General features: G+C 37.1%; 2 protein-coding genes, 1 non-coding gene and 2 pseudogenes across 3 annotated transcripts; 3 read left to right on the top strand and 2 right to left on the bottom strand.

Moving 5' to 3' along the window:
* Window positions 1–3815: 3815 nt before the first annotated feature.
* LOC130956778 (folate transporter 1, chloroplastic-like) lies at window positions 3816–13824 on the bottom strand (annotated as a pseudogene).
* A 1199-nt stretch (window positions 13825–15023) lies between these two features.
* On the top strand, window positions 15024–16183 carry LOC130955591 (ATP synthase subunit beta, chloroplastic-like; annotated as a pseudogene).
* Window positions 16184–26288: 10105 nt separating this feature from the next.
* LOC130956779 (pectinesterase-like) lies at window positions 26289–29208 on the top strand. Its single transcript, XM_057883765.1, has 2 exons — window positions 26289–27198; window positions 28517–29208. Exons 1-2 carry the CDS (start codon window positions 26289–26291, stop codon window positions 29206–29208), a joined length of 1602 nt encoding a protein of 533 aa, XP_057739748.1.
* An 8261-nt stretch (window positions 29209–37469) lies between these two features.
* On the bottom strand, window positions 37470–38447 carry LOC130956780 (uncharacterized). The gene has a single exon (XM_057883766.1). The coding sequence runs from the start codon at window positions 38445–38447 to the stop codon at window positions 37470–37472; it is 978 nt and encodes a 325-aa protein (XP_057739749.1).
* Window positions 38448–62506: 24059 nt separating this feature from the next.
* Window positions 62507–62614, top strand: LOC130959550 (small nucleolar RNA R71). Its single transcript, XR_009078623.1, has one exon. It is a non-coding gene; the product is annotated as a small nucleolar RNA R71 (small nucleolar RNA).
* The last annotated feature ends 9475 nt before the right edge of the window (window positions 62615–72089 follow it).

Genomic DNA, 72089 nt, shown 5'->3' on the forward strand with positions numbered 1-72089 from the left:
GCCAGAAAATACTCGTCCTGTCCATTTTTAAGAACATCAAAAGGTTAAAAAAATATAAAAGTAATCCAAATAAGTTGAGGTTTTTAAAATTGATTCTTATAAAAATTTAATTTTGATGTACACCGTGATTGTAAAATTATTTGAGAAAATATAAGAAAACAACGCATATACTAAACAATGTCAACAACGAAATAAAAAAGGAATGTGAAATTAATTTTAAAATTCATACTTTTAATTAATTAAAAATTATCATATTTTAAAATTTGAAAATTTAGGATTAATACCCTTAAACACATCCACACTACGTACAGTTTCTACCATTCTACCGTAACAGCATTTTCGACCTCCGCCACGCAGCCTCCACAATGCTCCGCCAGTCCACATTCGCATTTCACCGACGCCACCGGAGGCAGCTTTGACGCGAGGTGCTAGTCTGTCCGAAAGTGTCGCTATCCTGCAATACATGTGCAGCTGCAGCCACTGCTGTTTCGCGATCCCATGCTCCCACCACCGTTGCTGTTCACGACTCTTATCAACTAAGTCGGATGTTCATCTTACTATGTATGCGGATGGTTCTTTTCATTCTAAAGTGAATGTTTCTTTGGGTACACCATTGGTATTTTACTTGATTTGCTTGATTCTGCATGCACATGCTGCGTATGATGTTCATTTTACTATGTATGCGGATGATTTTTTTCACTAAGATGTGGATGTTTATTTGGGTCATACCATTTGGGTGAACGAAGCAAAGCGGCACGCGATGGAAGTGGCGAAGACACGACGTAGCGGCATGAAAGCAAGGGCAGAGGTGCAGGGGACGCAACGCAGGAAAGAAGAAGGTGTAGTGGTGGCATCGGTTGTAGGGAGCACAGGGCAGCGCGACGCATGGGAGAAGAAGGTGCAGCGGCGGTGAGGTGCATTGGTGATGGCGCGACAGGGAAGGGGGAGTGAAGCAGCTGCAGTAAAAGGAGAGAAAGGTAGAAGGTGAGAAGCTAGGGTTGTGGTAGATAAATGGGATGGAATATTTTTTGTTTTAGTGGTCCTGGAGTGCAGTCCATTAGTGCGGAATTTATAAACCACAAACTAACCGGCAAGTGCACCGGGTCGTACCAAGTAATACCTCAGGTGAGTGAATGTCGATCTCACGATGATTGATGGACTAAGCAACAATGATTGCGTGATTTACTTAGTTAGACAAACAAAAAAGAGTGTTGAGAGAGTTCAAAAGCGCTAACAGCAAATTCAGAATATCAGAAAGCAAGCAGTAAACAAGTTGTGAATAATATATGGAGAAACAGTTAAGGCTTCAGAGATATCTATCTTCCAGATTGACTTTTCTTACTAACTATTTTAATCATGCAAGATTTAATTTATGGCAAACAATATGTGACTAAACCCTAATTTCTTAGACCTTTTTAGTCTCCTCTAACCTTCATCAACCACCAATTCCTTGGTCACTTGATTCCAATTAGAGGGTTAAGTTCAATTCTAGTTTATATGCCACAGAAACCTTAATTACCCAAATATAAGAGGATTATATGTCACATATCCCGTTAAGTCCAGATAATTAGAAATTTAAGAGAATTTGTTTTCAAGATGTTGTTCAAGTAAAGAGCTTTTCTAAGTTATACAAAAACTTAATTAGAACAAGGGTCATACTTCTGTTCTACCCAAATTCATAAAATAAAGAACGAAAATAATTCTTGAAATAGAAATCAGTACATGAATTAAAATAGAAAAATAATAGTATCAATCCATACAATAAACAGATCTCCTAACCTTAACAGTGGAGGTTTAGTTGCTCATGATTCAGAGAGAAAACAAAGATTCTGAAAAACTGTAAAATTGCGTAATGAGGTAGAAGAGAAGAGAAGAGCCCGAATGGCTGATTCTTTTTCCTTTTTATATCTAATCCTAATTAATGTAAATTATAATTTCTAAAATTAAATAATATCTTTTCCTATTTTCAATTAAAATACGGTTTAAATCATAATTAATAGAAGATTGCGTTGCTGCCTTCTAGGAGAGCTGGGGACCACTTGCTTCCTTAATAATCCACGCCTAACTTTAGAATGGGATGTGCCTAACTTGAATGGTGTAGTGAGGAATGGCGTGCTTAACTTGAATGGTGCAGTAAGGAATGGCGTGCTGGGCTTGAGCGCTGCGCCTTACTTGGATATATATTGCGCCTTACTTGAAGAGTCAAGGCTTAATGTTGCGAGTTGTTGATGTCTTGCGCCTAACCTGAGAAATCTCAAGTTAGGCGCAGCCTTGGCAGAACTTGGACGCCTCTCTTTCTCATCTTGGTGCCTAACTTCTCAAGTTAGGTGCAGCCTTGGCAGTCTTGGATGAATGAATATGAGTGATCTTGGCGCCTAACTTGAGAAACCTCAAGTTAGGCGCCACCCTTGCTGACTTGGTGGAGAAGAAGTATAGACTATTATACATTGTTGGAAAGCTCTAGAAGTTAGCTTTCCAACGCCACTAAAATCACGTCTATTGGATCTCTGTAGCTCTAGTTATTTAGGTTTGAGTGCAGAGAGGTCAGGGTTGACAGCATCATTCGCCTTCTTCTCTTTCTCTGCGGAAACTCCATCAAATCCAGCCGAATGCTACCTAAAATAAACATAATTGCACATGACTCAAAGTAGCATCCATAGTGGCTAAAAGATAATTAATTCTTGATTAAACTCAATAAATTGAATGCAAATTCACTAGAAAAAGATAGAAAAGATATTCACGCATCATCCATTGTTTACGTTGTTCGCACCCCCGTTATCTACCTAGTAGAACTCAAATTGTTTTACATGTGTATCCAATCACATAATATCATATTAGCAAAAATAACTACTTTTACACTGACCGCATGAATGATCATCCAATAAAACGATTATGATTGCACAACACTGTCAGTACATCAAAATTAAATCATTTTAATATTTTTCTATTAAATAATTTTATCCTCCTCCAATTTGATCCCAAGAATAAAGTAATAACCAATCTCCAAAGAGTTATAAAAAGAGACTATATTGTTTAACAAAAAGCAAACATTTGAAAATGTTTTGTATATTTCATCATTTTGAAATTTGAGAGAAAATGTCCAATATTAAAAATTTCAATGGCTAATGTAGATAGTTAATCAAAAAATAAAGTACATAAAAATTTTTAAGTACTTCAAAGATATTAGTGTTCCAATAATTTTAGTTTCTTATCTTAATTATATATATCTTATAAAGTTTAATTTAATTGCACTGACAACTTAAAATGTCCAGCTTAAAATGTACAATACATTCGTTTAATTACAACAATTTTATTAAATAACTATTTTTTTTGTCAAAATAAAAAAATATTTTTGCTAACATATATAATTAAAAATATATGTAAATTATTTTATAATTATGGTGCATGAAAATTAAATTCATGTTTTATAATAAAAATCAATGACTAAAATGACTGATCACTAATATTCATGAAACACTTAAAACACTCCTAAAGTATAATGTGACTGCTAATCATGGAGATAACCTACGAGATTTAGGCCATAGGTGGTATCCTAGTATGTACTCTTGTACACATATCACTTGGGAAACCTTTTTTATGAGCAGCTCTACCGATGTACGACAAAGACTATGAAGCGCTGGAAGAAGACTCCAGGCAAGTCAACTGTAGACATAGACATAGTTGACGGGGGTGGAGGCGTGGAGGTGCATGTTAGTAGGCCAAAAAAAAAAGATAATATATATATATATATATATATATATATATATATATATATATATAATTAAAATTAAAATGTAAAATAGATTATCCATAGATCAACATCAACTTGTACATCCAAGCTAGGTCAAAGAAACATGGACAGAAGGGAACCATGCTTAATGTCTTCTTAATCTCCGGGTACTGTGTACACATTATTAAACCTCGTAGAATTTCATCATTAAAATGTGATGGAATGACCAATTTTCCAATGCTACAAATATCAGAGAGAGAGAGAGAGAGAGAGAGAGAGAGAGAGAGAGAGAGAGAGAGAGAGAGAGAGAGAGAGAGATTGAATTAAGATGGAAAAGGAAAAATTTAGTCATTCCTCCTTGCTAGTTTAAGCAATTTAAGAACATTTTCATAAACAATAAATGTTACTGAAGAAGCAGGAACATTTTTCAAAAGGCTTGGGGTTATTCCCCTGTAAAATCCTCGAACACCTTCATATCTGCAAGAACAGAACAAGATCTAAAAATGTAAAAATGAGAGAGAGAGAGAGAGAGAGAGAGAGAGAGAGAGAGAGAGAGAGAGAGAGAGAGAGAGAGAGAGAGAGAGAGAGGCCCTTAAGAGAATTTTGTTTCAACATTTTAATCCCTGAAAAAAGACTAAACGCATACATTTTGGTTTTCAATGAAACATGCAAAACCAAAGAAATGGGTTATAACTTATAATGTGGTATGTACCTTGCAGTTTCCTTCACAACATGCCAACTATCCACATATCTTGGAACCCCATCCGCACTAGGCCGTTGCTGCAGAGAAAGAAATTTCGATTTGCCTATGAGAAATTTGTACTATTAAACCAAAAGTGCTATATATTATCCCAATTTTTTAATCAACTCTTGTACCTGCAATCGAGATCTCATAACCTGGGAAAAAAAGGAGCAAGCAAGCATGCTGTCAAAGATTGATCGATCATGTTCGACGAGACAAGGACACTAAAATATGGAACCCTCTTTCAAAGAGGAGGATACAAGAAACTGTACCTGAAATGGATAGGTTAGAAGTATTGCAGCAATTTTTGATGTTGCTCCAAGAACAGCATAATCAGCAGAATTCTGTGAAAAGTTATAAGAACACTAAAGTCTCGAGTATCGAAGAAAGCTTGCAAAGTTGAACATCAAACAGCTTCAATCAATCATTTATAAGCATCATATAGCCAGAAGCTAAACAACGTATTAAATACCAGGCTTAAATAAAAATGACAACCCGATGCACAAACATTCTGCATTAACAAAGGGTCGAGAGAAGGGCCGAATCCAAAGGGGGTAATGTAGGCAGAGCAATAGAAAAAAGGAAATATGTTAATTAGAAAAGAATGAAAAAGTACAAAAGGGCAGGAAACCATAATAACAACTGGCACCAGAGAGACAAGAATGTAACAGTGAGAGAAAAAGGGGGAAATAAAGTAAGCTCAGGGTTTTGATAGAATTCATAGAGAAAGATGACATCGCCAGAGAATTTCAAGAGTCTTGCCGTCTCTCCTTAAAGCTTGATTCTATTTGAAAAGGCCATCCATGATTTCCCTCATTCCCACTCACTCCCTTATATCCCTTCTGTCCTCTCACACCCATAAAAGAATTAGCATTGGATCTCAAACCCTCCCCACTACGCTTGCCAGGTGACAATTCTGTTACAACAGTAGGGACTTCCTAATTCTTTTCCTTCTGAAGGTTCTCCCCGTGTCATGCTTCCCAGGTAAATAGCAGAAATATCCTCACAAAAAGAAAAAGGAAAAAACTATACAAGAGGCTAAATCCCAGAAGATAAAGCACACAAAATATGCCAATCTTCTATGCTAAATACATATATCTCACACATACACCATAAGCAGAATACCAAAGAAAAGAAAAATTAATAAACTTAACCCAAGCTGTGCCCGTAGTTGATATTGAACATTAAAATGTCTAACACCCATTTCAAAGCACTGGAACACAATAAATTGAGGACTGTAACAAGTTCTTTTGCATTAAACATTTTAAAAATATTTATTTAATACACCAGACTGCAACAATATGATGTATAACAGTCATTGTAGATAAGTTGAAACAACATACTGAATACAACAGACAATGAATAATATCTTAACATCTAGCGTAGAGTTTACTTATCCTATCATATCTAATACCACATATTAAACACTCAGGTCGATATTATCTGTGCACATGATACAACCTAAGAGTCATCACTCATCACTCTTGGAATGTCACTTGATCTCGAGTTGAGCAATGACATAGGAACAAGAACTCAGACCTATATAAGTGACAATCAATTCAATTTCAATGATCAAACAATGGGTTAATAAATGTAAATGGTCCAATGCTCTGTAATTCTAATCCAACCATTATTTACTTACCAACAGATCATCCGGGTTTTGACGATGCCTTTTACTTCCCCTGTGCTTTATGTCTACAATAACTTTACGAAGCTCCTCATATGCTGTGAACTGAACAGCCCCATGAGAGACCTGCTGAAGAACAAGAAACAATTGAGCCTTCTATAATCTTACAAAGACAAAAAGTTGCATGTATTAATAATTAGCATAGCCATGAGTTCTAGGTTGCTCCTTCCACACACAAGAGAAAACAGAACCCTCATAATAACAATAGTATATTGAAAAGCAACTCGGCTTAAACATTTCAGAAAATTTATCATAACTGGTGTTATGGACTACCGGCCCAATAGTAAATCATATCTGAAAGACTTGGCCCACTATTTGATCCTATCTTATACAGGTAGTTATGCACAAGCTCTGATTAGCATAACTCCTAGATAGTGGAGCACTAACCATTCCCCACTCATCTCACTCATGGATCCAATATAACTAAAATAACTAAATACTCAGGTTAGGAAGAGATAACACATAACACTTATCAGCTACACTTTCTAACCTAGTACCTCCTGAGACACATGCCTAATACGAGCACTGAAGTCCTTGCAGGTTCAATGCCACCATTGTTAGGAACATGGAACAAGGATGACAATAGTGTAATGTATCTGAGCCTCAATGGAAGAGCAAGTAAGCTCTGATGAAAGGTCCTCTTGAAGTTCAACTTCTTTGTTTTCTTATAAGAATGAGCAGGACAAGGATCAAATTCTTAAGCTCTTGTTCAATGGTTCTCATGCTACGTCACAATTCAACTCTCCTAAATGTTTAAATTTCTAGGTGGAAGTTTATGAATGGGTTTCTATCTCTAACAAGAAGTTTGAGAATTACAAATATCGTGGTTCATGATGATATGACTTTAGTATTTTACACGATATAAAGAAAAAATAATAAATATATAGGGAAAAATGTTAGAAAATTTTTTCCCTAACCTGGAATAAACGTGAACCTCAGTCATATGACCAAATCTTATGTCACCTGCCATTGCTCGGATGACAATAAGATGTCAAACGCATTACGTTAGCAATATAGCAGTAAACAGAAAAGGGAGGACAGGATCTATTTGTAAAGTTTTGGATAGTCTATGGCTTTAATTGGCAAATTCTGAAGTTCATAGTGGCTACCTGCTACAGAGCCAATGCTCGTCACAGACTGGATCAATCGAAAAGAGAGATCTTTATCATATGTTACATTGGGTGAATAACAACGTTATCTTTTTTCAGACACAATTCACAAGTATCAACAACAATAATAACAAAGCCTTATCCCACTAGATGGGGAAAATCAATCAACAATCAATAATTAAATTTACAAGAGCCAAGACAGAGTTGGAAAATAACAAACATCAACATACCAGAAATAGACCAGGAACAATTCCTCTGTAGAGTGCTCTAAAAACCTTCTTCCCTCATTATGGTCCTAAATGCATCTGATATTTTCAGACAAGAAACAAAAATTGTATGACAGGTTAGCAAAGTTAATACAACCACAATAAGTAAAATACCCAAACCCTGACTATTACATTCTAATTGATCATTCCCATGCTGAAACAAAGTGATTCCCTTAAAATATATACAAGTAAAGTTGAAAACAAGTTTCCTTTTCTTCCTAATTTTAAAAACTAAAAATAAACATCATAGAACAAAACGCTGTGAAAAAAATACAATGAATAGTTATGCCATACATTACTTAGCAAATTAAGGACCAAACATTGATGATTAATAGTACTGACTTACGAATTGCTACAACATTTTTGGATGAATAAGATAAATACTGAATCAAATATTATCGTCTAAACAGGTGGTGAAAGAGAGCCATTATGCAACTTTTGATAGTACTCCATCTATCTGCTTTTAAGTTTGATTTTGCAAAATTATTTTTTTCAAAAATTATTTATAATTTATAAATACATACAAAGCATTAATTATCTTTTACAATGTTTAATTTCATAAGTATAAAGCATTACATCAACTTAATAAAGTAATAATAAATTAATGAGAAGAGACAGGATAATTTAACCAAAGCAAACCATTTTTACTCTATACTCAAGAGAATTTAACAATTTCTCGATTCTTGTCTAAAAGACCAAAGCTGTAAAAACCACTTAAAAGTTGACACAGGTAGTAACTGTAAACTGAAGTGGGCAGAAGATTACTACAATTAAGAAAGTCCTGTGTGTTAAAATAATAATTCAGCTAAATTTATAACTTCAAGAAATGTATTCTAATGACATGAATATTTTGAGAAGGAAAAAAAATCTTTAAAGTGAACAGTTGAGAATGAAGCTAAATTAAGATGGAGATGAGACCAAAAATCCCATAGTATGGTCGTGTTTGATGAAGAGGAGTCTGAAGCTGCAATCTTGTTTTTACCAGCCAAACAGGATTTGTGCACAAGCACACCTGACAGAAGACAATGGAAATCAAATGATAGTAAATTTAGCAGGCTTTGGAATCCTAATCAGTAATCATTCAACTATGAATCCTAATCAGTAATCATTCAACTATAAAAGCTTAGCAATATATTAAAAATTTTCACAAAGATAACAAAGCTGTAAACTTAAATATAGTTCCATTAATCCATTCTCACACTCTTATCATAATAAAGTTCATTGGCAAATCTCTAATACACTTTACTTACCGCCTTTCGCCACTCCTTGGGACCGATATAAGAAAAAAAATTTGAATTGAACATGGAAATTATGCAAAGCCCTAACCAAGAATATACAAAAACATGTGCATACACATGAGAGCGCACGCACGTGGCAATCCATTCATGATAATGGAATTGTGAACACTCACCAAACCTCCTGCTTCAGCAGCTAACGCAAGATGAAGACCTGGGCTCAGTGTATCCTCCCTATTCCTAGCATATCTTTGTTTGGCTTTATCATAACTGTAATTAAGAAATTTTAACTTAGTCACATGTAAATATTAATAGCTGATCAAGAAGTTAGGGGATGGAAAATTCACAAAAGAATCCATTCCTCTATAGGTATGTGCATGTGTGTATGTGTGCGCACGCGTACTCGCGCATGTGTGCGTGAGGGAGACTTTTGAGAGTTCAGACTGAATAAATCAAGATCACATTTTACATATTTGGAATCTATGGATGCCTACTACAAGAATAAAATTAAGGATACAAACTCCACAGTGTATCATACCATATAATATCATTCTAGTTAACTTAATACAATTAATTATTTAACGTTCAGAATTGAAACTCACAAAAATAAATATAGGCCCCATGCAATAGTCAACCCAATAACCCCAGGAAGAAAACCTGCATATAATCCTCTTAATCCCTGCAAGATAAAGCAGGGAATATAAATACAACAAACTGCTATTTACATATTCAATGACAACTCCTGAACTATAAGTAAAAACCAAGGGTATTGAACCATACATCAGTTATCTTAGCTGCATACATCTTAATAAAAATAAAAGTAAGACTATGAACAAGGTGAAAAAATGAGGAGTGTTTGGATCAGCAACCATTAATCAACAAACAACAGGGACAAATAACCCAATCAGGGGAAAAAATCAAAAATAGAAAGCAAAACAAAACAATACAATACAATACAATAAAATAAAATCTGGTGCGACTAGCACATGACATGACAAACCACCAAGTTTCCATTAATAATCTCACGAGTGTGACTGACACACCAAAGAAAACACAGTTTCTAGGACTAATCTTATTCAGATTCACCAAGCCTATAATGATTTTATCTATTTTCTTCAAATTTGCAAGACTTATCCTAACCACCAGCTATATGTCTTAACCATATATAGGTAAAGTTGTCAATAATTTACACAAGCCCAGTTGCACAATCTACAGTGAATTCCTTTCTTAAAAACATGAAACTCCTAACAAGCAGAATTCTTCAAATGCCAATGTCTTAAATGCTATATTGAAACAATCTATAGCCGTGGTCCTAGAAAAACTAATTATTAGGGACACTCTAAATATTGCATTGCAGAAAATAATGAAATATTATGAAGTAAAGTAAATGTCGAAAATTGTATCCTTGATTGATAAAAATGGCTAGCATTGGGTGGAATGAGTAACAAACAAACGTCAGATCGAGCAATGGTGAAAATTGCATGAACGGTATTCTTATAATTGGGACATGAGAGACTCTGCCATCATTAACTGCAAATCAAATAATAATCCATAAAAAGCTGAACACAAGACGCTGACATGTTTGGTAAGTTATGTCTCACTCTGGGTTGAATGTCATTGAACTAAAAGGAGACGTGATGGGTTTATCTGAGGGGCTTCCTCAGTGACAGTGTATTAAGGCACAGCTTATGTTTTCTCTTTCGTCGAATGGTTTGGCCTTCAAAGGAGAAGAGAATCTATTTGAAATTTTGAATCATTATCTTTTGAAAACAACTCTTCCAATCAAATCAAATCCACACATTCAACTTCATCTCCAAAGTAATATCTGTAAGTTGACTATGTTCCGATTTTGAAGACAAAGGAAAAAAAGAAAGTTTAAAGAATAAAATCTATTCTTCAGACCCATCAAACCACAATTCATGAAACACGCCCTGTTTCAATGATAAAATCCAGATCTAAACAGTTTACAAAATGGCAGTCAACAAATATGGATAAATTATTAATAATTATACATGTGAAGAAAACAGACCTGAAGTTGGATATTCTTAGAACTACACTATTAAAGTAACTGATGTATTTTGCAATTATTTAATATCCGTTATTGAATAAAGGGGAGAGTTAGCAACAAAAGCAAACTATATGATCTGAAGCTTCCATGACACAGGTTTTTATTCAACGAACAACACAAACATAGCAGATAAAATAAGTGTGATCGAAGATAATATAGTAGCCTATAAAGCCAAAACTGTTAGCAAAATGCCACAGCGAAAAAAAAGTTAGAGCTTTATATAAATGATCACATCTATTAAGAAACAGAGCAAGTACTAACAATTCTACAATTGGCAACAATTGTTCAATATACAAAATTCTTCTCTGCCATTATGTCAATATACCAGGACTACAGTGAAAGAGAAGTTCATTAAGGCCATCACAGAAAAGTATAGTGTTTAATTTATCGCGAAAATTATATTGTGCTCAGTTCATGACTACATATGCTAAGAGCTCAAAGCATTCAACTTCATCGCATACAAAAATCTACAAGAATGGCAAGTATCCGCAGTCAACAAAACTCAAATCCTCAATCAAACTCATACCTAGATCAGATAACGGAACTAAGACATGAGAGAGAGAGAGAGAGAGAGAGAGAAGCAACGAGGCAGGGCGTACCTGGATGGTGGCTGTGAAGCTGAGGGCTCTTGCGACGACCTTGCACGGCCGCTGAGGGATATGTCGGCGATACAGACAGCTCGGCTAAGAGGTGGCGAAGCAGCAAGGATACCAGGCAAGGAGGCGGCGAATCCCTGGCAACGCAGTGTGTTCCGGCAGCTGCGGCACACCAGTAATGGGGAAGGATGCGTTCTTGTGTTCATTCCACCAGTAAGTAGTAAGTAGTAATATTCACGGGATTGTTTAATTTTATTTTAGACTTGGAGTAAATACTAAATATCACGTGTTAGTCCAAAGAATTTTAGACAAAATACTTTTTTTTAATATTATTAGTTAATTTGATAAATTTAATTAAATTATTATTTAATAATTTTAATTATTAATTTTATACGAAAATAATTATATATAAATTTGTATTTTTAATTTTTTATAAAAATTATTTTTATTTAATATAGTTTTTTATTGATTTTAAGTAATATTTAATGAGTGTAAAGAAAAAAATTTTAAAAAATTTTATTATAAGATAATTAAACTTTAAATAATATATTCTAAAATAAATTAATCTCTTTTAAAATGACAAAAAAGATCAATGTCCATTAAAAATAATTTTTAACAAATAAAAATCTTTGACGGTTCAAAATTACAAAAAACTTTTATACAAAAAACATATCGAATTTATTTTTGGTTCCAAATGAACCTCAATTAAACTAAGAAATAAACTAAAATTATTTAAAGAACAAAAAATTTGGTCAATACTTATTAGCAGCATTAAGTGAACTTCAATTAATTTACAAATGAACTAAAATTAGTTTAGATTTGAACAAGTAGTCAAAAAGACTCAATCATCAACAAAAACACATCGAAATCATTTCTAGATCCAAATGAACCTTAATTAAACTGAGAAATAAACTGAAATTATTTAATGATGGCACCAGAGAAAATCAGAACCAATAAAGATGTTAGCAAAATGTTGGTATTGTTAGTGATAACAATAACGAAAGAGAAAGATAACGAAGAAGAAGAAGCGATGGCAGTGAAACGCGCATGAATTTAAAATACTTGGTTGAACTTAGTTAGGATTATAACTATCCTAACTTAGATGTAGAGTTTTATTTTGATTTTTTATGGTTATGTAACCACTATTAAATGTTGTGTCTTGTTGATTCAAAACTATCATAAAAGGATATATGAATAGTCATCGATTAAACATTTTCTTACAGTGTCGCTTCCGTATGCAAAACACAACTTATATAACAAATATGCAACATGAAATTGTGTAAACCATTATTTTAGACTGTGTCAGTACGTATTGTGTGAGCCTTTGAGTCTGCTATAGCTCGCAATACTGAAATTCTAAATGTTATAAGAAGTAATATTCTTCCCAACAGATTCTAGGGAAAGAAGCTCGGTTGATTTGGTGAATTCTTCCTTGAAGGATATTATACCAAGTTAAATGTTGATGGTTTCCTTTTATCCTATTCTAATAATGCTGCTTGTGGTGAAATTTTTTAAAATCATCTTAGAAGATATATGATAGGATTCTCTTGTAATTTGCAAAGTTACTCAAGTTTACATGCGAAACTTTGAGATATTGTAAAAGGCCTTTAAATAGCATGTGCAAACAACTTTTAACACCTTGTGGTAGAGTAAGATTTTTGGCTGGCCATCCATCTTTAGGGGTGGCAAACGGGCCTAAACCCGCCGGGCCGGCCCGCATAACCCGCCAAAAAAGGCGGGCTGGGCTAGAAAATCGGGACCGCCAAATAGCAAAAGCCCGCCTAATCCGCACCGCTTAAACCGCGGGTTTTGGCGGGCTTTGGCGGGGCGGGGCGGGCTTCCCCGCCGGGCTAAGGTTTTTTAGTGAGGGGGTATTTTTGCAATTTTTTTGCCAATACCTAACTTCCCTCAACCTAACTTACAAGAGTATGAAGATAAAAATTGAGTGTTTTGAATTATGTTTATGTTATTTTGGAGACAATATTTATAATTATGTTTTGGATTATATTTATTTTGCTTTGAAGAGAATATTTATACTTATATTTTGAATGAAAATTTGGTTTATAATTATATTTATTAGATATTTATAATTACAAAGACTTTAATGTTTGTGAATATAAAAAATATAATTTTTTATGCCATTAGAAATTATAAATTTATTAATATGGTTGTGAAATTATATATATTACTTAGTAGTTAATAGTAAAAAAAAAAAAAAGAGGAGCTTTGGCGGGCTTAGCCCGCCAGCCCGCAGTTAGGCGGGGCGGGCTAGGATTCTAGGACCGCCTCACTAGGCGGGGCGGGGCGGGCCAGCCCGCCAAAGGGCGGGCTTCTGGCGGGGCGGGGCGGGGTGGGGCGGGGCGGGCTTCCTCGCTTGCCACCCCTATCCATCTTATTAGTTATTAGGGAGGGATGTATCCTACAACTCATCTATACAAATTTTTTCTATTTGACATCGAAAATCTAATGAAGAGACTGCAGGTCGTCGATTGACATTATATTTTACGTGAAGTAAATAGTGTTACTAATCTTTTTAATAGAAAAAAGACAATACCTCTCAATTAGTCTTCATTTGTTCGACCATCTTCTCTACATTATGCAAGCTTTGACATGGGATTATTCTGACACTTTTAGATTGAGAGGAGACTAATTTTTATTTTTCATTTTTTTTTCTTGTTTTTGATCCTTGATCCTTGTTCTACCCGAAAAAAAGGAAGATAATTTATTATCTTTAAATATTAAGAATATCTATAATGTTTAATTTTAGTTTAATTTTATTTTAGGTTCTACAAAATAATACATAAGTATTTATTTGTGGAATCGTAATTATAAAAATTAATTTGAGACTTAGCATGTGATTTGTTACTCTAATCCTAATCGCATTTCAATTTAATAATATTAAATAATAAAATTATAATATTCATTTAATAAATTTAATGACTATACAAATGACAGTATTTTATTAATTTTTTAAATAGTATACTCTTTCATATGTATGGTGCAACCAATCTTTGGTTTTTTTAATTCCTAATCTCTCTTTTTTTTAATAAAAAAAATATATCTAATCTAAATAAAAAAGTAATTCTTGACCTTGACAGTAATATATGTTAATCCTAGATGTCAAAATAGTAAAAAAAAAAAAATACTAGGTATAAATTGTATGCTCGCCCATGAAATATGAGCAATAGGTGCCGATGATATAGAAGAACCAAATCGTAAATAAAATTCAGGTTCGAATCCCATAAAAAATATAGGCGGTATTGTCTATAATTATAGACAAATTCAAGACTTTCGAAAGATTTCATCCAACTAAAAAGAAAAGATTTTATACAAATTAATAATTTAATTCTATTAATTTTTTGAATCATTTGGTTGAAGTTGAAAATTTCAACTATTGCAATGGACGCAGTACGTTAAACAATTGAATTGTTTGGATGGTACAAACTAGAGTACTAATTTCGATTTATTATTTTATTATTTCTATTTAATTAACTGATCAATTTATTTTGCTTTGTTATCAAGCACTTTTTTAAATTTGATTTCAAAAATCTTCTAATCTAACTAAAACTAAAAAAAGGATATATTAAAATATGAGAATAAATCCTACCACTTCTGGTCCTGAGATTTCTGTGCTTGAAAAAAAAAATCTGGGACGTATCGACCAAATAATAGGTCCGGTATTGGATGTAGCTTTCCCTCCAGAGAAGATGCCAAATATTTACAACGCTCTGGGGTCAAGACATTATTGGTCAACAAATTAACGTGACTTGTGAAGTAAAGCAATTATTAGGAAATAATCGAGTTAGAGCTGTAGCTATGAGCGTTACAGATGGTCTAATGAGAGGAATGGAAGTGATTGATACGGGAGCTTCCCTAAGTGTTCCAGTGGGCGGAGCAACTCTAGGACGAATTTTTAACGTACTTGGCGAACCTATTGATAATTTGGGTCCTGTAGATACTCGCACAACATCTCCTATTCATCGATCCGCGCCTACCTTTATACAATTAGACACAAAATTATCCATTTTTGAAACCGGAATTAAAGTAGTAGATCTTTTAGTTCCTTATCGCCGTGGAGAAAAGATTGGACTCTTTGGCGGAGTTGGAGTGGGTAAAACAGTACTTATTATGGAATTGATCAATAACATTGCCAAAGCTCATGGCGGTGTATCCGTATTTGGCGGAGTGGGGGAGCGTACTCGTAAGGAAAATGATCTTTACATGGAAATGAAAGAATCCGGAGTAATTAATGAAAAAACTATTGGAGAATCAAAAGTTGCTCTAGTGTACGGTCAAATGAATGAGAGTTGGTTTAACTGCCCTAACTATGGCGGAATATTTCAGAGATGTTAATGAACAAGACGTGCTTCTATTTATTGACAATATCTTCCGATTTGTCCAAGCGGGATCCGAAGTGTCAGCCTTATTGGGTCGAATGCCTTCCGCTGTAGGTTATCAACCGACCCTTAGTATCGAAATGGGTTCTTTACAAGAAAGAATTATTTCTACCAAAGAAGGGTCTATAACTTCTATTCAAGTAGTTTATGTACCTGCAGACAATTTGACCGACCCTGTCCCTACTACGACATTTGCACATTTGGATGCTACGACCGTACTATCAAGAGAATTGGCTGCCAAAGGTTTCTATCCAGCTGTAAATCCTTTAGATTCAATGTCAACTATGCCCCAACTTCGAATTGTTGATAAAGAACATTATAAAACTGCGCAAAGAGTTAAACAAACTTTATAACATTACAAAGAATTTCAGGACAATAATTTTTTTATTAGTACTAATATCATTTTAAAAATTATATTAAATATTAATTTCAAATTAATTTAGTTACTACAAAAATCAAAAGTGATACCAAAAGATATTCCTTGAAATTGTTCTATCCTACGACATGCAAGCTAATTATTGATATTGGCAAGTATTGTATCAGCAATTGACATGTCAACATATATTATTGTTTAGCGGAATTAACTAATAATAAAGAATAAAACTAAAATTTTTGAATTTTTTGCACAAAACTAGAAGAAAAATATTTAAATTCAAAAAACATATTTTACATTATATTTTTACGAGAAGCTAAACATCTAATTTAAGACACTTATAAATTTTAATACCAGTAATAATTGTATCCTACGAAAAAAATTCATTCTATATAATGTAAAAATAGTTACTAGCTAAAGTTTTTTTAGGGTTATATTATTTTTTTGAATAATATGAATAAATACTAATAAAATAAAAATATATTATATCTCTAAATTATCTATTTAAATTTTAATATTAGAATAACTATTAATATATCTAGTAAAATAAACATCCGATATATCTATTGTTTACATTATTTAATATTTTCATTATCTACCTATAATTTTTTTTTTTTTAATATAGTTCAGGAACTCACCAAGACCCAAACAAAGGGTCCGAGATTAAAACAACAATACAATAGGAAACAATAAGTAAATAGACAATGAACACATACTAAAAAAAAAATCCATCTCGATAAAACATCATCATCATTATAAGTAAAGATTATATAAGTAGTCTCCTGTGCCACATGTTTCTCTCATCCCTTTTATTGATTTGATTAATATTATCGATGGGTAAACTATTAAATTAACATTCGAAAATTTATATTATTAATAAAAATAACTTCAAAAAATACAAATAATAAATAAATTTCTTTCAAGATAATTTTAAAAATTGGATTTTGATATCATTTTTAATTATTAAAATTTAATAAGTTTATGTCATGTGAACTTTTTTGTAAATGATCGCATTTTTTTAAAAGTTGAAGAAAGAGATATAGTGATTAAATTTTACTTTAGTTTTTGCTTTTTGTATTTTTTAAATACTTGTCAAAATATTTCTACGAAAATTCTTTTATTATTTTTATTATATTTTTTAATATTTGAAATTTATTTTTTTTAAATTATCTTGATTAACAATATAAATTTTTAATAATTATGTTAAATATACACTAAAATTAATTATTAATATAGAATATATATTAAAATAAAAAATATATATTAAAAATTAGTTATATATATATTTATACACAATTATAAGTGATTGATTTTGGTATATAAATAGTATTTTTGAATTTTTAAATACTTTGATAGTTTAAGTTGATATCGATTGGAAAGCCGCATGCATTAGCAGCATTAATGTGATTTGGTAGGAAAAGAAGAACTTGTGGGCAGGATTGCTCGCACAGCAGCTTTAATTTGTACTTAGGTACTTAGCTTTTAATTTAATTTATTTCTTTGGGCGTGGTAGTCAGCTTCTCATTGTTCCTTTTCCATGGTGGTTGCATTGGGTACTTAGGGTAGTCATGGTCCTAATGAATGTGATTAGGAAAAAGAGCATTACCTTTAACATTATTAGTTGTGGATTACTATATACATTAAAGACAAATATAATACCTCCGTCCTCAGTCCGTCCATCGTCCACGGAATAATGTAGCACCAAAAACTCTATTTATACACCCCAAATGTTATATCTATTTATTCTCGCTCTTTAAAAATATATTTTCTCCAATTTCTTCATTTGATTTCTCTTTTTTATTAATTTATATAACATTATGCTCAGCTTTTACTTTTTTCTATTTTTCCCTACAACAGTGCTATAAGTCAACAATGCTATATATGTGAATATACCCTTTACACAATTTGCCTATAATATGACGAGTCAAAGGAAACGAGAGGCCAATGACCTGACACCTGGAAATCACATATTTGAGTGTGTCGAAAGAGGAACAATTCTTGTTGGGACCAGCTTGAGACTCAGATGTCTTATACGACATACTAACAACCGTACAGCTTGGCATTATCAAATAATTAAAGCATTTTTCGTCGGTAACCATACCCATGATTCGAATTAACGTAAAACTATTACTTGAACATCGTCCATGATAAAATATTTTGTACCTATAAACATAAACTTATAAAGTATAAACAATTTATTTTGTCTCTAAATAAGATTATTATAAATCTAGAAATGTAACTTCTCACAGAAATAAGTACAGACCTGACTTTTTAAGAATGAAATTTATTTATAATTAGGAGTGATAAATGGGTCATAATTTACTGGATATTTGTTTAATTCGCTAAAAAAAAGGTTAGTCGGGCTATAAATTTGAGATTGATATAATAAAAGAATCTGTTAAATTTATACGGTTTAATCCACAAATTTTGATGAGTTTCAGCAAACTTTTGATTTTAAAATGATAACTTAATTTAGAACGTTATTTTTGTGTTTATATTTAGAATGTTTATTCATTTTATTTTAAGTTATAATTTGGACTATATTTAATTGATTAGAGGCTTATACGATGTTTAATTATATGTTTTGGACAATGTTTATTTTGTTTTGGACAATGTTAGTTTTATTATTTTGTTTTAAAAAATTTAGCTGATAATTATGTTTATTAGATATTTATAATTATAAAGACTTTAGTGTTACTTGGAGTAACAGACACAGAGAAGGTGAACTAATTCAGGAAAGACTTGATAGAGTGCTTGTTGATGAATTTTGGTCCCAATTATATTCTCATTCTATGGTCTTTAAACTATTGACAGGTTCTGATTATGCCCCCTCTTTTTGGACACTAACTACCAATCGGAGAGATCAAAGAGGATATTCAAGTTTTAATCCCGCCGATGTGGTGAAGAAAAAATTCATAACTTCATTAGCGAGGTCTGAAACTCATATATAGAAGGTTCAGCAATATCTAGATTATTTCAGAAGCTTAAATTGGTTAGACACCGATTGATTTTCTGGTAAAAGAACAACTCTACTAATTCTAAAAAAGAGATTATAGAAGTTACTCATCTTCTAGAACAAAATAAAGTAGGCATAAGTATCATGAGAGACCCTAAATTACTTGAGTTTGAACAACGGCTTGAAAAAACATATTTGGATGAGAAACTTTATTGGAAAGACAAATCTAGAATTAAATGGTTGAAGGAAGGAGACCAAGATACAAATTTTTTCTATAGAAAATTTAAATTTAGAACCAAAATAAATAAGATATGGGATCTACGGACAAATAATAGAGATATGGCAACAACCAATGCTGATATTACTAAGGTGGCTGAGGATTCGTTCAAGAGTATTTTCACATCTTCTAATCAGGCGGATCCTGAGCTTTTTTTCAGAGACTTCGAGCCTAAAGTTACAACTAACATGAACCATAAGGTCAAAAGACCTGTTTTTATAGAGGAGATAAAAAGAGCTACTTTTAGTATTCACTCCCAGAGTACACCAGGAGAGGATGGTATAACGGCTAAATTCTTTCAATTCTATTGGGATATAGTGGGAGAAGACATGCTCTGGACTGTGAATAGTTTCTTTGCTGGAGGTATAATTTTAAAAAATTTTAACCACACTAATATCTGTCTAGTGCCAAAAGTTCTAGATGCGAGCGATATGAATCAGATAAGGTCTATCAGTTTGTCTTCTATCGTCTACAAAATCATTTCGAAGGTATTGATCCATAGACTCCAAGGATATATGAACAAGATAATTAGCCCTATTTAAAGTGCATTCTTGAAAAGTAGACTTATTTCTGATAACATTCTTGTAGTACACGAATATATGCACTACCTTAAACAAAAGAAGCGAGATTTGGAATACGAAATGGCACTTAAGTTTGATATGAGTAAAGCCTACAATAGGGTAGAGTGGCACTTAAGTTCACTCATTAACTTCAATAATTAAAAAAATAAATAGTAATTCAAAATTTAAATAAATTTGTTACAATAACCTTTAAAAAAAAAGAGTGAAATAATTATATATTTGTTATTTTATAATTGTGACTAATAAATAAATTTAAAATTTGAAAATATATTTATATACTTAGTGAATATCGCGTGCATATATATTATATATATTTAATTATTTGTTCAAAATAGAAGTAACTACTAATTTGATATCTAAAAGATTCAGACGCAGAAAATTGTGATAAAATAACTAATAAATATTATATTTATTAAAAGTGACAAAAAAATCTTTTAATATTTAACAAATGACATATCCATTCAATCTAAATATTTGATAGTCAATAGAATTCAATCTAATATTTTATTAGATTTGATTATAAATATATAAAATTATTTTGTTAAATTAATTTCAAATTAAATAGACTATCTTATTAAACTAATTTTAATATTAAATTAAAAATGACTAATAAAAATATTTATCTTGTATTGACTATTAAATAAAAAATGGTTAAATAATAATAATAATAATAATAATAATAATAATAATAATAATAAGAAATTAAAATAATACTGTTTATTCATTGGTGTTTTTTTTAAGTTAATTTTAGTTTTTTTGGATAACATCAGTTGAAAAAAACTTTTTTAAATATGAATAATGTAAAAAACTGATTTCGTAATCGTATGAGAGATGAATTTTTAAATGATTATTTAACGACATATATAAAAAGAAAGACATTTGATTGTATTGAGAATGAAAATATTATTTAATCTTTTCAAAATATAAAACCTAATAAAAATGAAATTTTAATTTATATATTATTATTTAAATTATTATTTTAGTATTTTAATTTGTTGATTAGATAATTTAAAGACTAATTATATTTTATAATAACAAAATATAATTATAAAAATTATTATTATATTATGTATATTTTGCCCCCACTCACAAAATTTTCTGGATCCGTCACTGTTCATACACTGTCTATTTTTTGTGGAGACATTAATCTAGTGTGGAAGAAGAGTCATTTGACTTACCTCATTCCAAATCATAGATGTTCCTTGTTCTTTGATTGGTGGAGGGATTCGGTGTTACAAATTGGATTTCATGGAACAAGCCCTCAAAAAGTTCGACTGGTTTTGATTATAGCTTAGAATATTTGGAAGGAGAGGTGTCAGCGAGTCTTTGAGCATGTTTAGGAGCCTCCAAAAAAAGTGTTAGCAACATCGCTTAAGTTGAACCAGGAGCTATCAATTTTACCTTATGCATGGTGCCTTAAGATTTCTTCCTTATCTACTTTTTTATGCTATTTTCTTTTACAATTTCACCTATTCGTGAATATTTGGGAATCCTCTTTTTCTATTTTTCTTGTCCTGATTTTTGGACATTATATATTTAATTTTTTATTGACTAAAATACCACTATTATCTTTAAAAAAATAATTTCTTTAAAAAAAGAGAGAGAATTGACAAACTTAGCTCGCCAACCTGTCAATCCTCTGTTAGGCAAAGCAAAGTAAAAATTTTGGAACGGCTTCAATAGACAAAACGGGACGGACTTTTAATGGGACGGAATAGGGGAAGATGGGTTAGCCCACTTACCATCCCTATTTGTGATTGATATAAACATATAATATGATAATTAAAAAATAATTAATTATTTAAATATTAATAAATATTAGTAAATATTAGTATATTTTTAATGAGTCAAAGTAAATTATTTATTTTTATTTATTATAATAGTGTAGTCTTTATTTATATTATTTTATTATTATTAATATTTATTAATATTCACTACTATTTAAATTGTCAATTATTTTTTAATTATCATTTATATATTTGTATGAGTGATGGGAGTTATAGTTGAGTTGTGCCTAACAAACAATAATAATAATACAGGACAAGTTCATTATCGAAATTACAAAAAGAGATGTATTAAATTGAGAATTTAAATCCGTCAAAATTAAAAATTAGCCCAACCTGCACCAATGAATCAACACATTCAGGTAGAACGGATCAATACTTTATTTTTTTAAATGAAAAGAATATTTTGATAATAAATAAAATCCTAAAAATTAAATATCTCACAGCTGCTTTCTTTTGATTTTTTTAAAATAAATATTTTAAATGTTTTATTTAGAGATATAGGTAATTTAGACACGTTTTATCTTTTTATATCCTATTAATTATCTCGTTTACAGTATAAACGATTTAGTTATGAATATATCTCATTTATAGTGTAAACGAGATAAGACATAGATTTTAAACACATAAAACAGGTGATACATGAAAAGTTACATGCTTAACATATTTTGTTTACATTGTAAACGAGATATGTGTAAAGAGAAGACGAGCACAGTATAAATGAGATATGACTATAATTTAATCGTTTACACTATAAACAAAATATAGTACAATAAATTTAAATAAGTTATATAAGGAGATGCAAGTATTAGCTTTCCTCACAAATATATCAGTTCCTTTTCTCCATTCTTTCAATAAGTTCAATAAAAGTGTTTAATGATGAATATATATTTATGAGTGTAATCCTAATTGTCACATAAAAAAATAGTTATGATAGAGTTGTATTTGAGTGTGATAATCCTATCATTTTGCGCACTCATCATTTAGGTTTTCTGTTTGAGTCAAAGAGCCTAATCTTGACGAGCATAAGTGCTAATAGGACAAAGAAAATTGGAAGAGTTCGATATAGGTTGTTAATTAACACTGATAGAAAATAGAGTATTTCATTTTTTTTATTTTTTTGACTCGACGGTGATAAGCATGTGCACCTAATATTTGATGTCCATGGGAGAATCATGACCCAACAAGTAATGGAGCTTTCTGCAAAGGTTGGTAACATAGGTGGTAGTAGTTCTAGGTATTCGAATTTTGTCTAAAATTACCTACCTCTTACTTAAGTTGGGAGAGTAACTTCTCTATTTTCACAGAAACAATTTCATTGTTTTTTCTCTCACGAAGAACACTATGCCAAACTCAGCTTCTTCCTCTCTTTTGCATGAATTGACAGGCCACTTCAACACACATTCAAGATGTCTTTTGTTCTTTATTGAAGACCAATTCATTCCTTATTTTTCAAATCTGGCAGCATAAATTTGCTACTAGCTTTATTTCATTTGAGTAATTGTAACTTCTATACCTGATTGCTTGTATTAACTCTGACCATCGTTCTCATATTTTCACTTGTTGCGCAGGATTGAAAAATCCAGCTCCGCAAGCTTCCATCGTTTTCGCTGAATTCAGACAGTAAAAAATATAGCGACCCGCTGTTTCTTTGTGCTTGACAATGAGCACAAATCAAGTTAGAAGAAGCAATTTTTGGAGTGCATCTTTTTGTTGACTATTAAGCCTTCATGAACCATCTTCTAAATAAAATTTTTAATTCTAGGTTGGCTTATTATATTCTCTAAATATAATCTTCTTCTGCTTGCATCGATTAAGGAAGAACTTTACTCGAGGGTAGTAGAAGAGGAAGGCTACTTGGTATCCTAACGCTACAGAATATCTATCGTTATTAGTCTACATTCAGATTAGTTTATCTTTGCCTTCACTTATAGGAGTATTGAGGATTGCTTCAGGGATCTTTGATTGAAAAAATTTTGCTATTTTTACCTGGTCTTAGGTTTTGTTAGGAAAAATTAGTCTGAGACCCATTAAGAAATTCTGTCATTATTTTGGGTAACAATAGGCATACTTGCAATGTATTCTTTGACCCATATGTTTATCTGAATGTTTACTGTATTTTTTTTATCAATTTTTTAGATCAATCTTTTTTTTAGGATTTTTCCGCCTTCCATGACACTCCTCCAATCCCATAATGGGTTATTCTTTATCTCTGCTCTCAGAAAACTTGTGAACCTATAGTGTTTGCTTCTGTAGACTTTATTAAGCAGTGAATTTGGTTTAGTAATAGCTTCTAGCCTTATTTCGCAAGCATTGCAAAGTTGAAGGTCTTTAGTTATTTGAAATTTAATCCTCATTGATTTTTGGGTCTATATGTAATTTACCATCTTATCCATTGCATTTTGCGCTCTTTATTTTTTTGTCCTCACCAAAACTATAAGATAGTGCGATATAACTCTTATAGTAAAATATTAGACAATAAAAAAAAGCTTAATGTATAAATGAGAACTGATGTAACTACTGTTTTTATTAAAACCTCTCTACCACTAAAAAAAAGTAGAGCTTGTTTTTACTTGTTAAAGTTTTTGATTGACCTTATATTAAAAAAAATAGAGCTTGTTTTTACTGTTAAAATTTTGGTGCTTGCTATGGTGCCTAAAAAATATTGTCTAATTACTAAAATAGGTAAAATAATTAATTCTAAATTTAAAAATATAAAAGTTAAAAAATTTTAAATATTTTAAAGTTACTATAAAAAGTAATTTAGGCAAAAATTTGGCACCAAACAAAAGGCACCATAGAATTGCCCTAAAATTTTTGATTGACCTTATTTTTAATATAATTAAAAGTAACTCTCTTTAAACCTTAAACAATTAATGACGATATCTCCAAATACTTATTTTGATTTCCAATATGAAACCATAAGAATATTAACCAATTGATCTTGAGTTTAAATTGTGTATTTTTACCAGAAAATAGAGGATTTGAAAATCCATACATACACATACACATATACATTAGTAACATTCCCATGTAAATATGGTGCGAGTTAGTCTTTGGAACCTTTGAATTCTTTATATTTTTACATGTTTTAATAATGCTTATTTAATTATATAATATTTTTTTCTAGTACGACTCTCCTTTCATTTCCAACATTTCTGGATCCGTTTGTTGCAATGTCTCTCCGTTTCCCTAACAAAGAGGTTAGAACTCATCTCATCTTGTTGGATAAGAGCTATATATAATTTGGCATATCATTATTCAACTCAAGAACGCTACCAATTATAAGAGATTCTAACTGCAAATAACCAAAGTGACTCCAACCCGAAAGAACTGATTTCCATACCCATTAAAGTTTGTTGTTTATCCTCCAAAACTGATAATAACAACTATAAAATAGAAAGCTAATATTCATGGATGGGCTATTATCATTCTTAATAAATGCATGCATCATGTCAATTTTGTTTTGAAATATGACGTCCAAGAAAATTCTCAACATACAATAACATATTTTCTGGTGGCTTAGCTTGCACTGCACGTACGCTTCAAATAAATTTAAAATATAATTATTTTTGTTTAGCATTAGCTTAGCTTGCACCTGTCAAACTTAAGTTAGATTGTAATTAATTTTCTTTTCCTAAATACTAATTAATTATATATTTATAATTAATGTTTAAACTCCTAGCATGACATTACTATGGATAAGCAATAATAAAAAGTCCTCCCATTATGAATTCAACTAAATATTTACCTAGCTACTATTTTAATCTATAGATTCTAATATGTAAAACAAAAATGCTATTTAAAAATAGTTGTTCTCATATTCAAAAATAAAACATGGTCACTAGCTATAACTTAAATTAACTATGTTCCATATATACTAAAATCAGCACTAAAATTAATTATTAGTATAAAATATATATTAAAATATAAAATATACATTATAAACAAATTAAACTATATATATTTATATACAAATATATGATGATTAATTTTAGTGTACAAAATAATATTTTTGAATTTAAATAAGTGCCATATTTTAGTTATAAATAAAAGTATCGTATGAATATAGAATAAATTTTCAAATAATGGTCCTTAATTATGCCAGACAATTAGGTTTCGAAAAACCAAATTAAACCATTATTTATTTTTTATTATTTTCCAGATGAACTACTATACTTTTTTATTTTATTTTAATTAACACATAGATAGAACTTAATCCACATTGTCCTTAAATAGGTTAGTCAACAACTTTAGAAAATACAAAACCCACATTAATACCTTAACTGTATTGTATCACTCACAAATAAGAATTATCCATACCTTTTTGGCCTATAAATAGCACCTCTTCACTGGCACTTTTCATTCATCAGCATTCAACAATAATCCAAATATATACAAGCTAAGAATATAATTCTCTCATTGCTACCAATCTAGGTTGCCTTATTATTATACAAATAGAACCTATTGGTCATTTCATTTTCATAATGGGCAACTTGGTCATTGCGTACATTATTTTAGCCTTTTATTCTCTCTTCATTATTGTGCATGGCACTGATAAGTTATCATGCAATCAAACTCCATATCCCACTCTTTGTAACCATTACATTGGCACTACCAATTATTCAATTTCATCATCATCAAGTGATGATGTTTCCTTCCATGACATGGCCCTTAAGGTCACCATGGACCAAGCAATAGTAGCACACAAACTTGTCTCATCAACCATGGAATCCAACGATTTCAAAGACAAGAGAGCCAAGTCCGCATGGGAAGATTGTTTGGAACTCTATGAGAATACAATATATCAGCTGAACCGTTCAATGAGCTCAAACAATCTAAACGACAGGTTAACATGGCAAAGTGCTTCTATTGCGAATCAACAAACATGCCAAAACGGTTTTCTTGATTCTAACCTTTCATCTCACTATCTAAACTACTTTCCATCCATTTCAAGCAACTTATCCAAGTTGCTGAGCAACTCTTTGGCCATTAGCAATACATTAACGTCCTTGACTTCGTTACCAAAAGACCCGGTTGTTCGCGGCGGTCGAAAATTGCTTTCCTTTAATGGCTTCCCAGAGTGGCTATCTCCTTCCGACAGGAGGCTTCTTCAGGCTTTGCCGGGAACGGCGGCACCGAAGGCGGACATTGTGGTGGCACAGGACGGGAGTGGGAATTACAAGAGTGTTTCGGAGGGCGTGGCGGCGGCCGGTAGGCTGAGTAAGAATGGTCGAGTGGTTGTGTACGTGAAAGCTGGCGTTTACCGAGAGAGTGTGAACATAAAGGGAGGTATAAAGAATTTGATGATGTTTGGGGATGGTATTGGAGCTACCATTATTACGGGCAGCAAGAATTATCAAGACGGCTCCACCACTGTTGGTTCAGCTACTTTTAGTAAGTACCTTTTATATCAATATCATCTTCTTATTTCATTAATTGTATGTTAATAGAGTTCACACCATTTTTCCGATTATTTTTAACTTTTAAATCTTACATTTTAAATTTTTTTAAAAAAATAAAAATTTAAAAATGTTAGTTTTCTAAACTTATTTTATATATATTATTAATTATTGTACTAAATTATTATTATTATTTTTAATAAATAATGTTAATTTCCTATAGTATAAAATAATAATTATTTAATTATACTTTTTTTTAAATGATTATATGACTAATATAAAAATATAATCAATATAATGTTATATAATTAAATATATATATATATATAATTATTTTATGAAACCACTTACATAAAAATATTAAAAACGTCTTTTTTAAAGAAATTTTTTAAAAATTAAAATTTAACACATATAATCAATTAAATTATGTTATTTTTATTAAAATTAGACCAAACAAACCAATTTAACAAAAAAATTAATAAATTAAATTTTGAACCGATATAAATTAATATTTTTTTATTAAAAATGACAATAATATTCCTATTATAAAAAATAACTAAAATACCTCTATTTTACACACACATATATATATATATATATTAATTTTAAAAACTCTAAATCTTAACCCTATGAAGACATAGAAGAAAAGAGTTAGAATTTAGAATTCTAAAAATAATATATATATAATAAGAATATTTTAGTTCTTTTTTATAATAGGAGTATTGTAATAATTTTTATAAAAAAATAATATTAATTTAAACCGATTCAAAATTAGATTTATCATTTTTCGATCAAATTAATTTATCTGACTTAATTTTGATAAAAATAACACGATTTAATTGATTATTATTAAATTTATAATTTTATATAAAAATTTTATGATAAAAATTATGTTACGTGAAGTTTATAATAATTAAAAATTATTAAATAATAATTTAATTAAATATATCAAATTATCTACTATTTTAACTATTTGTAAAAAAAAAATATTTTTACGTGAGTTTTCATTAAATTTTATTATAGATAAAATTAGGAATCAATAGAGTATTTATATAATGTATACAATGGACTATTTATTTGGTCCAATATAAATTAAAAAATAAATATCAAAATAAAATACTACTAATTTCTCAAACACGATACATCCATATTATTCAGAATAACTATCCAATACACATTGTACCATACTCATTGGCTCCTCTGCTTCCACTTTTATTAAACATTACTAGCTTATTTGGTTAAGAGTAATTTAGAGTATGTTGATGCATTGAAGTAACGTTAGTTTGTGGTTTGACTGGATTCCTTTGATTCAGCGGTGTCGAGTGATGGGTTCATTGCCAGGGACTTAACAATTGAGAACAGTGCTGGGCCACAGAAGCACCAAGCGGTGGCACTCCTTTCCAGCTCCGATCACTCCGTGTTCTACCGCTGTAGCTTCAGAGGCTACCAAGACACCTTATACGTCCTTTCCCAACGCCAATTCTACCGCGACTGCGACATCTACGGCACCATAGACTTCATCTTCGGTGACGCCGTCGCCCTCTTCCAAAACTGCAACATCTTCTTGAGAAAACCAATGAGTAAGCAACAGAACGCAGTGACAGCACAAGGGAGAACCGATCCCAACGAGAACACCGGCATTGTCATCCACAACTGCCGTATCATGGCGGCTTCAGATCTGAAGCCAGTTCAGGGATCTGTCAAGTGCTTCCTCGGCCGGCCGTGGCAGAAGTACTCAAGAACGGTGGTGGTCAAGAGTAGCCTGGACGGTTTGATTCAACCGGCAGGGTGGATGCCATGGGCGGGAAGCTTTGCCTTGAATACATTGTATTATGGAGAGTATATGAATATTGGAGCTGGTGCTAACACTGCAGGGAGGGTTAAATGGCCTGGCTTTCATGTTATTACCAACCCTACTGAGGCTTTGAAATTTACTGTTGCTAATTTCTTGGATGGTGGATCGTGGATTCCTGGGACTGGTGTTCCGTTTGAAACTGGCCTTTGAACTTGTGAATTTATTATCAATCTTTCAAATTGTTGTGTACTTTAATTTTAGGTGAATTATACTGTAAGGATGTAAGTTTACATATCTTTCTTTTTATGGGATGAAAGAGAGATTGAAAATGATAGGATCCACACTTTGAAATTAACAATAAAATAATAAAAAATAACTATAAAAGGAATTTATTTTCTCTCTCTATACCACTTCAATCTGTATAGTAGAATGTCCCTTAATTTTATTAGTTGTGGGTGTGTTGGGTGTCTCCGTCTATAGTGCTAGTTCAAATTTGTGTTCCTTGCTGTGTTTTTTTTTTAAGAATAGAACAGGACAAGACTATGAATACAGAATGGAACAAGATATTAATGGACAGAAATACAAAATTTTATATTTTTGTATTCTGTTTGGTGATAAACTAGAACAAATTATAAAAATTCAATTTATTTTTATTTTTTTTCATTCAAAAAATAGAGATAAAAAATATAACAATAAAAAAATATAATTATGAAAAATTAACAAGAATAATAAAAAAAAAAATAAAAAATAAGTTGTGTCTCTTGTTAGTGTCTCCGTATCTTTTCTATCAGAATGGACACAGAATATACTAGTTCAGTGTTTTCTGGATACATTATCTCTATCCATGTCTCATCTGACAAACACAATTTTATATCTCAATATCCTATTTCTGTAAATAAACACAGCCTCAAGAACAGAAGAGTGATTGGAAAATGTGTATAGGATTAATATGTCAGGTTGCAAGTCTTCAATTTAATTTTCCTAAATTTGTAATTATATACTTATTGAAAGAAATTTTTTATCTTCACATACAATGAATATTTGATTCTGATTATTTTGATAATTCAGATTGATTAGAGATTAGCCAAATTCAATTGAAAAATATAATGATGATAATCAATAATAATTATGCTATACATCTAAGTTTTTATGATAATTAAGTTTAATCAAGTTGATCCAATCCTATAAAAAATTATTGATTAGTGAAACTTAAATACAAGGTCCAACTATGTGAAATAGTTTATGCATTTCTCTCTTTTTTCAACCCTTCTTTTCTCTTTTTTTTTTTTTTGTGTTTTTTCTCGTTTTTCTTCTCATCCTCTTTTTTCGGATTCCTTCTTTTTCTTCTTCGCATACTTCTTTTTCATTGTCGTTCTTTTATTGTTGTTACTGCATTTTTTCTCTCCTTTTCTTTCTAGTGATTTTGTATCATTATGCATTTTTTTGTTTATTTTTTTTATTTTTATTCTTGTTAATAGATAAATGAAAAGATAAAATAAGAAGAAAAAAATGAATAAAAACAAAAAAATGATGAAAAAGAAGAAGAAAGAAAAAGAATTTTAATTTATCATTAAGTAATTTTGGTGCATTTTACATCATCCGATATTTCAAATGTCTAATTTATAATATCATGACAATCATAAAATACACTTGTTATTACTGTCACTTCAATCACATGTGCAATAATAAATTAATTTTATTTTGATTTATTAAAGAATAAATTATTGACCAATTTAATAAATATGTTCAATAATATTATAACACATAAATATTTATAAAAAATATTTTAAATGTCTTTATTTAAATATTTTTGACCAATAATTATGTACTTATTAAAAATTTTTTTATATCTCTACAATGAATATTTGATTCTGATTATATATAGCATGTAATCAAGAATATTATTTTGATAACTGTGATTGATTTGGGATTAACCAAATTCAATTGAAAAAGTCAATGATAGTAATCAATAAATAAATAAGAACAATCTTAGATGATCAATTTGAAAGCTTAGTTAGTGTTAATTTGAATATAAGACAAAAAAAAATTGATCATGTCACTTAATATTTTTTAATAAATAAATAACTTATAATTTCAATAAAATTTCTTCCTGGACTTAAAAGACATAAAAGAGAAGAAAAGTCGATGAGAAAAATATAAGAGATAATTCTATATGATGTGAGGCTTTTGGCGAAGAAAATAAAAATAAGTGTATAATTTATTTTAAATATTTAATAAAAATAAAATGATGTATTTTTTAAATAAATATTTAATTATCTGTTACGGCCTGGCCCAGGATTCCCACGGGTCAACCCGGCCCAAGCTCCACCCGGCTCGGTTACGCGCCCTTCAACTGACCCGGACACGCGTCCTGTACGGCTCACACGCGGCTACAGGACAACGTCCTTGAGAATATGGGCCTGTCCCCATGAGGGGCCCACTACTGACATGTATATAAAGGGAAGATTGGCTCTTCTCCCGAGGTACGTCACCTTTTCTCCTATCATTTTTCCCCGCCTGCACACTAGCTGACTAGAGCGTCGGAGTGTCTTTGCAGGTGGCACCCCCCCTCTTTTCCTTCACAACGGGAGCTCGGCTACGCATCAAATCCGGGCTTAGCACAACCGCGAGTGAGGCGTCCTCACCCCATCCCATAACCATCCGACCTGTCCGGCAACCGACTACCGAACATTGGCGCCGTCTGTGGGGACCGCCTCAATGGATGTTGTGCCGGGTCCCGGAGACCAAGGCCGAGGAGCCGGAGCGGAAGGGGCGGCCTCCGTCGCCTCACTAAGAGGACGACGTAGGTCCCCCCGACAACACATTGAACAACACACGAGGACGCGACCCTTCGGAGGAACGGGCGGCGACAGCGCCATAATAATGCAAGAACTACGTCACAGGGTCCAGAACTTGGAGCGGCAATTGGCCGACCAGGAGCATGACGGACGAACTACCGACCCCAGCTAGCTACACCCCATCCTCCGAAAGCCAAGAAAAAGACTCCCACCGAAGCCGTCTGCGACGCACCTCCGCATCCCGAACGGAAGCGGAGAGCACCCGGGAAGAATCCCCGATTCCGAGGAGACGGAATGACACGATAATCTATTCCCGAGGCAGGGAAACGCGCCGCACAACACGAGATCGCAAAGACGGGAGGTCCAACAGGACACGACAACCTGTAATAATGGGCACCACCCCATTCCACCATTCCATCCTCGAAGTCCGGTTGCCGAAGCACTTCGACAAACCAACGGCATGAGGTACGATGGAACTCAAGACCCCCTAGAACACCTCACGGCCTTTGAAGCAAGGATGAATCTAGAGGGAGTAGGGGACGAGGTGAGGTGCCGAGCTTTCCCGGTAACCCTCGCGGGACCCGCGATCAGATGGTTCAACGGCTTACCGCAGGGATCCATTCACGGGTTCTCGGACATTAGTCGTGCATTCCTCGCCCAATTTACAACACGAATAGCAAAGGCAAAGCACCCGATCAACCTTCTGGGGGTAACCCAGAGACAGGGAGAGTCGACCAGAAAATACCTGGATCGATTCAACGACGAGTGCTTGGAAATCGACGGCCTAACCGATTCGGTGGCCAGCTTTTGTCTGACGAACGGCCTCCTCAACGAAAACTTTCGAAAACACCTCACCACGAATCCGGTTTGGACGATGCACGAGATCCAGACGGTAGCTAAAGAATATATAAACGAGGAGGAAGTCAGCCGAGTCGTGGCTGCCAATAAACGGCAGTCCAGCTACAGCCAATCTCGGCAACCCGGTAACGGAGAAAGACTGAAAGAACAAACCAGGGTGGAGGCGCCAAGCAAGGCTCCCAGGTCGTTCCTCCGGGTCGGGAAATTCGCCAACTACACCCCGCTCTCTCTCCCCATCATGGAAGTTTATCAACAAATAGCCGAGAAGGGGATCCTGCCGAAGCCCCGACCACTCAAGGACCGTACGGGAGGAAACAAGAACTTCTATTGCGACTACCACAAAGGTTACGGTCACCAAACGCAGGACTGCTTTGACCTGAAAGATGCACTAGAACAAGCGATAAGGGAAGGCAAGCTAGCAGCATTCTCTCATCTTATCAGAGAGCCGAGAAGACGCTATCGCGACCACAACGAAGAAGCCAAAACCCGTTCGGCAAAACGGCGACAAGAGCCAGAAGATGGAGACCACGGCCTCACTGTGATAAACGTGGTAACAGCCAAAAACGCCGCGCCAAAATCCCGATCGGCGCATAAGAAAGATGTTAAGGTCTTGGCGGTCTCCTCCTCGCTGGTGCGAAACTCTAAGAAGCCTCCGTCCATTTCTTTCGGCCCAGAAGACAAATGGTTCGACGACGCCCCAAAAAATCCTCCCATGGTTATTACGGCCAGAGTGAGAACCGGCCTCGTCAAACGCATCCTTGTCGACACAGGGGCTGACTCAAACATCATGTTCCGCAACGTATTTGACGCACTGGGGCTAAGTGACGCCGATCTGACGACCCACCAACACGGGGTCATCGGATTGGGCGACCACTTCATTAAACCTGACGGAGTAATATCCCTACCGATCTCGGTAGGACAAGCCCAAGGTCGAAGGTCGACGATGGCCGAGTTCGTGATCCTCCGAGATTCCACCGCCTATAACATCATCTTGGGAAGGAAGACGATAAACGATGTTGAAGCGATAATCAACACGAAGCTGCTAGTCATAAAGTTCGTCACTGATGATGGATCTATAGGGTCCATAAGAGGGGATCTCGAGACGGCGGTCGCCTGCGACAACGCCAGCCTCTCCCTTAGAAAGAAATCAAAAGAGGCGTCCGGTGTGTTCCTGGCTGACCTGGACGCCAGGGTGGACGACAAACCTAGACCGGAACCAGAAGGGGACCTGGAAAAATTCATAATCGGCGACACGGAGGAGAAATTCACGTTCATCAACAAGAACCTCCCACAAGAGTTAAAGGAGCCCTTGATCGAAATGATAAGGGCCAATAGGGATTTGTTTGCCTGGACACCTGCCGACATGCCGGGCATAAACCCGAAAGTCATGTCACACCATCTGGCCGTCAGGTCGGGAGCACGCCCGGTAACACAACGCAGAAGAAAGATGTCTACAGAAAGGGCGGAGGAAGTGGCCAGGCAGACGGCCAGCCTCCTAGAAGCAGGTTTCATACGAGAAGTAGACTACTCGACGTGGCTCTCAAATGTTGTTCTAGTGAAAAAGCACAACGGCAAATGGAGAATGTGTGTAGACTACTCTGACCTTAACAAGGCATGCCCAAAGGATTGTTTCCCCCTCCCCAACATAGACGCGCTTGTCGACGCTGCGGCGGGCTACCGTTACCTGAGCTTCATGGATGCCTACTCCGGTTATAACCAGATACCGATGCACCGTCCAGATGAGGACAAGACGGCGTTCATAACGCCAGGGGGAACCTTCTGCTACAAGGTGATGCCGTTCGGCTTAAAAAACGCAGGAGCAACATACCAAAGGCTGATGAGCAAGATATTCCATGATCTTATAGGCAAAACAGTGGAAGTTTACGTCGACGATATCCTCGCGAAAACAACGCGACCTGACGACCTCCTAAAGGATCTGGAAAACGTATTCGCATTTCTCCGGCAACACGGCATGAGGTTGAACCCCCTCAAGTGTGCCTTCGCCATGGAAGCTGGCAAGTTCTTAGGATTTATGATAACTCAGAGAGGGGTAGAGGCCAACCCGGAGAAGTGCCAGGCGGTACTCCAGATGAAGAGCCCAGGTTGTATCAAGGACGTCCAAAGATTGGCGGGGCGGCTGACCTCATTATCCCGGTTTCTCGGAGCATCGGCAGCAAAGGCCCTGCCATTCTTTAACCTCAAGAAGAAAGGGATGGCGTTCGAGTGGACACCCGCATGTGAGGAAGCCTTTCAGCACTTCAAGGAAATCCTGGCGTCACCACCTGTACTCGGGAAGCCAAAGGACGGGGAGCCGCTATACCTGTACCTCGCCATAACAGGAGAAGCCCTGACCGCAGTTCTGGTATGGGAAGAAGGGAGGGCTCAACAGCCGGTCTATTTCATAAGCAGAGCCCTGCAAGGGGCGGAATTGAGATACAGCAAACTAGAAAAACTAGCTCTAGCGCTCTTGACCTCCTCACGAAGGTTAAAGCAATACTTCCAAAGTCACCAGGTTGTCGTAAGAACGGACCAAGGGATCCGGCAAGTACTTCAAAAACCTGACTTGGCGGGGAGAATGATGACTTGGTCCATCGAACTCTCCCAATACGACATACGGTATGAACCCCGGCAAGCCATTAAGGCGCAGGCGATGGCAGATTTTCTAGTAGAAGTAACTGGGGACCCAACCGAGGAAGCGAGCACACGGTGGAAGCTCCACGTGGACGGAGCTTCCAACCAGACATTTGGAGGTGCCGGGATCATCCTGGAAAGCCCGGTCGGGGTCGTATATGAGCAGTCAATCAGGTTCGAATTTCCCATTTCGAACAACCAGGCAGAGTACGAAGCCCTTATAGGGGGCTTGACCCTAGCAGCGGAAGTTGGAGCAACAAGGCTGGAAGTATGCAGCGATTCTCAGGTCGTCACCTCCCAGGTAAACGGGAGCTATCAAGCCAAAGACTCGTTATTACAAAAGTACTTGGAAAGGGTAAAAAACTTAAGCAAAAAATTTGAGGAGGTCACGATCCACCACGTGCCTAGAGAAAGGAACACACGGGCAGACCTCCTATCAAAGCTGGCCAGCACTAAGCCGGGAGAGGGGAACCGGTCTCTCATCCAAGGAATGACGAGAGAGCCAGCGATCACCTTGCACGTGGCAAGGCTGGGCTCTTCATGGCTAGACCCCATCACTGGCTTCCTAGAAAATGGCAAACTCCCTGACGACGAAAAGGACGCGGCGAAACTGAGAAGGGAAGCAGCCAAATACGCCGTCATCCAAGGATAGCTATTCAAGAAAGGGCTCAACCAGCCCCTATTGAAGTGCTTACACCCCGACCAAATGGACTACGTCCTCAGGGAAGTCCATGAAAGCTGCTGCGGACACCACATAGGAGGCAAGGCCCTAGCAAGAAAATTAATTCGAGCCGGGTATTATTGGCCGTCAATGATGGCGGACTCCAAAGAGTTCGTCAAAAAATGTGTGAAGTGCCAAGAGAACGCCAATTTTCACAAGGTACCGGCCTCCGAGTTAAGCCTGTTAACGACCTCACGGCCATTCTCTCAATGGGGAGTCGACCTCTTGGGACCCTTCCCTGTCGGTCCTGGGCAGGTCAAGTACCTCATAGTCGCCATTGATTACTACACCAAATGGATAGAAGCTGAACCACTAGCCAGCATATCCTCATCCAATTGTAGGAAATTCATGTGGAGGCAGGTGATAACGCGATTCGGGATCCCAGAAGTCGTCATCTCGGACAACGGCACGCAGTTTACCGACAAGAGGTTCACGGAATTCCTTACCAGCCTAGGTATAAGACAAAGATTCTCCTCGGTGGAACACCCCCAGACGAACGGACAGGTGGAGTCCGCGAACAAGATTATTCTCTCAGGGCTGAAGAAGCGATTGGATAATAAAAAGGGTGCTTGGGCCGACGAACTAGCCTCGGTACTCTGGTCTTACCGAACAACCGAACAGTCCTCCACTAAGGAGACTCCTTTCCGACTAACGTATGGGTTAGACGCGGTGATACCCGTAGAGATCGGGGAACCGAGCCCCCGGCTACTTTTGAAAGGAGTGGAGGAAGCCGTGGAAAAGGACCTGATAGACGAAGCCAGAGAAATGGCCCATTTGACAGAGACGGCACTAATGCAAAGAATAGCCCTACGCTACAACACCAAAGTGCTCAAAAGGGAATTCGAGCCAAACGATCTCGTCCTAAGGCGAAACGACATCGGCCCACCGACCCCTGGAGCAGGCAAGCTGGCGGCAAACTGGGAAGGCCCCTATAGAATCAAAGAAGCAATGGGTAAAGGCGCTTTCAAGTTAGAAAGGCTAAATGGTAAGGAAGTCCCGAGAACATGGAACGCAAACAATTTGAGAAGGTTCTACTCCTGAAACGCGGGGCGACACGCCGACTAATCGAGCTAAGTGGTTAAGATGCGAATTTAAACTTTCCATTATGACCTATGGGTCCCTTATGCAATTGCCGAATAAGATATACTTGCGCAAATTTTCTCTTTTGTAATTTCTCTTTTCCAGACAACACGCTCTATCACAACCCGACAACGATGCGCGGCCCCGGGACTGATCACCCCGGGAGCCCGTCAAATACCGTCATAACAAACGACTACGCAAAAGGCCACGGCTCGTTAATATAAACAGCAACTATAAACCAATAACGGTTAATAGAAACGATAGCACGTCCAGACGAATAAGAAAGAGTTAACTACGTTAAAACGGGCAAACGACGAAATAGTCAAATTGTTCACAAAAGCCAAAATAAAACGGCCAAACTACAAAAGTTTTAGACAGAGGGTTCATTTCTTGGGGACGTCAACAATCTTGCCGTCCTTAATGACCTTGAAAGCACTGATCGCCGACGTGTCGAACTCGGGGGCAACAATTTTAACCTGAGCTTTGAGGGCCTCCTCGGTCGCCAAAATCGCACCCTTCCCTTGCTTGACGACGTCTTTATACTTTGCTTTCCATGTTGCCAGTTCGGCCTCCGCGATCTGCTTCTCTTTCTCGATTTCGGCTACCCGTTTCTGTGCCGCGCCGACCTGACTCTCCAAAGCCATTTCGCGCTCGACAAGACGTGAAATCGTGGCGTCCGACTCTTCCAATTTCTTCTCAGCAGTAGTGGCCTTCTGTTCGGCAGCAGTAGCTTTCTTCTCGGCGGCGTCAAGCTTCTCCTCAGATTGGGTCAACTGCTCCCGGAGAGTCTCAACTTCACTTTTTAGCCCGTTATTAGCCTTCCCAGCAGACTCCAACCTCCTGCGGAAGGACTCCATCCCAGACAGTTCGAACTCGGCTTTCCGAGCTATCACTGCGCCGCGTAGGAGGGTACGGTACATCCACCTCGCCTGCCCGGCAAGTGATGACTCATGAAAATACTCTTCAGTACCGGGAATCAGCTGGGAGTCTATAAAGTTCCCGGCGTCAAAATTCCTCTCCATGACAGTAAGGACCCCCTCAGGACTGGACGACGCCTTCCTCTTCCTCTTGAAGCTAGGGACCTCTTCCACCTCGTCATCGGCATCAGGGTTAGACGTCGAACCCCCAGTGCCGATAACCTCACGGAAAGGGGAAGCATGAACCGCCTGGTCGCCTTCGATCGCGGCGCCTTGAGCCGAGGTGCCGGTCTCGTCGGCCGCAACCCCTTGCTCGGAAGCAGCCTTGTCCTCCGGAGGAGCAGCAGGCTTCCCAGCAGCAGACTTCTCATTACCTTCCTCATCATCACTTCCACACAGGAAGGTTTGGAACAAGTCAGGAAGACCCGTTACCTCGGCAGACATTCCCACTGTAAAAAAGAGAGAGAGAGAGGAGGTGAAGTCGGTTAGTCGCAACGAATTATTAATAAAAGCAAGAAGATAAGAGGCGAAATAAGCAGAGGCTTCTCACAAATATAATTACGACCGGCCTTCCGATCACCCATAAGGAGGTGAGGATTCACATGATTCCTCCCAAAGACCGCCATCAACACGTCGGCAATCTTCCTATCCACCGCCGACATGCCCTTATAGGTTACCTTGACGAAGGCATTGGATCCCGCCCCGAAACTCCAATAGGTCGGGATAAGCCGTACCCCCTCCAACGACAACCAAAAGGGATGACGACCTTTGACAGGACGGACCTTGAAATATTTGTCCTTAAACCCGTGGTAGGAATCCTCAAACAAACCAAAAATCCTCCGACCTTGGGCAGACCGGAAAGACATGAACCCCTTTTTGTGTTTCCCCTCCTTCGAAGGGTTTGTAAGATTGAAGAAGAAAAGAAAAACATCTACGGACACCGGCAGCTCAAGATATTCACAAACCATCTCGAAACAGCGGATTGAGGCCCAACTGTTCGGATGCAACTGCGACGGCGCCACGGAAATCCGACCTAAAAGCGCCATCTGGAAGGCTGAAAACGGAATACGAACTCCAACTTGGGTAAACATGGATTTGTAGAACCAAATCCAGTCGGCAACTCGGGGATGATTGAAGTTGATCTCATACAATCGCTCGTGAGGAGCTGGGACAAAAACGTCATAATTGGCTTCCTCATCAGTTCCTCCGCACAAGTACTCGGCTTGTCGGAACTCGGTGAGCTCCTCCTCGCCCATTTGGTTAGGCGAGTCCTTCACATTGGAAACGACCCAAGCATAGGGATCGTACGCCACGGGAGAAGGGGAAGCCCGGGAGATCGTGCGAGCCATACCTACATGGGGGGACCATCCAGTCAGTCTAGGAGATCGGTTGCTCAGGCCGAATGCAGACACTACCCCCCACTACTCCCCAACTAAGGCCAAACAGAATTAAAACGCGAAAGGACCAAAGAAAAACCTACCCTGGAATGGTACTTTCCCCCCTAACACATCTAACCACAATTGAAAGGCTATGCAGCAACAACAAAAATCAGGCAACAAGCATGCAAGAACAAAGCATAAAAGAAAAAGAGTTCAAAAATTACCTGAATTAGCGGAAGGAGGATGAAGCAGCAGATAAGAAAAGATGCAAGGGGAGAGACGTGCGAGGGCACCACAATGAAATGTTCTGAGATTTGGGAGCAAGAAGAAGGCAGAAAAGGGAGATATGAAGGAAAGTAGGAGTACAAAACTGGCTGTTTAAAAACTGCCCCCCAGGAAGCGCGAAAAATCTAGGGGCAGAATAGTCTTTGCAAACAGGGTTTTCCACCCCATTATGAGTATTCAATGCTCGGCACCAGGAACGATGCGATGAAACGGTTGCTTGTACAACCAAAGGACACGCGCGTTGGGGGCATATCCTTCCCACGAGCGGCCGACCAGACGAGAACAAGTGAGATGCGAGACGACACGCCATTGATAGCACCCACGACTACCATTGGCGCGTGGGGGCACTGTTACGGCCTGGCCCAGGATTCCCACGGGTCAACCCGGCCCAAGCTCTACCCGGCCCGGTTACGCGCCCTTCAACTGACCCGGACACGCGTCCTGTACGGCTCACACGCGGCTACAGGACAACGTCCTTGAGAATATGGGCCTGTCCCCATGAGAGGCCCACTACTGACATGTATATAAAGGGAAGATTGGCTCTTCCCCCGAGGTACGCCACCTTTTCTCCTATCATTTTCCTCCGCCTGCACACTAGCTGACTAGAGCGTCGGAGTGTCTTTGCAGGTGGCACCCCCCTCTTTTCCTTCATAACGGGAGCTCGGCTACGCATCAAATCCGGGCTTAGCACAACCGCGAGTGAGGCGTCCTCACCCCATCCCATAACCATCCGACCTGTCCGGCAACCGACTACCGAACATTATCTATAAAAAAAAGAATTTTCATTCTCTTGGTCATTTTTCCTTTTCACCATAACATGTCTTAAATATAAGAACTTATAAAGCACAGATACTTTATTGAGTTGTCGTGTCCATGAATCGGATACATTTTAGACATGATACTTATTTAACATTCGTTTAACACATATATTTTTTGTATTTTACTATATTTCAAGAAAAAATAAAAAATAATTCTTTAGACAAACTTGAATATCATTATATGTCGACAAATCTAATCTAGTTCTAAATTTATATTCTTGAAATGAATTTTAAAATAGTATATATTAATATTAATTAAAACAAAAAATTAATTAAAATATTTTATACAATTAAAAAACAGTAAAAATATTTAATAATATTAATTTATATTTTAATATAAAAAATTATTACAATTTTTTAAAAATTATTTTATATTTTTATAGATATATCATCTCTTCATATCTTACAAAAAAAAAAGTAAAATAATATGTTCACATATTTTATATCATATCATGTCTTATATTTATATTAATATTCGTGCTTCTTAAATAAAAGTTCTTCCAAGTTAATCCACATAATATGCAAAAACACAATGGGATAATTGGCCCCCTTTGTGTATATTTAGAAAATAGGCTTCATCTTTTGTCTATAGAACACGGACTAGGAGTTTCTGTTGAGTATTTTAGCCCATAGTTGTTAAAATTAGATTAAATTGATCAGTTCGATTAAAAAATTGATAAATCAAATTTTAGATTGGTCTAATCTAATATTCTGACCATTAAAAAAAATACAGTTAAAATTGGATTGAACCGATCAAAATTGGTGCAAATCAAAATGGTTGAATTTAACAAAAAAAATTCCTCCTTAAAATCAAACTTGGGTCTTTTTACATGTGCAATAACTTGGCTATTACTAGGCCATGCTAATTTTTTATTACATTTGGTCTTTTTTAAAAAATATATATATAACATATACAAATTAAATTATCATTTTTAAAATTATATTTATTTATTATAATTTAAACGGTATAACTAATAATTTATCAGTTGAACTAATAATTTAGTCGGTTCGATCATTGGTGTGATTTTGACAACTATAATTTAGCTAATAAACCTAACTTTCATAGTAAAATAAATTATATCTCATGATACACATGATTGGATTACAAGAGATATGATCCAAATTATAGAGGTTAGGCCCAATTTCACAAAAATTGAAGAACCAAACTTACTAAAATTGTGATGAGATTCTGAAACTGGTGGCAAAATATGTAAGTTTCATAAATTACGTCTGAGACAATGAGTAAAGAACCTTAAGTAGAGTGTGTAAGAGTGCTATGAGAGTGTGTGTGAGCTGCATGAAAAAAAAAAAGAAAAAAGAAAAGAAAAAAAGTTTACCAAGACTGAGAAGAAAACAACCCAATATGTGCTAAAGGTAACCATAACAAGGAAAAGAATAGTTGTTGCACAAACTTGGAGAGAAAGGAATTGAAATCACAACATTCTAGTACCAGTCATGAGGATAAAAATGAAAGACAAAGGGTGAATCATGGTTGAATAGTACATCCATCCAAATCAGAAAGGAAAAGCACAAAAACAACATTGCAACTATCAAACAAGTAAAAATACACTACCTATATATGCTGCAATTTCAGAAAAGGAAAGGTAGAAAAAATAGCTACGAAAATTGGTTTATGAGTGGCCTACTCTTCTCTCTTATCTCCTCTAAATGTGTTTCTTTTTGAAACACTATAAAAGTCTTATTTCTGGTTTTTCTGTAGTTCAGTTTCAATTTTTTTGAAGTCTGAAAAGAATAATTAGTCATCTAATAATAAGGTTGTTTAGTTATGTTGCTCACAATTTGATTGACGGTAGAGTGAAAAAGATAATGATTTCTTTAAAAGTAGATATATGATTACTGGATAGCCGACACACATGTTTCTCCAACAGCGCAACAAGGGTAGTTGCTTCATCATGTCACAAGAAAAAAAGAAAAAAAATATATGAAAAGGAATAAGGAGTATCAATAGAAAATTAGAAACGCAAGAACAAAGCAAGTGCAGTCTTCACAAGTAGCTTTATACGGCAATAAAAAATCAATAATGTCTCAGTAATAAGCATTAATCTTTCGGCAGTTGGTTCTGATATCTCCCCTGGACCCAGTTAGAGGAGAAATATTTCCCATCTTGATTGTTAGAGAATCGTTAGAATCAATTTAGATCAATTAGTATCGTTTATACTTATATAGTATATCTGTATATTAGTTGTAAGATTTTATGCCTTTATTGCTTTCATTCATTTAACACCTATAAATACTCCTTGTATATTGTACTTTTTGATCAAACTGAATAATACACAAAACACTTTCTTTAGTTTGGTCTCTTATTTCTAACATGGTATCAAGAGCTTATGTTCCTTTTTTTTTTCCATGAGAATTCGTTCATAGTTCCGTTGTTTTTTTTTTGGCAAGTATTATTTGGCCTCATTTTTCGTTCCCTTTTCGACGCTTTGGTTCGTCACCTCCATTACCACCGTGTTCGTCTTGTCGCCGTGATTCCAACGCAACCAAAATCGCTGCCATCCGCCACTAGACGCGCCTCCACGTGCCACCTGAAGACACTGCCGCCACCAGGTTCAGCTCCTCTCCAGATTCATCTTGAGCCGTCAGATTGGGTCTTTAATCGAACGGTCCGCAGCCACCCACGTGCCACGCTGCAACCCTTCCACGCCGACCCGACGACCCGCGCATCGACCCGACTCGGTCCGCTTGGCTGACACGCGAGTTTCTTCCTCCATCTATATGTTGCCACGTGTCGCTGACGTGTTTCCTTCTGACGCCGCCACGTGTCGCTCTTAGCTGATGTGGCATCTGACATGGCAGATAGTGGGGCCCTCCCTAAGATTTTTTGGTGAGCTCTTTCCAATTTTACACTCCAATTTCTCATTTTCTGCTCCAAAATTGCCGTTTTTTCTCCTCTCTTTGATCTTTGTGACTACTCTCATGGAAAAGCCAGATGTTTTTGCTACCATAGACAGAAAGGATAAATTCTGTCGAAACTGTACCGTTCTGGGCACATCTTCCCCAACTGTCCTTCTGTTGAATGTCGCACATGCCACCAGAAAGGTCATATTAGCTACCATTATTCACAGCTGTTCTGCCATTACTGCAAGCTCTCGGGACATTTAATTACTGTCTGTCCTACTCGCCCACAACGTCCTGATCCACCCAACCCGTCTCCTGTCTCTCTATCTCATATTGCATCTCTTCTTCAGTGTCTTCTCTCTGTTTCTAGTAATACTCCTGCTGCTTTTTTGACCCTTCCAGGTAATTCTAAATGGTACTTTGATTCGGGTTGCTTTAAGCACATGTCTCTGTTGCGTAATATTTTCTCGTCCATGTCTACCACTACAAATGGACCTTCTGTCAATACTGCAAATAGCTCCCTCTTGCACGCAACACACAAGGGTTTTATATCCCAGTCAACTCTTAATCTTCCTGATACTTATTATATTCCCAAATTAAACTTTAATCTTATTTTTGTTGGTCAACTTGTTGATCTAGGTTTTGAGGTCACTTTTTCCGTTTCTGGTTGTCATGTACAGGATCCTTGGACGGGACAAATTATCGGGACTGGACGTAAGGTCGGAAGGTTGTTTGAACTCGAGAATCTTCATATTCCTCCTGTACCAAATCTCTGTGCTGCTTCTTCTCCCTCTACCCTTCACTTATGGCATCAAAGTCTTGCCCACACCTCCTTAGGAAAACTGCGTCCTCTTGTGTCTCAAAGTATTTTAGGTCAGGTTCCAAATGAATCTTTTGATTGCATTTCTTGCCAAGCTGCCAAACAACCTGTTTTATCTTTTCACAATAATTCATCTCTTGCATGCTCTCCTTTCGATCTCATTTACTCTGATGTTTGGAGCCCCGCTCCCACTGCCTCTATAGGCGGAGCTCGATACTTTGTCATTTTCATTGATGATTATTCCCATTTTACTTGGGTTTATTTGATGACTAATCGCAATGAGTTACCTCAGATCTATATCAACTTTGCTACTATGATTAAAACTCAGTTTTCCAAGGTCATTAAGGTTTTTCGACGTGATAATGCTATGAAATACCGTGATTCCAAACTCTTAACCTTTCTTGCAGAATAAGGTACTTTGTCTGAGTTTTCTTGTCCTGGTACGTCTCAACAAAATGGTAGAGTTGAACCCAAACACATCACATTCTTGACTCCGTCTGTGCAATGCTTATTTCTTCTTCGTGTCCTGAGCATACTTGGGGTGAAGTTGTTCTTACTGCTGTTCATGTTATCAATAGACTCCCTTCTTCTGTTCTTGGTAATGTTACTCCCTTTGAGAGTCTTTATCATACCTCCCTAGATTATAGTTCTCTTCGAGTTTTTGGTTGTGTATGTTTTGTTCTTCTTCAGCCTGATGAACATAGTAAACTTGAACCTCGGGCTCGTATGTGTTGTTTCCTTGGTTATGGCACTGAACACAAGGGTTATCGTTGTTGGGATCTTCTCTCTAAACGTATTCGTATATCTCGTCATGTTGTCTTTTGGGAGCATCACATGTTTTCTCGATTCTCATCCTTTGAGTCCATTCCTACTACTCAATCACCTTTGTTTACTAACCCCAATGTTGATCTTTTTCCTAGTGATGATTCTACAGATTCTATCTCGAGTAACCCTCCACAGCCTCTTGTTCTTCTGCCTTCTCCATCTCCCGATGATTCTAGTAGGGGTGTTGATGAGCGGATATTTTATACATTTTTTGGGGGTAATTTCATGTAGTTTTTAGTATGTTTTAGTTAGTTTTTAGTATATTTTTATTAGTTTTTAGGCAAAATTCATATTTCTGGACTTTACTATGATTTTGTGTGTTTTTTGTGATTTTAGGTATTTTCTGGTTGAAATTGAAGGATCTGAGCAAAAATATGATTCAGGCTGAAAAAGGATTGCTGATGTTGTTGGATTCTGACCTTTTTGCACTCGGAATGGATTTTATGGAGTTACAGAAGTTCAATTGGCGCGCTCTCAATTTTGTTGGAAAGTAGACATCTAGGGCTTTCCAGTAATATATAATAGTCCATACTTTACTCGAAGATAAACGACATAAACTGGCGTTTGACGCCAATTCCATGTTCCATTCTGGCGTTAAACGCCAGAAACAGGTTACAAGTTGGAGTTAAACGCCCAAAACAGGTTACAACCTAGCGTTTAACTCCAGAAACAGCCTATGCACGTGTAAAACTCAAAGCTCAGCTCCAGCACACACCAAGTAGGCCTCAGAAGTGGATTTCTGCACTATCTATCTCAGTTTACTCATTTTCTGTAAACCTAGGTTACTAGTTTAGTATTTAAACAACTTTTAGAGATTTATTTTGTACCTCATGACATTTTATATCCGAACTTTATATTTCTGATGGCATGAGTCTTTAAACCCCATTGTTGGGGGTGAGGAGCTTTGCTGTGTCTCGATGAATTAATGCAATTACTTCTGTTTTCTATTCAAACACGCTTGTTTCTATCTAAGATATTTATTCATACTTAACCATGATGAATGTGATGATCCGTGACACTTATCACCATTCTCAACCTATGAACGCGTGCCTGACAACCACTTCCGTTCTATCTTAGATTGAATAAGTATCTCTTGGGTTCCTGGCTGACAAGTCTGATTGCCTCTCTTGACAACAGAGCATTCAGATCCGTGAGACCAGAGTCTTCGTGGTATAAGCTAGAATCCATGGGCAGCATCCTTGAGATCCAAAAAGTCTAAACCTTGTCTGTGGTATTCTGAGTAGGATCCGGGAAGGGATGACTGTGACGAGCTTCAAACTCATAAGTGTTGGGTGTGTGATAGACGCAAAAGGATCATTGGATCTTATTCCAGCACAAGTGAGAACCGACAGATGATTAGCCATGTACATGGACCTTTTTCACTGAGAGGACAGATGGTAGCCATTGACAACGGTGATCCATCAACATGCAACTTGCCATGGAAGAGCCTTGCGTGCGTGAAGAAGATGATAGTAGGAAAGCAGAGATTCAGAAGACAAAGCATCTCCAAAACTCCAACGTATTCTCTATTACTGCATAACAAGTATTTATTTCATGCTCTCTTGTTCATTTGCAAGTCAACTGATAATTGTAATTGATATCTTGACTAAGAGTTACAAGATTACCATAGCTTGCTTCAAGCCAACAATCTCCGTGGGATTGACCCTTACTCACGTAAGGTATTACGTGGATGACCCAGTGTACTTGCTAGTTAGTTGTGCGAAGTTGTGAAGAAATTGTGATTTACAATTTCGTGCACCAAGTTTTTGGCGCCATTGCCGGGGATTGTTTGAGTTTGAACAACTGACGGTGAATCTTATTGCTTAGATTAGGAAAATTTTGTCTTTTGGGTCAGAGTCTTTTATATACTGTTCAAATTTTTTTTATTTTTATTAATTTTAGTTTTTCTGTGAAGTTTAGTGTCATGTTTTAAGTTTGGTGTCAATTGCATGCTTTTCTTTGTGTTTCAATTTTCAAATTGCATGTTCTTTGTTCATCCTTGATCTTCAAGTTGTTCTTGTCTATTTTTCTTGTTTGATCTTTAGTTTTTCTTGTTTTTGTGTTTTTCCTTATTTTTCTTATACATTTTCGAATTATTAGTGTCCAAGGTATAAAAATTTTTAAGTTTGGTGTCTTCTGTGTTCTTATTTTCTTAAAATTTTTCAAAAAGTGATTTTGGTGTTCTTTTTATGTTCTTGTTGTTCTTGTGAATCTTCAAAGTGTTCTTGAGTCTTTCTTGTGTTTTGATCTTAAAATTTTTAAGTTTGGTATTCCTTGGTGTTTTTCTTTCCAAATTTTCAAAAACAAGGAGCATTAGATCTAAAAATTTTAAGTCTTGTATCTTTTGTGTGTTTTTCTCTTTCATCATAAAATTTAAAAATAAAAAATATATTTTCTAACTATTAAAGCAAATATTTCGAAATTTTTCATAAAAATTCAAATTTCAATTTCAAAATTTTATCTTATCATATCTTAGTTGTAAAGTTTTTAAAAAAATCATATCTCTTTCAACTCATATCCTTTTTAAAATTTTAAAAAATTATATCTTTTTCAAAACTTTCTAACCACTTTTTCTCTCTCTTCATTTTTCAAAAATCCTTACCCATTTTTCATTTCATTTTATTTTTTTAATTTCCATTTTCTAAAAAAAATATTTTAATACTATTTGAATCTCCAATTCACAACATCTCCTTTTCTCCATCATGGACCTAAGTGGAAATGAACAGTTCAGAAGAACTCTGGGGTCATATGCTAACCCCACTACTGCTTCATATGGGAGTAGTATCTGTATATCCTCCATCGGAGTCAGTAGTTTTGAGTTGAATCCTCAGCTCATTATCATGGTGCAGCAAAGTTGCCAGTATTCCGGTCTTCCACAAGAAGAACCTACAGAGTTTCTGGTATAATTTTTACAAATTGCTGACACAGTACATGATAAGAAAGTAGATTAGGATGTCTACAGATTATTACTGTTTCCATTTGCTGTAAAAGACCAAGCTAAGAGGTGGTTAAATAACCAACCTAAGGCTAGCATAAGGACATGGAAACAGCTGTCAGAAAAATTTCTGAATCAATATTTTCCTCCAAAACAGATGACACAACTAAGGCTGAACATCCAAGGCTTTAAACAAGGAGATAATAAATCTCTTTATGATGCCTGGGAGAGATACAGAGAGATGCTAAGAAAATGCCCCTCTGAAATATTTTTAGAGTGGGTGCAGTTAGACATCTTCTATTATGGGCTTACAGAGAAAGCTCAGATGTCTTTGGACCACTCAGCTGGTGGATCTATACACATGAGAAAGACAATTGAAGAAGCTCAAGAGCTCATTGATATAGTTACCAGAAATCAGCATCTGTACCTAAGTAGTGAATCTTCCATGAAAGAAGAGGCTAAAATAGTAACTGTTGAACTCAGTCCTGTAGAACAAGTTACTGAATTCAATCAGCAATTAGATTTTCTAACAAAACAGCTAGCCGAATTCAAGGAGATACTACAAGACACACGAATGGCTAATATGAATATGGAAGTACAATTGAAGCAAACAAAACAGCAGTTATCAAAACAAATAATAGAAGAGTGCCAAGCAGTTCAATTAAGAAGTGGGAAAACATTAAATACCTCACTTCAAGGCAGTAGAAAGTGAAGAAATGAACAAACTGTTACCCAAAATCCCTCTGAGGACAGTAAGAGCACAGAAAGGAATAATTCTGGCGCTCAAACACCAGAAAAGGGTGGAGAGCTGGTGTTAAACGCCCAACCCATGCTCAGTTCTGGCGTTCAAACACCACAAACAGGCAAGGAGTTGGCGTTAAACGCCCAAGGGAAGCTCAGTTCTGGCGTTCAAACGCCAAAAATAGGTAAGGAGTTGGCGTCCAACGCCAATCCAGCTTCCAACCCTGGCATTCAAAGGCCAGTGAGGGATCAGACACATACAAGTGCTGATAGCAACCCCTCTAAAAAGGCTTCTCCAACCACATCTGTAGGAAATAAACCTGCAGCAACTAAGGTTGAGTTGTTTGATGTATGGGGTATTGACTTCATGGGGCCTTTCCCACCATCATACTCAAACACTTATATTCTGGTGGCAGTGGATTATGTATCCAAATGGGTGGAGGCTATTGCAACACCCACTAATGATACTAAGACAGTGCTGAAATTCCTCCAGTAACATATCTTCAGCAGATTTGGTGTCCCTAGAGTACTAATCAGTGATGGGGCGCTCATTTCTGCAATAATATAGTTTTACTCTGCTATGGTTCGATATGGAGTTAGCCACAGGGTGGCAACTCTATATCATCCACAGACAAATGGGCAAGCTGAAGTCTCTAATAGAGAACTTAAAAGAATCCTGGAACGGACTATGATTAACCGTAGAAGGGATTGGGCAAGAAGCTTGGATGATGCTCTGTGGGCATACAGAATAGCATTCAAGACTCCTATAGGAACCTCTCCATACCAGCTTGTGTATGAAAAAGCTTGTCAATTGCCAGTGGAACTGAAACACAAGGCCTACTGGGCAACCAAATTCCTAAACCTTGATGCCAAGTTAGCTGGAGAAAAACGATTGCTCCAGTTAAATGAGTTAGAGGAATTCAGACTCAATGCTTTCGAAAATGCAAAAATTTACAAAGAGAAAGCAAAAATATGGCATGATAAGAAGCTGTCATCCAGAGTCTTTGAGCCAGGGTAGAAAGTTCTGCTGTTTAACTCTAGGCTCAGATTATTCTCTGGAAAGTTGAAATCCTGGTGGAGAGGACTATATGTGATTACAGGTGTGTCACCATATGGATATGTAGAGCTTTAGGATAATGACTCTAACAAAAAATTCATTGTTAATGGACAGAGAGTCAAATATTATCCTGAAAGCAATTTTGAGCAAGAATGCTCAAAACTGAGACTTGATTAAAGCTCAGTAATAGTCCAGCTAAAGACAATAAAGAAGCGCTTGCTGGGAGGCAACCCAGCCATTAACAAAGCTTATTTTTTAATTAAATGATAATTTTACGGGTTCATATTAATTATCTTCAAGGTAAAGTATCAATTGCATGAGCTCACAGAGTTACAGAAGGATTCAGAGGATAAAACAGCAAAAAGAAGCTCATTGGTGAGAAAACGCCAGTAAAAGCTGTTTTGGGCGCTAAACGCCCAAAAGAAGCATCTACTGGGCGTTTAACGCCAGTAGGGATAGCCATTTGGGCGTTAAACGCCAGAATGGATACCATTCTGGGCGTTCAAAAAAATGCCCAGTGATAAAGGATTTTCTAGCGTTTAGCGCCAGCCAGAAGCTATAGCTGGGCGTTAAACGCACAGGAGAAGCTACAGATGGGCGTTAAACGCCCAAAACATGCAGCAATTGGGTGTTTAATGCCAGGATTGTGGGGAGAAGGTAACTTTGTTTTCACTTCAAATTTTTTCCATTTTTCATGTTTCAATTCATAATTTCTTGCATAAACATGTTACAAACTCTCATCTTTCAACTTCAATTTCGAAAAATTTTCAATCCTAAACATATTTCTTAATTTTTCTTCAATATCTTTTCAAACCTTTTTCAAAACTCCTTTATCTTTTTTGAATTCTTTTCAAATCTTTTTAAATTCTTCTCAAATATTTTTAAACTCGTCATATCTTCTTTTCAAAATTCAGATTTATCTTTTTCAAATATCTCTCATATCTTTTCAATTTTAAATTACATCTTTTTCCTATCATACTTATCTTTTACAAATCATATCTTCTATTCTATCTTCTTCAAAAAATTTTGAAAACCCACCCCCTTCCCTTTAAATCCGCGTTTGGCCTCCCTCCTCTTCTCCACAATTCAAACTTGGCTCTCCCTCTATCCCTCTCCTTTCCTTTTTTTTGCTTGAGGACAAGCAAACCTCTAAGTTTGGTGTGTTTATCCGTGATCACTAAGCTAACACCCACTAAGATCATGGCTCCTAAGGGAAAACAAACCGCTCCAAGAGGCAAGAAAGAGAATATTTCAAAACCACTTTGGAATCAAGGGAATTTCTTAACCAAAGAACATTCAGACCATTACTACAAAATAATGGGTCTAAGGTCAGTGATCCCGGAAGTTAAATTCAATCTGAAAGAAGACGAATATCCGGAGATCCAAGAGCAAATTCGAAACAGGTGCTGGGAAATCTTAGCTAATCCTGAAATAAAGGTGGGAAGAAACATGGTTTAGAAATTCTACTCTAATCTGTGGCAAACAGACAGGTAGAGAATAGCTGGAACCGCCTTCTATGACTTTCGAACTCTGGTCAGAGGGAAGATTGTTCACCTCCACCCTGACAAAATAAGAGAGATCTTCAAGCTGCCTCAACTGCAAGATGACCCAGACTCCTTTAATAGGAGAATGATGAGAACAAATAAGAGCTCTGACAAAATTCTAGAAGACATATGCCTCCCTGGAACCAAGTGGACAACCAACACAAAGGGTGTCCCAAACCAACTCAAGAAAGGAGCATCCACCTCCCAAAATAAAGGTTATTGAGTCCTAATCTTAGCCTTAACTCTGTGATAATTGTTCTTATTAGAAATTTACCTTAGAGTTATATATGAGTAGTAGTAATTAGTATCTTTATTTTGATTTTATCTCCAATTAAGCTATAATTTATTTTTCTCATCATCATCAAACATGAATAAAATAGCAGATTTTTAGAATAAGGAGGCAATATTTTTTTGAGTTTTTAATAAGAAAAATTTAAATTATTTATATGTGGTGGCAATACTTTTTGTCTTCTTGCATAATTTTGATAGTGGAGTTTATGAATGTTAAATCTGTTGGCTCTTGAAGGAATGATGAACAAGAGAAATGTTATTGATGATCTAAAAAATCATGAAATTGATTCTTGAAGTAAGAAAAAGCAGTGAAAAACAAAGCTTGAAAAAAAAAAGAGAAAAAGAAAAAGCAAGCAGAAAAAGCCAATAGCCCCTTAAACCAAAAGGCAAGGGCAAAAAGGATCCAAGGCTTTGAGCATCAATGGAAAGGAGGGCCTAAGGGAATAAAATACTGGCCTAAGCGGCTAAATCAAGCTGTCCCTAACCATGTGCTTGTGTCATGAAGGTCCATGTGAAAAGCTTGAGACTGAGTGGTTAAAGTCGTGATCCAAAGCAAAAGAGTGTGCCTAAGAACTCTGGACACCTCTAACTGGGGACTTTAGCAAAGCTGAGTCACAATCTGAAAAAAGGTTCACCCAGTTATGTGTCTGTGGCATTTATGTATCTGGTGGTAATACTGGAAAACAAAATGCTTAGGGTCACAGCCAAAACTCATAGGTAACTATGTTCAAGAATCAAGATAATGAAATAGGAGAACCAATAACATTATCTGAATTTTGAGTTCCTATGGATGCCAATCATTCTGAATTTCAAAGGATAAAGTGAGATGCCAAAACTGTTCGGAAACAAAAAGCTACTAGTCCCGCTCATCTAATTAGAATCTGAGCTTCACTCAAAACTCTGAGATATTATAGCTTCTTGATTTCTTTTTATCCTATTTTATTTATCTAGTTGCTTGGGGACAAGCAACAATTTAAGTTTGGTATTGTGATGAGCAGATATTTTATACGCTTTTTGGGGGGTAATTTCATGTAGTTTTTAGTATGTTTTAGTATGTTTTTAGTATATTTTTATTAGTTTTTAGGCAAAGTTCATATTTCTGAACTTTACTATGAGTTTTTGTATTTTTCTGTGATTTCAGGTATTTTCTGGCTGAAATTGAAGGATCTGAGCAAAAATCTGATTCAGGCTCAAAAAGGACTGTTGATGTTGTTGGATTCTGACCACTCTGCACTCAGAATGGATTTTCTGGAGCTACAGAAGTTCAATTGGTGCGCTCTCAATTGCTTTGGAAACTAGACATTCAGGGCTTTCCAGAAATATATAATAGTCTATACTTTTCTTGAAGATAAATGACGTAAACTGGCGTTTGACGCCAATTCCATGTTCTATTCTAGCGTTAAACGCCAGAAACAGGTTACAAGTTGGAGTTAAACGCCCAAAATAGGTTACAACCTGGCGTGTAACTCTAGAAATAGCCTATGCACGTGTAAAGCTCAAAGCTCAGCCCAGCACACACCAAGTGAGCCCCAGAAGTGGATTTCTGCACGATCTATCTCAGTTTACTCATTTTCTGTAAACCTAGGTTACTAGTTTAGTATTTAAACAACTTTTAGAGATTTATTTTGTACCTCATGACATTTTATATCTGAACTTTGTATTTCTAACGGCATGAGTCTCTAAACCCTATTGTTGGGGGTGAGGAGCTCTGCTGTGTCTCGATGAATTAATGCAATTACTTCTGTTTTCCATTCAAACATGCTTGTTTCTATCTAAGATATTTATTCGTACTTAACCATGATGAATGTGATGATCCATGACACTTATTACCATTCTCAACCTATGAATGCGTGTCTGATAACCACTTTTGTTCTACCTTAGATTGAATAAGTGTCTCTTGGGTTCCTGGCTCACAAGTCTGATTGCCTCTCTTGACAATGCAGCATTCAGATCCGTGAGACCAGAGTCTTCGTGGTATAAGCTAGAATCCATGGTCAGCATCCTTGAGATCCAGAAAGTCTAAACCTTGTTTGTGATATTCTGAGTAGGATCCAGGAAGGGATGACTGTGACGAGCTTCAAACTCATAAGTGTTGGGCGTGTGACAGACGCAAAAGGATCATTGGATCTTATTCCAACACAAGTGAGAACCGGCAGATGATTAGCCATGTACATGGACCTTTTTTACTAAGAGGACGGATGGTAGCCATTGACAACGGTGATCCACCAATATACAGCTTGCCAATGAAGAGCCTTGCGTGCGTGAAGAAGATGACAGTAAGAAAGCAGAGATTCAAAAGACAAAGCATCTCCAAAACTCCAACATATTCTCCATTACTGCATAATAAGTATTTATTTCATGCTCTCTTGTTCATTTTCAAGTCAACTGATAATTATAATTGATATCCTGACTAAGAGTTACAAGATAACCATAGTTTTCTTCAAGCCAACAATCTCCGTGGGATCGACCCTTACTCACGTAAGGTATTACTTGGATGACCCAGTGCACTTGCTGGTTAGTTGTGTGAAGTTGTGAAGAAATTGTGATTTACAATTTCGTGCACCAGGTGTGCAGTGCCCGGCCCGGCCCGAAGACCTAGCCCGACCCCAAACATGTTAGGGACTAATTTGGTGTGATTTTACCTGGTCTAGTGCTGGATAAGGATCTCAAAAATAGACACGGTCATTATTTCGGGTCGGATCTGGGCAATGGCTCGGGTCACCCGAAATCGACCCGGTGGCCCGACCATCATACACAATTAATATTTTGTGTTATTAGTGATGGATGATGGCTATTTGATGTGCGGATAATTTATACGCTTTTTGGCATTGTTTTTAGTATGTTTTTAGTATGTTTTAGTTAGTTTTTATTATATTTTTATTAGTTTTATTTAAAATTCACTTTTCTGGACTTTACTATGGATTTGTGTGTTTTTCTGTGATTTCAGGTATTTTCTGGCTGAAATTGAGGGACCTGAGCAAAAATCTGATTCAAAGGCTGAAAAGGACTGCAGATGCTGTTGGATTCTGACCTCCCTGCACTCGAAGTGGATTTTCTAGAGCTACAGAAGCCCAATTGGTGCGCTCTTAATTGCGTTGGAAAGTAGACATTCTGGGCTTTCCAGAAATATATAATAGTTCATACTTTGCCCGAGATTTGATGGCCAAAACTGGCGTTCCAAATCAGCTCAAGAATTACCGGCGTTTAACGCCGGAACTGGCACAGAAGTGGGAGTTAAACGCCCAAACTGGCACAAAAGCTGGTGTTTAACTCCAAGAAAAATCTCTACACGAAAATGCTTCAATGCTCAGCCCAAGCACACACCAAGTGGGCCCGGAAGTGGATTTATACGTCATTTACTCATTTCTGTAAACCCTAGGCTACTAGTTCCCTATAAATAGGACCTTTTGCTATTGTATTTTCATTTGGGTAGCTATCTTCGAGTAGTCTTATGCTATCTTAGATCATGGGGCTGGCCTCACGGCCATGCCTAGACCTTGTTCTTATGTATTTTCAACGGTGGAGTTTCTACACACTATAGATTAAGGTGTGGAGCTCTGCTGTACCTCGAGTATCAATGTAATTGCTACTATTTTCCATTCAATTCAGCTTATTCTTGTTATAAGATATTCATTCGCACTCAAGAACTTGATGAATGTGATGATTATGTGACGCTCATCATCATTTTCACTTATGAACGCGTGCCTGACAACCACTTCCGTTCTACAAGCAAACAAGGCTTGAATGTTTATCTCTTGGATTCCTTAATCAGAATCTTCGTGGTATAAGCTAGAATTGATGGCGGCATTCTTGAGAATCCGGAAGGGCTAAACCTTGTCTGTGGTATTCTGAGTAGGATTCAAGGATTGAATGACTGTGATGAGCTTCAAACTCGCGATTGTGGGGCATTAGTGACAGACGCAAAAGAATCACTGGATTCTATTTCGACATGATCGAGAACCGACAGATGAATAGCCGTGCTATGACAGAGCGCGTTGAACATTTTCACTGAGAGGATGGGACTGTAGCCATTGACAATGGTGATGCCCAACATACAGCTTGCCATGAAAAGGAGTAAGAAGGATTGGATGAAGACAGTAGGAAAGCAGAGAGACGGAAGGGACAAAGCATCTCCATACGCTTATCTGAAATTCTCACCAATGAATTACATAAGTATCTCTATCTTCATTTTATGTTTTGTTTATCTTTTAATCATTAATCTGCCATAACCATTTGAATCCGCCTGACTGAGATTTACAAGATGACCATAGCTTGATTCATACCAACAATCTCTGTGGGATCAACCCTTACTCGCGTAAGGTTTATTACTTGGACGACCCAGTGCACTTGCTGGTTAGTTGTGCGAAGTTGTGATAAAGAGTTGAGATTGCAATTGAGCGTACCATGATGATGGCGTCATTGATGATCACAATTTTGTGCACCAAGTTTTTGGCACCGTTGTCGGGGATTGTTTGAGTTTGGACAACTGACGGTTCATCTTGTTGCTTAGATTAGGTATTTTTCTTCAGAATTTTTAAGAATGAATTCTAGAGTTTCAAGGTGATGTTCTTATCATCACAAAAGCTGATTGATTCTCATCAATTTAGCTGTTGAATGTAATGTCCTGTTGAAGCTTGGCTAGCCATGTCTAATCTTTTTAGACTAAAGCTTTAGACTAACATTGCATGTGGTGCGCGAAATTGTGAACAATACTTTTTCACAACTCTCATAATCCCCGGTCATGAACTCCAAAAACTTGGTAGCTCAATTCCATGGCATTACATAACTTCGCACAACTAACCAGCAAGTGCACTGGGTCGTCCAAGTAATAAACCTTACGCGAGTAAGGGTCGATCCCACGGAGATTGTTAGTATGAAGCAAGCTATGGTCATCTTGTAAATCTTAGTCAGGCAGACTCAAATGGATATGGTGATGAACGAAAATAACATAAAAGATAAAGATAGAGATACTTATGTAATTCATTGGTAGGAACTTCAGATAAGCGCATGAAGATGCCTTCCCTTCCGTCTCTCTGCTTTCCTACTGTCTTCATCCAATCCTTCTTATTCCTTTCCATGGCAAGCTTGTGTAGGGTCTCACCGTTGTCAATGGCTACCTCCCATCCTCTCAGTGAAAACGATTGCATATGCTCTGTCACAGCACGCGGAATTCAGCTGTCGGTTCTCGGTCAGGCCGGAATAGAATCCATCGATTCTTTTGCGTCTGTCACTAACGCCCCGCCTGCTAGGAGTTTGAAGCACGTCACAGTCATTCAATCATTGAATCCTACTCAGAATACCACAGACAAGGTTAGACCTTCCGGATTCTCTTGAATGCTGCCATCAGTTCTCGCCTATACCACGAAGATTCCGGTTAAAGAATCCAAGAGATAAACATTAGAGCCTCGTTTGCTTGTAGAACAAGAGTGGTTGTCAGTCACTTTGTTCATGAGTGAGAATGATGATGAGCGTCACATAATCATCACATTCATCATGTTCTTGGGTGCAAATGAATATCTTGGACAAAGAACAAGCGGAATTGAATAGAAGAACAATAGTAATTGCATTAATACTCGAGGTATAGCAGAGCTCCACACCTTAATCTATGGTGTGTAGAAACTCCACCGTTGAAAATACATAAGCATAAGGTCTAGGCATGGCCGAATGGCCAGCCTCCCAGTGATCTAAGATAGCATAAAACACGAAGATAGCTACCCAGATATCTCAATACAATAGTAAAAGGTCCTACTTATAGAAAACTAGTAGCCTAGGGTGTACAGAGATGAGTAAATGACATAAAAATCCACTTCCGGGCCCACTTGGTGTGTGCTTGGGCTGAGCAATGAAGCATTTTCGTGTAGAGACTCTTCTTGGAGTTAAACGCCAGCTTTTATGCCAGTTTGGGCGTTTAACTCCCATTTGGGTGCCAGTTCCAGCGTTTAACGCTGGGATTCCTGAGGGTGACTTTGAACGCCAGTTTGGGCCATCAAATCTTGGGCAAAGTATGGACTATCATATATTGCTGGAAAGCCCAGGATGTCTACTTTCCAACGCCATTGAGAGCGCGCCAATTGGGCTTCTGTAGCTCCAGAAAATCCACTTCGAGTGCAGGGGGGTCAGAATCCAACAGCATCTGCAGTCCTTTTCAGTCTCTGAATCAGATTTTTGCTCAGGTCCCTCAATTTCAGCCAGAAAATACCTGAAATCACAGAAAAATACACAAACTCATAGTAAAGTCCAGAAAAGTGATTTTTAACTAAAAACTAATAAAAATATACTAAAAACTAACTAGATCATACCAAAAACATACTAAAAACAATGCCAAAAAGTGTATAAATTATCTGCTCATCACAACACCAAACTTAAAATGTTGCTTGTCCTCAAGCAACTAAAAATCAAATAAGATAAAAAGAAGAGAATATGCAATGAATTCCAAAAACATCTATGAAGATCAGTATTAATTAGATGAGCGGGGCTTTTAGCTTTTTGCCTCTGAACAGTTTTGGCATCTCACTCTATCCTTTGCAACTCAGAATGATTGGCTTCTTTAGGAACTCAGAATCCAGATAGTGTTATTGATTCTCCTAGTTAAGTATGATGATTCTTGAACACAGCTACTTTATGAGTCTTGGCCGTGGCCCAAAGCACTCTGTCTTCCAGTATTACCACCGGATACATACATACCACAGACACATAATTGGGTGAACCTTTTCAGATTGTGACTCAGCTTTGCTAAAGTCCCCAATTAGAGGTGTCCAGGGTTCTTAAGCACACTCTTTTTGCCTTGGATCACAACTTTATTCTTTCTTTTTCTTTCTTTTTCTCTTTCCCCCTTTTTTCGTTTTTTTTTTTGTATTCACTGCTTTTTCTTGCTTCAAGAATCATTTTTATGATTTTTCAGATTCTCAGTAACATGTCTCCTTTTTCATCATTCTTTCAAGAGCCAACATTCATGAACCACAAATTCAAGATACATATGCACTGTTTAAGCATACATTCAGAGAACAAGAGTATTGCCACCACATCAAAATAATTAAACTATTATAAAATTCAAAATTCATGCAATTCTTTCTTTGTTTTTCAATTAAGCACGTTTTTATTCAAGAAAGGTGATGGATTCATAGGACATTCATAACTTTAAGGCATAGACACTAAGACACTAATGATCACAAGACACAAACATGGATAAACATAAGCATAAAATTCGAAAAACAGAAGAATAAAGAACAAGGAAATCAAAGAACGGGTCCACCTTAGTGATGGCGGCTCTTTCTTCCTCTTGAAGATCCTATGGAGTGCTTGAGCTCCTCAATATCTCTTCCTTGTCTTTGTTGCTCCTCCCTCATGATTCTTTGGTCTTCTCTAATTTCATGAAGGATGATGGAGTGTTCTTGATGCTCCACCCTTAGTTGTCCCATGTTGGAACTCAACTCTCCTAGGGAGGTGTTCAGTTGCTCCCAATAGTTTTGTGGAGGAAAGTGCATCCCTTGAGGCATCTCAGGGATCTCATGATGAGTGGGGTCTCTTGTGTGCTCCATCCTCTTCTTAGTAATGGGCTTGTCTTCATCAATGGGGATGTCTCCCTCTATGTCAACTCCTACTGAATAACAGAGGTGACAAATGAGATGAGGAAAGGCTAACCTTGCCAAGGTAGAGGACTTGTCCGCCACCTTGTAGAGTTCTTGGGCTATAACCTCATGAACCTCTATTTCTTCTCCAATCATGATGCTATGGATCATGATAGCCCGGTCTATGGTAACTTCGGACCGGTTGCTAGTGGGAATGATTGAGCGTTGTATAAACTCTAACCATCCTCTAGCCACGGGCTTGAGGTCATGCCTTCTCAATTGAACCGGCTTTCCTCTTGAATCTCTCTTCCATTGTGCACCCTCTTCACATATGACTGTGAGGACTTGGTCCAACCTTTGATCAAAGTTGACCCTTCTAGTGTAAGGATGTTCATCTCCTTGCATCATAGGCAAGTTGAACGCCAACCTCACATTCTCCGGACTAAAATCCAAGTATTTCCCCCGAACCATAGTAAGATAATTCTTTGGATTTGGGTTCACACTTTGGTCATGGTTCTTGGTGATCCATGCATTGGCATAGAACTCTTGAACCATCAAGATTCCGACTTGTTGAATGGGGTTGGTAAGGACTTCCCAACCTCTTCTTCGGATCTCATGTTGGATCTCCGGATATTCACCCTTTTTGAGTGAAAAAGGGACCTCGGGGATCACCTTCTTCAAGGCCACAACTTCATAGAAGTGGTCTTGATGCACCCTTGAGATGAATCTCTCCATCTCCCATGACTCGGAGGTGGAAGCTTTTGCCTTCCCTTTCCTCTTTCTAGAGGTTTCTCCGGCCTTGGATGCCATAAATGGTTATGGAAAAACGAAAAAGCAACGCTTTTACCACACCAAACTTAAAATGTTTGCTCGTCCTTGAGCAAAAGAAGAAAGAAGAGAGTAGAAGAAGAAGAAATGAGGAGAAAGGGAATGGCTTTGTATTCGGCCAAGGGGAGAGAGATGGTGTTTAAGGTGTGTGAAAATGAAGGAGTGAAGGAGGGTTTATATAGGAGAGAGGGAGAGGGATGTTCGGCCATTTGAGGGTGGGTTTGGGTGGGAAAGTGGTTTGAATTTGAATGGTGGGGTAGGTGGGGTTTTATGAAGGATGGATGTGAGTGGTGAAGAGAAAGAAGGGATTTGATAGGTGAGGGGTTTTTGGGGAAGAGGTGTTGAGGTGATTGGTGAATGGGTGAAGAAGAGAGAGAGAGTGGTGGGGTTGGTGGGGATCCTGTGGGGTCCACAGATCCTGAGGTGTCAAGGAAAAGTCATCCCTGCACCAAATGGCATGCAAAATCACGTTTTGTGCCTTTTCTGGCGTTAAACGCCGGGCTGGTGCCCATTCCTGGCGTTTAACGCCAGGTTCTTGCCCTTTTCTGGCGTTTAACGCCAGTCTGGTGCCCCTTTCTGGCGTTAAACGCCCAGAATGGTGCCAGACTGGGCGTTAAACGCCCAACAGCTAACCTCACTGGCGTTTAAACGCCAGTAGGTGCGTCCTCCAGGGTGTGCTGTTTTTCTTCCTGTTTTTCATTCTGTTTTTGCTTTTTTCATAAATTTTGTGACTTCTTATGATCATCAACCTACAAAAGACATAAAATAACAAAAGAAAATAGTTAATTATAAAACATTGGGTTGCCTCCCAACAAGCGCTTCTTTAATGTCATTAGCTTGACAGAGGACTCTCATGGAGCCTCACAGATACTTAGAGCCATGTTGGAACCTCCCAACACCAAACTTAGAGTTTGAATGTGGGGGTTCAACACCAAACTTAGAGTTTGGTTGTGGCCTCCCAACACCAAACTTAGAGTTTGACTGTGGGGGCTCTATTTGGCTCTGCTTTGAAAGAAGCTCTTCATGCTTCTTCTCCATGGTGATAGAGGGATATCCTTGGGCTTTAAACACCAAGGATTCTTCATTCACTTGAATGATCAACTCTCCTCTATCAACATCAATCACAGCCTTTGCTGTGGCTAGGAAGGGTCTACCAAGGATGATGGATTCATCCATGCACTTTCCAGTCTCTAGGACTATGAAATCAGTAGGGATGTAATGGTCTTCAACTTTAACCAGAACATCCTCTACAAGTCCATAGGCTTGTTTTCTTGAGTTGTCTGCCATCTCTAGTGAGATTTTTGCAGCTTGCACCTCAAAGATCCCTAGCTTCTCCATTACAGAGAGGGGCATGAGGTTTACACTTGACCCTAAGTCACACAAGGCCTTCTTGAAGGTCATGGTGCCTATAGTACAAGGTATTGAAAACTTCCCAGGATCCTGCCTCTTTTGAGGCAGTTTCTGCCTAGACAAGTCATCCAGTTCTTTGGTGAGCAAAGGAGGTTCATTCTCCCAAGTCTCATTTCCAAATAACTTGTCATTTAGCTTCATGATTGCTCCAAGGTATTTAGCAACTTGCTCTTTAGTGACATACTCATCCTCTTCAGAGGAAGAATACTCATCAGAGCTCATGAATGGCAGAAGTAATTCCAATGGAACCTCTATGGTCTCATTTTGAGCCTCAGATTCCCATGGTTCCTCATTGGGGAACTCATTGGAGGCCAGTGGACGTCCAGTGAGGCCTTCCTCAGTGGCGTTCACTGCCTCTTCTTCCTCCCAGAATTCGGCCATGTTAATGGCTTTGCACTCTCCTTTTGGATTTTCTTCAGTATTGCTTGGGAGAGTACTAGGAGGGAGTTCAGTGATTTTCTTGCTCAGCTGACCCACTTGTCCTTCCAAGTTTCTAATGGAGGACCTTGTTTCAGTCATGAAACTTTGAGTGGTTTTGATTAGATCAGAGACCATGGTTGCTAAGTCAGAGGTATTCTGCTTAGAACTCTCTGTCTGTTGCTGAGAAGATGATGGAAAAGGCTTGCTATTGCTAAACCTATTTCTTCCACCATTATTGTTGTTGAAACCTTGTTGAGGTCTCTGTTGATCCTTCCATGAGAAATTTGGGTGATTTCTCCATGAAGAATTATAGGTGTTTCCATAGGGTTCTCCTAGGTAATTCACCTCTTCCATTGAAGGGTTCTCAGGATCATAGGCTTCTTCCTCAGATGAAGCTTCCTTAGTACTGCTTGGTGCATTTTGCATTCCAGACAGGCTTTGAGAAATCAAATTGACTTGTTGAGTCAATATCTTGTTCTGAGCCAGAATGGCATTCAGAGTATCAATCTCAAGAACTCCTTTCTTCTGATTAGTCCCATTGTTCACAGGATTCCTTTCAGAAGTGTACATGAATTGGTTATTTGCAACCATTTCAATCAGCTCTTGAGCTTCTGTAGGCGTCTTCTTCAGATGAAGAGATCCTCCAGCAGAGCTATCCAAAGACATCTTGGATAGTTCAGAGAGACCATCATAGAAAATACCTATGATGCTCCATTCAGAAAGCATGTCAGAAGGACATTTTCTGATCAATTGTTTGTATCTTTCCCAAGCTTCATAGAGGGATTCTCCATCCTTCTGTCTGAAGGTTTGGACTTCCACTCTAAGCTTACTCAATTTTTGAGGTGGAAAGAACTTTGCCAAGAAGGCATTGACTAGCTTTTCCCATGAGTCCAGGCTTTCTTTAGGTTGTGAGTCCAACCATGTCCTAGCTCTGTCTCTTACAGCAAAAGGGAATAGCATAAGTCTGTAGACCTCAGGGTCTACCCCATTAGTCTTGACAGTGTCACAGATTTGCAAGAATTCAGCTAAAAACTGATGGGGATCTTCCAATGGAAGTCCATGAAACTTGCAATTCTGTTGCATTAGAGAAACTAATTGAGGCTTAAGCTCAAAGTTGTTTGCTCCAATGGCAGGGATAGAGATGCTTCTCCCATAGAAGTCGGGAGTAGGTGCAGTAAAGTCACCCAGCACCTTCCTTGCATTGTTGGCATTGTTGTTTTCGGCTGCCATGTGTTCTTCTTCTTTGAAGAATTCGGTCAGGTCCTTTAAAGAGAGTTGTGCTTTAGCTTCTCTTAGCTTTCTCTTCAAGGTCCTTTCAGGTTCAGGATCAGGCTCAACAAGAATGCTTTTGTCTTTGCTCCTGCTCATAAGAAAGAGAAGGGAACAAGAAAATGTGGAATCCTCTATGTCACAGTATAGAGATTCCTTGAAGTGTCAGAGGAAAAGAAGAGTAGAAGACAGAAGTGGAAAATTCGAACTTATCAAAGGAGATGGAGTTCGAATTTTGCATTAAGGAATAGTGTTAGTCCATAAATAGAAGGATGTGAGGAGAAGGGAAGTAATTTTCGAAAATTAAGTGAAAGATTTTGAAAACATTACTTAATTTTCGAAAATAAGAGTGGAAAAGAAATCAAGTGATTTTTGAAAAAGATTTTGAAATTAGAAATAAAAAAGATTTGATTGAAAATTATTTTGAAAAAGATGTGATTAAAAAGATTTGATTGAAAAGTTATGGTTTTAAAAAGATATGATTGAAAAGATATGATTTGAAAAATAATTTTAAAAAGATTTGATTTAAAAAAAAATTAATGACTTGCCTAACAGGAAAAGATATGATTCAAACATTAAACCTTTCTCAACAGAAAAGGCAACATACTTAAAATGTTCAATTAAATCATTAATTGTTAGTAAGTATCTTTGAAAAAAGAAAGAAATTGATTTTGAAAACATTTGATTGAAAAGATATGATTTGAAAAAGATTTGATTTTGAAAAACTTTGAAAACTTGAAAAAAAATTGATTTGAAAACAAAATCCTCCCCCTTGTGCCATCCTGGCGTTAAACGCCCAGAATGGTGCACATTCTGGCGTTTAACGCCCAAAACTATACCCTTTTGGGCGTTAAACGCCCAACCAGGCACCCTGGCTGGCGTTTAAACGCCAGTCTGTCCTTCTTCACTGGGCGTTTTGAACGCCCAGCTTTTTCTGTGCAATTCCTCTGCTGTATGTTCTGAATCTTCAATTCTCTGTATTATTGACTTGAAAAGACACAAATTAAAAATATTTTTGGATTTTTAATAATAAAGAATAATCAAAATGCAACTAAAATCAAATAACAATGCATGCCAGACACCAAACTTAGTAGTTTGTATACTACTGACACTAATGAGAATGCATATGAGACACACAAAACACTTCAAGTCAATAGAATTCAAAGATCAGAGCACGAAAATCATCAAGAACATCTTGAAGATCACTAAGACACATGAATGAATGCATGCAATTGACACCAAACTTAAGATGAGACACTAGACTCAAACAAGAAATTTTTGGGTTTTATGATTTTTTTGATTTTTTTTTTGTGTTTTTCGAAAATTAAGTGGAAAAAGGTATCAAAATTCTTAATGAGAATTCCAGGAATCAGTGCAATGCTAGTCTAAGACTCCGGTCCAGGAATTAGACATGGCTTCACAGCCAGCCAAGCTTTCAAAGAAAGCTTCGGTCCAAAACACTAGACATGGCCAAAGGCCAGCCAAGCCTTAGCAGATCACTGCTCCAAAAGCAAGATTGATAAAAATCAACAAGCTCTTGTGATGATAAGTTGAAACCTCGGTCCAATGAGATTAGACATGGCTTCTCAGCCAGCCAGACTTCAACAAATCATCATGAAACTCTAGAATTCATCTTCAAGAATTTCGAGAAAAAAAATACCTAATCTAAGCAACAAGATGAACCGTCAGTTGTCCAAACTTGAACAATCCCCGGCAACGGCGCCAAAAACTTGGTGCTGTTGCCGGATTTTGGCACTGATGTTACCGGACAAAGAGCTTGCTCAAAACTTGAACAATCCCCGGCAACGGCGCCAAAATCTTGGTGCGCGAAATTGTGAACAATACTTTTTCACAACTCTCATAATCCCCGGTCATGAACTCCAAAAACTTGGTAGCTCAATTCCATGGCATTACACAACTTCGCACAACTAACCAGCAAGTGCACTGGGTCGTCCAAGTAATAAACCTCCACGGAGATTGTTAGTATGAAGCAAGCTATGGTCATCTTGTAAATCTTAGTCAGGCAGACTCAAATGGATATGGTGATGAACGAAAATAACATAAAAGATAAAGATAGAGATACTTATGTAATTCATTGGTAGGAACTTCAGATAAGCGCATGAAGATGCCTTCCCTTCCGTCTCTCTGCTTTCCTACTGTCTTCATCCAATCCTTCTTATTCCTTTCCATGGCAAGCTTGTGTAGGGTCTCACCGTTGTCAATGGCTACCTCCCATCCTCTCAGTGAAAACGATTGCATATGCTCTGTCACAGCACGCGGAATTCAGCTGTCGGTTCTCGGTCAGGCCGGAATAGAATCCATCGATTCTTTTGCGTCTGTCACTAACGCCCCGCCTGCTAGGAGTTTGAAGCACGTCACAGTCATTCAATCATTGAATCCTACTCAGAATACCACAGACAAGGTTAGACCTTCCGGATTCTCTTGAATGCCGCCATCAGTTCTCGCCTATACCACGAAGATTCCGGTTAAAGAATCCAAGAGATAAACATTAGAGCCTCGTTTGCTTGTAGAACAAGAGTGGTTGTCAGTCACTTTGTTCATGAGTGAGAATGATGATGAGCGTCACATAATCATCACATTCATCATGTTCTTGGGTGCAAATGAATATCTTGGACAAAGAACAAGCGGAATTGAATAGAAGAACAATAGTAATTGCATTAATACTCGAGGTACAGCAGAGCTCCACACCTTAATCTATGGTGTGTAGAAACTCCACCGTTGAAATACATAAGCATAAGGTCTAGGCATGGCCGAATGGCCAGCCTCCAGTGATCTAAGATAGCATAAAACACGAAGATAGCTACCCAGATATCTCAATACAATAGTAAAAGGTCCTACTTATAGAAAACTAGTAGCCTAGGGTGTACAGAGATGAGTAAATGACATAAAAATCCACTTCCGGGCCCACTTGGTGTGTGCTTGGGCTGAGCAATGAAGCATTTTCGTGTAGAGACTCTTCTTGGAGTTAAACGCCAGCTTTTATGCCAGTTTGGGCGTTTAACTCCCATTTGGGTGCCAGTTCCAGCGTTTAACGCTGGGATTCCTGAGGGTGACTTTGAACGCCGGTTTGGGCCATCAAATCTTAGGCAAAGTATGGACTATCATATATTGCTGGAAAGCCCAGGATGTCTACTTTCCAACGCCGTTGAGAGCGCGCCAATTGGGCTTCTGTAGCTCCAGAAAATCCACTTCGAGTGCAGGGGGGTCAGAATCCAACAGCATCTGCAGTCCTTTTCAGTCTCTGAATCAGATTTTTGCTCAGGTCCCTCAATTTCAGCCAGAAAATACCTGAAATCACAGAAAAATACACAAACTCATAGTAAAGTCCAGAAAAGTGATTTTTAACTAAAAACTAATAAAAATATACTAAAAACTAACTAGATCATACCAAAAACATACTAAAAACAATGCCAAAAAGTGTATAAATTATCCGCTCATCAGCATGATTCCTGGAAATTCTCATTAAGAATTTTGAACCCTTATTTTTCTTTTCCATATAATTTTCGAAAAAGCACAAAAAAATTTATAAAATCATAAAAATAAAAAAATACTTTATATTTCTTGTTTGAGTCTAGTGTCTAATTTTAAGTTTGGTGTCAATTGCATGTCTTTATTCTTCTAATTTTCGAAAATTACATGCATTATGTTCCTCATTGATCTTCAAGTTGTTCTTAATGATTTCCTTGCTCTGATCTTTAAATTCTCTTGTCTTGAGTGTTTTGTTGTTTCTCATATGCATTCTCAATTTGTTAGTGTCAATAGTATACAAACTTCTAAGTTTGGTGTCTTGCATGCATTGTTTATTTGATTTTAGTTGCATTTTGATTATTCCTCATCATAAAAAATTCAAAAAAATTTTTAATTTGTGTCTTTTCAAGTCAATAATACAGAGAATTGAAGATTCAGAACATACAGCAGAGAAATTACATAAAAAAAGCTGGGCGTTCAAAACGCCTAGTGAGGAAGGAAAACTGGCGTTTAAACGCCAGCCAGGGTACCTGGCTGGGCGTTTAACACCAGGATGGCACAAGAGGGAAGATTTTGTTTTTAATTCAGATTTTTTTTAAATCTGCATAATTTTTCAAAATCAAATCTTTTTCAAATCATATCTTTTCAATCATATATTTTTCAAAATCAATTTCTTTCCATTTTCAAAAATACTTGCTAACAATTAATGATTTGACTCAAACATTTCAAGTATGTTGCCTTTTCTGTTGAGAAAGGTTTAATGTCTGAATCATATCTTTTAAAATTTCTTGTTAGCCAAGTCATTAATTTTAAAAATCAAATCTTTTAAATTGTTTTTCAACCAAAACTTTTCAATCATATATTCTTAATCACATCTTTTTCAAAATAATTTTTAATCATATCTTTTTTATTTCTAATTTCAAAAATCTTTTTCAAAAATCACTTTATTTCTTTCCCAACTTTAATTTTCGAAAATCATCAATCAAATTTTCAAATTTTCTTTTAATTATTTTAAAATCTTTTACTTTAATTTCAAAAATTCTTCCCCTCTTCTCACATCCTTCTATTTAAGGACTAACACTCCTCCACTATCAACAATTCGAACTCTATCCCTCTTGATAAGTTCGAATTCTTCTACATCCTCCTTCCATTCTTCTTTTCCTCTGACATCTCAAGGAATCTCTATACTGTGACATAGAGAATTCCATATTTTCTTGTTCTCTTCTCTTTCATATGAGCAAGAACAAAGAAAAAAGTATTCTTGTTGAGGCTGACCCTAAACCTGAAAGGACCTTGAAGCGAAAGCTAAGAGAAGCTAAAGCACTACTCTCTGTAGAGGACCTAACAGAAATCTTCAAACAAGAAGAAGACATGGCAGCCGAAAACAACAACAATGCCAACAATGCAAGGAAGGTGCTGGGTGACTTTACTGCACCTACTCCTGACTTCTATGGGAGAAGCATCTCTATCTCTGCCATTGGAGCAAACAACTTTGAGCTTAAGCCTCAATTAGTTTCTCTAATGCAACAGAATTGCAAGTTCCATGGACTTCCATTGGAAGATCCTCATCAGTTTTTAGCTGAATTCTTGCAAATCTGTGACACCGTCAAGACCAATGGGGTTGACCGTGAGGTCTATAGACTTATGCTATTCCCTTTTTTTGTAAGAGGCAGAGCTAGGATATGGTTGGACTCACAACCTAAAGAAAGCCTGAACTCTTGGGAAAAGCCAGTCAATGCCTTCTTGGCAAAGTTCTTTCCACCTCAAAAATTGAGTAAGCTTAGAGTGGAAGTCCAAACCTTCAGACAGAAGGAAGGTGAATCCCTCTATGAAACTTGGGAAAGATACAAACAATTAATCAGGAAGTGTCCTTCTGACATGCTTTCTGAATGGAGCATCATAGGTATCTTCTATGATGGTCTGTCTGAACTGTCCAAGATGTCATTGGACAACTCTGCTGGAGGATCTCTTCATCTGAAGAAGACGCCTACAGAAGCTCAAGAACTCATTGAAATGGTTGCAAATAACCAATTCATGTACACTTCTGAAAGGAATCATGTGAACAATGGGACGAATCAGAAGAAAGGAGTTCTTGAGATTGATACTCTGAATGCCATATTGGCTCAGAACAAAATATTGACTCAGCAAGTCAATATGATTTCTCAAAGTCTGTCTGAAATGCAAGCTGCACCAGGCAGTACTAAGGACGCTTCATCTGAAGAAGAAGCTTATGATCCTGAGAACCCATCAATGGAAGAGGTGAATTACATGGGAGAACCCTATGGAAACACCTATAATCCTTCATGGAGAAATCATCCAAATCTCTCATGGAAGGATCAACAGAGACCTCAGCAAGGTTTCAACAACAATAATGGTGGAAGAAATAGGTTTAGCAATGGCAAGCCTTTTTCATCATCTTCTCAACAATAGACAGAGAATTCTAAGCAGAGTCACTCTGACTTAGCAACCATGGTCTCTGATCTAATCAAAACCACTCAAAGTTTCATGACTGAAACAAGGTCCTCCATTAGAAACTTGGAGGCACAAGTGGGTCAGCTGAGTAAGAAAGTTATTGAACTCCCTCCTAGTACTCTTCCAAGCAATACAGAAGAGAATCCAAAAGGAGAGTGTAAGGCCATCAACATGGCCGAATTTGGAGAGGAGGAAGAGGCAGTGTTTGCCACTGAGGAAGACCTCAATGGACGTCCACTAGCCTCCAATGAGTTCCCTAATGAGGAACCATGGGAATCTGAGGCTCACACTGAGACCATAGAGATTCCATTGGATTTACTTCTGCCATTCATGAGCTCTGATGAGTATTCTTCCTCTGAAGAGGATGAAGATGTCACTGAAGAGCAAGTTGCTAAATACCTTGGAGCAATCATGAAGCTGAATGACAAGTTATTTAGTAATGAGACTTGGGAGGATGAACCTCCTTTGCTCACCAAAGAACTGGATGACTTGACTAGGCACAGATTACCTCAAAAGAGACAGGATCCTGGAAAATTCTCAATACCTTGTATCATAGGCACCATGACCTTCGAAAAAGCTCTGTGTGACCTAAGGTCAAGCATAAACCTCATGCCTCTCTCTGTAATGGAGAAGCTAGGGATCCTTGAGGTACAAGCTGCAAGAATCTCACTAGAGATGACAGACAATTCAAGAAAATAAGCTTATGGACTTGTAGAGGATGTTCTGGTGAAGATTGAAGACCATTACATCCCTGCTGATTTTATAGTCCTAGAGACTGGGAAGTGCATGGATGAATCCATCATCCTTGGCAAACCCTTCCTAGCCACAGCAAAGGCTGTGATTGATGTTGACAGAGGAGAATTGATCATTCAAGTGAATGAAGAATCCTTTGTGTTTAAGGCTCAAGGATATCCCTCTGTAACCATGGAGAGGAAGCATGAAGAGCTTCTCTCAAAATAGAGTCAAACAGAGCCCCCACAGTCAAACTCTAAGTTTGGTGTTGGGAGGCCACAACCAAATTCTACGTTTGGTGTTGAAACCCCACATTCAAACTCTAAGTTTGGTGTTGGGAGGTTCCAACATTGCTTTGAATATCTGTGAGGCTCCATGAGAGCCCACTGTCAAGCTACTGACATTAAAGAAGCGCTTGTTGGGAGGCAACCCAATGTTATATTTATCTATTTTCCTTTGTTATTTTATGTTTTCTGTAGGTTGATGATCATGTGAAGTCACAAAATCAATTGAAAAAGCATAAACAGAATGAAAAATAGAAAGAAAAATAGCACACCCTGGAGGAAAAGCTTGCTGGCGTTTAAACGCCAGTAAGGGCAGCAAATGGGCGTTTAACGCCCAGTCTGGCACCATTCTGGGCGTTTAACGCCAGAAAAGGATACCAGACTGGCATTTAACGCCAGAAAGGGGGCACCAGACTGGTGTTTAACGCCAGAAAAGGGCAGCAGCCCGGCGTTTAACGCCAGGATTGGCAGAAAGGGCATTTTACACGCCACTTGGTGCAGGGATGAGCTATCCTTGACACCTCAGGATATGTGGACCCCACAGGATCTCCACCTACCCCACCACTCTCTCTCTTCTTCACCCATTCACCAATCACCTCAATACCTCTTCCCTAAAAACCCCTCACCTATCAAATCCCACAATTCTCTTCACCACTCACATCCATCCTTCATAAAACCCCACCTACCCCACCATCCAAATTCAAACCACTTTCCCTCCCAAACCCACCCATAATGGATGAACCCTACCCCTCTTTCCACTCCTATATAAACCCATCTTCACTCCTTCATTTTCACACAACCTAAACACTACTTCTCCCCCTTGGCCGAAACACAAAGCCCCCTCAATCTCCTCTATTTCTTCTTCTTCTACTCTCTTCTTTCTTCTTTTGCTCGAGGACGAGAAAATCTTCTAAGTTTGGTGTGGTAAAAGCGTTGCTTTTTATTTTTTAATAACCATTTATGGCACCTAAGGCCGGAAAAACCTCTAGAAAGAGGAAAGGGAAGGCAAAAGCTTCCACCTCCGAGTCATAGGAGATGGAGAGATTCATCTCAAGGGTGCATCAAGACCACTTCTATGAAGTTGTGGCCATGAAGAAGGTGATCCCCGAGGTCCCTTTCAAACTTAAGAAGAGTGAATATCCGGAGATCCGACATGAGATCCGAAGAAGAGGTTGGGAAGTTCTTACCAACCCCATTCAACAAGTCAGAATCTTAATGGTTCAAGAGTTCTATGCCAATGCATGGATCACCAAGAACCATGATCAAAGTGTGAACCCGGACCCAAAGAATTGGCTTACAATAGTTCGGGGAAAATGCTTAGATTTTAGTCCGAAAAATGTAAGGTTGGCATTCAACTTGCCTATGATGCAAGGAGATGAACACCCCTACACTAGAAGGGTCAACTTTGATCAAAGGTTGGACCAAGTCCTCATAGACATTTGTGAAGAGGGCGCTCAATAGAAGAGAGATTCAAGAGGAAAGCCGGTTCAACTGAAAAGGCATGACCTCAAGCCCGTGGCTAGGGGATGGTTGGAGTTTATCCAACGCTCAATCATTCCCACTAGCAACCGGTCCGAAGCTACTATAGACCGGGCTATCATGATTCATAGCATCATGATTGGAGAGAAAGTAGAAGTTCATGAGGTTATATCCCAAGAACTTTATAAGGTGGCGGACAAGTCCTCCACCTTAGCAAGGTTAGCCTTCCCTCATCTCATTTGTCACCTCTGTAATTCAGTTGGAATTAACATAGAGGGAGACATCCTCATTGATGAGAACAAGCCCATCATTAAGAAGAGAATGGAGCAAACAAGAGATCCCACTCATGGACATGAGGAAACTCCTCATCATGAAATCCTTGAGATGCCTCAAGGGATGCACTTTCCTCCACAAAACTATTGGGAGCAAATCAACACCTCTCTAGGAGAATTGAGTTCCAACATGGGACAACTAAGGGTGGAGCACCAAGAACATTCCATCCTCCTCCATAAAATTAGAGAAGATCAAAGAATCATGAGAGAGGAGCAACAAAGGCAAGGAAGAGACATTGAGGAGCT

The sequence above is a fragment of the Arachis stenosperma genome, chromosome 10 (genome assembly GCF_014773155.1).
Source record: "Arachis stenosperma cultivar V10309 chromosome 10, arast.V10309.gnm1.PFL2, whole genome shotgun sequence".
Lineage (NCBI taxonomy): Eukaryota > Viridiplantae > Streptophyta > Magnoliopsida > Fabales > Fabaceae > Arachis > Arachis stenosperma.

Bases quoted from the DNA above. Each gene is read 5' to 3' on its own strand.
- LOC130956779 (XM_057883765.1), top strand. From the start codon at position 26,289: ATGGGCAACTTGGTCATTGCGTACATTATTTTAGCCTTTTATTCTCTC. The intron at 27,199-28,516 runs GTAAGTACCTTT...CCTTTGATTCAG, and splicing joins TGTTGGTTCAGCTACTTTTA to CGGTGTCGAGTGATGGGTTC.
- LOC130956780 (XM_057883766.1), bottom strand. From the start codon at position 38,447: ATGTCTGCCGAGGTAACGGGTCTTCCTGACTTGTTCCAAACCTTCCTG.